Raw genomic sequence first — 72,089 nt, 5'->3', positions numbered from 1 at the left:
CGTAATTCAATCTTTTTACTTGCATAAATCGCAAGTAAATGTCCTTGATGTCTTTGGTACACCAGCACACTAATTGTGCGCCCACAATTGTATGCACTTCAGCCATGTTTCCTTAGGTTTCGAATGACTGAATAAGTCGTTGCAATGAATGCATGGCGCATCGTCATCATTATCGTGTAGCTGAGAATCATCATCGTCATTATCATCAAACTGAAGTTTAATCTTGGCTTGTCGAGTTACCCGTCTTGATTCTAATAGTTTCTTCTCTGCAACTTTTGTCTTTACTTCAGCGAGATAAGTGCTACCTGTTAAGACTTGTGGTCCCTCATGCTTCCTTTTTCTGGAGGACCTGGCCTGGGATGTAGAGGGTAGTGGTGATATGTCGATTGGTCTGAGCAATGAGGGTGATGCAGTTGCAGTTACAGATGTGGTACCACAAGGTGATGGCATTGCAGATGGCGGAGGAAAAGATTGTGCAATTTCGGTTACAGGAGTCAAAGCTGGAAATGATGATGATTCGGCCGCAGTTTCAGGTGTATCAATTCCTGGGTGTGTCCCACCTTCCCACCGGCGGAAAAGTTGTTTGGTAACGACCCAATCCTTTATAAACTCCAACCACCTGCTTGTTTTTCCTCTGCACTCTCCTCCGCAGCGTAGCCTGGGGAACACAAAATGTCTTGGATGCACGTTGCCAACCCATTTCTCCATTGTTTATTGCATTTATAGCACGTTGCATAGTGTCCTTATGCCATGACTGTCTGTCAGTTCTTCTTACGTACTCTCTAACCATTATTTCTGTAGCCTAAAATAATAATAATAAAAGAAAACATTTTCAGTCTGCTATCCATAATGTCTACAATACTTCAGTTGCAATAGTGATTTTATTAATAATTAGGGCTACTGTAGCCATTACTGGTATTATTTACACATTGAACAACTTTCAACACTTACATATTTTACGCCTTGGCAATAATAGAATTCCTATTAAACGTGTGGGTCCACAAAAATATTTACTCTGGTAAAATGACATGCTATGTCATTTTATCCTAGTTAAGAGTATGTCATTTTACCCACTGTCATAACCTCAAACAAGTGTGTAAATGCTCACGTTTATGAATACTTGCAAGATTTTACAATGGGTTTATAATATGCACAATATAACTCAGGGGTTTCCAACTGGCGGCCCGCGGGCCGCATGCGGCCCCCGTTGTCTTTTTCTGCGGCCCGCGAAGCCAGTTTGCAAAATACATTAATTTTATTCATTTTTATTAAAATACGTTATTTTTTTTACTGAACGAACGGATGCTCTGTGAAGAAAGACAATATCACAGGTAGAATTGATTTTGCAGTCAATAATGATAATCAGAAGAATCTAAAGTGACGTAACTTTCTCTTCACACCATGCATTCCATCCCTTCGCTATGTGGAATGAACTCGCCTGCTTCCGCGAAGGCTTCACTCTTTGTGTTCAGAAACAAACTGCAGAGAGGCGCTATAGAGATCTGTTTTACTACGCACGAAGTACGAAGAGATTTCCAGTGTTCCAAATCGGATTGTACTGTGACTGATTGTTAAAGTTTCTGCAAATATCGAAATGTTGAATTGCGTGATTTGCAAGGCGATGTGTTCCTTCAAACTAGGCAAGAAAAGGGGCCAAAGTTTTTCAAATACCTTTCAAAGGAATGCTTTCCAAACCTTCGTAGTTTTGGGCAAAGAATGACATAGATGTTCGGCAGCACATACACGTGTGAAAGTGTTTTTTCTTCAATGAAGTTCATCAAGAACCGCTACAGAAGCAGACTGGCAGATTCTTCACTTCTGAGACTTTCAAATACAGAAATTCAAATACAACTTTAATAAAAGAAGCAGATCAGGCTCAATTTTCACATTGAACACTTACTATGAAGGATTCTTATTTGTATGGTGTCTCTTTAATTTCTTTCAATTCATCAATAAGTATTGGGTTTTTGTGAAATAAATTGTAATTATACAATTTTGATTTGTAATTCCATTGTTTTATTGCCTCATTTTAGAAATTTAGGTCATGCGAAAATACTACATTTTCAGTTCAGTACAATTTTTTTAATTTTTAATCCCCCCCCCCAAAAAAAAATGCGGCCCGCCTATCAACTGCTGGATATAATTTTGGCCCTCGGACCTTTTGAAGTTGGAAACCACTGATATAACTAATTCCTTACCTTATTTATACAAATGTTGGTTCGCTTATTGTAATTGTATAGATCTGTCATCAAACAATGATCACCTCAAACTTTTACAACTCCGTATTTAAGGATTATGCTCCTGTTCCGAAATCCTTTACACAATGGCACCGCCACTCACACAGGTTCTTTGTTGTCTACTACAGTACACAATCAGAGATTGAAAAGTACTGCCCCTTGCAGCAGTAACGAGAAACCCAAGGTATGTCATTTTAGGACAGGGTTCCCTACCTTTCGGAACACCAAATTTCATGTTTGCAAAGCTTGGAAAAGATAAGAATCAAGCCCAAGTAACTCAGGAACTTAAGTGCACAGCCATCTGTTTTTTCTATCGTACCTGTGAGCCCTGTCTTGCCACATTCATTGCATTGGATGGAACGGGTTGTTGCCTCGTGCTTTGCATGGAACTGTAACAAACACGTGCTCTATTAGCAGCCTAAATCGGATTCGCTCTTACAGTCACCTGAACATGGTTTACATTGTTGATACCTCGGGTTCGTCTACATACAAATTAGCAATAATTCCAATTACGCACCTACCAAAGTATCCCCATGGAAATTTTACGTTTTTCGAGCTTCCATTTACCGACGCCCTTGGGCACTAACCAGAGGCGTCTCGTGAACGCTTGCGGTGCATCCTGCGCATGCGTCAATTGTGGGAAAAAGGACAGCTTGCTCTGCGACGACATTCATGAGCATTTCTACATTCTAATTTATTCATATAGGAGAAGTATTTATTTTACACGAGAGCGCTCAACTAAGCTTATATTACATTTCTTGGATCTGAAGTGAAAGAAAGTAATAATTATTTCCACAATTGACGCATGCGTCACTTCAGATCCAAGAAATGCAATATAAGCTTAGTTCAGAGCTCTCGTGTAAAATACTTCTCCTATATGAAGAAATTAGAATGTAGAAATGCTCATGAATGTCGTCGCAGAGCAAGCTGTCCTTTTTCCCACAATTGACGCATGCGCAGATGCACCGCGTGCGTTCACGAGAAGCCTCTAGCACTAACGATACCAGTACTCACGGGTTCTAATCCAGGCCTGCCTCGGTGAGTCCCTTTATCAATTTCACCATATCATCACTCACGATTAGCGAAGAGTGGCAGAAAAGCGACTTAAATAACCTCATTCAATCGATCAATCAATCTAACTTCCATTCCTCACTTCGTTATAAAAAAAATAAACTACTGTATTTACCAGGTCCATAAAATTTCTTCACTAAGGCATCCATTAACATATTCCTTGTTAACAAATAACCACAATGAGGGGGCAGGAGCTTCGTCGTTGGCTTAAGGCACCAAACGAGTTGGAAAGATTAAAGAATCAACAACTCATGAAAATATTTGTGATCTATTATACCAATATTATTGTCGATTTGCAAAATATTTACTAAACCCTTCCTTCCTATCTCCGCTTGTAATATTGAACAAGAAGAAATAAATACACCAAACAAAGAAGCCGATCCGACAACAACATACAGAAAATCAGTGGTAATCTATCAAGACGTTGTTTATTCCTCGTAATTGACTGACCAAACCATTCAACAAAACAAGCGAAGTAAAGATAAAAATAAATTTAAACAAATAACATTACTCACTCAGTCCACACTGTGTATAAAGTGGACTTAAAACTCCAACTCAATCCCCACTGTTCTGCTTCGTACTTCTCCGCTGTATCAATTTTTTATTATCACCATTACTGCAGTCACTGCACACTTTGTAGTTTCTTTTATAGAATATTTTATATCTGAGCCATTTCATACCATGCTATTTATTTTTAATAAGTCTACGTTTCAAATATATTCATAAGTATCCTTTGTCTTGCAATTTCTTCATTTCCCAGTTCCACACGTGCTTTGCTTAGGGGCTATTTTTGGCTAAATTTAATCTTAAATATCTTTCTTATTCGGAAAAACACCTTCACAAAATTTTAATATTATGTTGAGTTTCAAGAGATGTGGTGCAAATTTTAGATTTTTCCTCCGTCCCACATTTGGGGATATAGAGCGTCAAAATTTTCAAATTTTGGGAGCTTATAGGAAAAAATGGGGCCCAGATACCTCATATGTTTAACAATTTTCGGACTTATCTGTCACCGCATAGTAAACATAGGACATATGGTTCAGGTATATTACCCCTGTCATAGTTATTTTGTGCAACAAAGATGAGAAATTATGAAATAAAAATGAATTTATTGCAGTGTAGCATGGAAACGACTAATCTGGAAGTAAAAATGGAAATAAACGAAATGAAAGAGCATTCATTTTTTAAGAATATGGTTGTTGAATCATTGCATTTTGAATTATACAACAAAGGTTTGAAGAAGCTAATTTAACAGCACGCCGCATATTGAAAATGGTTGCCAGATCCAAACGCAAACCTGAAAAAAAATTTCAACATCGGTTTTGAAGACTTAAAAGATGTAGAAATAAGTGGTTAAATTATTAATATTTTTAAAAATGAGTGAGGCTTAGTCGAAATGGTATGGAATGAACTAATCGGTTATACATATAAAGTTATCCCTATCACATTTGATCTTCGTAAAAAGCAATGCTATGTGTACGTAGCACAGCGTAGTACGTATTACATGCAATAGAAAGGCATGAGTTTCCGATTCTCGTCGCTAGAGAGCTCCACGTACGACGTTTACCAGCGCCTCCGCACAATAAAAGGCGTTTTGCGTTATGGACCTGACGAGAAGATGTTCTGCAAGTGGTCCGCAAGGTCTCTGGGCCTAAATCCCTGAGACCTTTCCTTATGAGGGTATGTTAAAAATATAATGTATGTGCGGACAATGCCCCTAACACTCAAGATTTAGCGCAATGGAGTCGCCGAGAATAGACATGCTTGATCACGTATGGTGGGAATTGGATTTCATCCTGGAATGTTTTGGTTACCCTATGAGCATGCAATCTCTGCATCTTCATAAAGACACAAAGTACAGACATTTGAAATTGGAGTAATCATTTTCAATTATCCTGTACTGATTAGAAAAACATATTTTGAAAGGTGTGTATTGCTGCTACAACCACTTTTCGTCGTCTTCTTCTTCTAAGAGAACCAAACCAAACTAGCCTAACCTAACCACCACAGCTTATTTACTACTCCCAAAAAGCTACCAGCCAATGGCAATGGCAGTTCTACAACCAATCACTACCATTTTGAAATGCACATGGTTTACGGCGCGAGAAAATCGACGAAATATCCATCCGCAGAGTAGAATAGTTAATGGCTCACGGAGCATGTATATTGAAAACAACGGACATATTCACAGCATGTGGTCCGTGAGAACCTCAGAAACACTTGCAGCAGGAGCGAAAACAATGGAAGCCAACAATGCTGCTAATGACTGGTTACGGCAGCAACCTCGTACACCGTGTTGAACGAGATGTAAACACCTGTCCAGTACCACGTGTATCCCCCATGCGCATCTTTCTACAGCTCCATGGTCTATTAAGCATTATAAACGGTGATTGCATCTGGACCCTCTCTCTCGTCGTTCTGTCCTTGGTAAACGAATATAGCAATTTGGGAAATTGCATTGCGTTACAAATAGAGGGCATTGTTGCCTGGCAGAACAAATGGAAGTTGCAGCGAGGCGGGAAAACACGAGAAATTGACTACAGCCGGCGACAAAGGCAATATTAGGCAAATTGTCCATCATTGTGTGTTCCTTCGCTCATTTTTCCGTAACGTGAGGTTCAAGAATTGATATAAAAATGACAATAAGCAGATGGAGATTGGAATCTGGTATCAGTGCACTTCTATTTCTTAACAAAACCTAGGATGCTGAAGAAAAAGAGAACGAAACTAGTGATGGGCAATTTGCTTAACATACTCTTCGCGCCAATTGTACACCGCAATTCTCTCCTTTATACAGCGCTTTTGTCCAAGGTGTAGTTCGCTTCATTCAGCATCCATATAGCCTACTTCATCACCCACCTTCATCGTTGCGATTATCCGAGGAGGTAGAAGAGCAACGTAAAATAAAGGATTTAGAATGAGAAAGAGCAAGAAACGCCATCCAATATGTCGCCACTTTACCATCAAGTATTGCCAATACCAAGCAAATTGTCCATCACTGTGTATACGAGGGTGGTTCAGCATGCTCCGCCCCTGACCAATTTCCAGTGATAGTAGAGACCTGTAATTTTATATGTAACATTGTTCATTCTTTAGACTAATATCCACAAAGTTTCAAGAATTTACAACAATTTCTCTATTTGTTACACGTTGATGATCAGTAAGAAGTGTAGCCACATGTGAAACAATGGAAAAATCTGAGGTCCGAGCAGTGATAAAATATTTACTCAAGAAAAATCTAACACGGGAAGACATCCATGCAGATATGGTGGGAACTCTTGGTGACTTTAGCCTTTCATATTATCTAATGAAAAGATCGTGCCGTGAATTTAAATGTGGTTGGCAGACCTGTGAAGATGAGCATGGTGGTGGCCCGTCTGCAACGGTGACCACACCAGAAATGATTACAAAAGTGCATGACATGATTTTGGCAGACCGGCGAGTGACTGTCTGCCATATAGCAGACACATTTGGCATCTCAACTGGCAGTGTGCATTCAATTATTCATAATCATTTGTTAATGAAAAAAATCTCTGCACGTTGGGTCCCGAGAATGCTGACGGTCAACCAAAAGAGGACACGTTGTGTGAGAAGTCAGATCCTGTTGCGGACAATATAGGCAGACAAGCCAAAGTTTCTGAAGAGATTTGTTACAATGGATGAAACGTGGGTTCACTACTTCGATCCCGAAAGTAAACGCCAAAGCATGCAATGGAAACACCCCCATTCTCCACCCCCAAAGAAATTCAAGGTTCAACCATCAAAAGGCAAAGTGATGACATCTGTGTTCTGGGATGCAGAAGGAATTCTTTTGATAGATTATCTTCAACAGGGAAAGATAATCACAGGTGTTTATTTTGCAACCCTAATTGAAGAATTACGTAGTGCCATCACGGAGAAACGCCGCGGAATGTTGGCCCGTGATGTGTTGTTCCATTGTGACAATGCTCCCGCCCACACGTCCCAAGTTGCGGTGGCTGCAATTCATGCAGCAGGGTTCGAAATTGTCCATCATGCCCCTTATTCTTCAGATCTGGCCCCCAGTGACTTCCACCTGTTGGCGAACATGAAGAAACACCTTCGTGGAAAACATTTTGCCAGTGATTCCGAGGTTATGGATGTTGTGAATGCTTGGTTGCAGGACCAAGCAAAATATTATTTTTCTGCTGGGATTGAAGCACTGGAAGGCCGATTGGAAAATTGTGTTAATGTTGCAGGGGGCTATGTTGAAAAGTGACAGTGATTTAGTTTTCCTACGAAGGTTCCTTCTATGTCAGGGGCGGAGCATGCTGAACCACCCTCGTATTCTCTTAGCTTTGCCCAATGAGAGCCTCAACAAGTAAATCAAAAGTTCAAATAAGCTGATAACATAAATGACAGTTTGTCGTTGGTTTGTAATCAAACGGTGGCGGGTTCGATACCTGGTGGAGGCACATAGTGGTTGGTATCCCACTTTAAACTGTAGGTCCAGTCTCGATCAGCCTATCTGGGCACAAAATTGACCCAAAGCAAAAACTCAAACTCATATTTTGGAATATGTATGATTTCTAAACCATCCATTGGAGCAACATAAAGAACAGGTTTCTGTACGTGTGTTGCACACAGTGATGTGCCGTAGATTATAAGTTTACGTCTACATGCGTTGTCTACACGTAATCTACGCGTACATTACATTGGGTTGTAGTTTACATAGACTACGTAGACAATCTAGAGTGCATTAAAATTAATTTTGAAGGGTTTCATGAAAGGAAAGTGACATTTTCAACTATATTGGTTTCTAACGAAATTAAAAGAATACTATTTACAACAAAATTTCTCTTCTCTTCTATTATCAACTATGAAAAAAATAAATAGTATGCAAAAAACAACAACAGATGGCAGTCGTGAGGCAAAAGTGGTCTTTTCCCCATAAAACACTAGAATATTTCCTATATTAGGTTTCTTCCTAGGTGAGAAATTGTTCGAATTTTGAGGAAAGATTATGAAAAGTTCTCCTTACACATCAGCAACTGATACGCAGTATAATTTTCTTTTAATTCCACACCGCCCTTTGCTAAGTTATCACCTTTCGTCATGTTGTTTACATAGATTACGTAATCGACGTGTATTAAATAGTCTACGTGTAGAATGTAGACTATCGTTGTTTACGCGTAGACGCACATCACTGGTTGCACCTACTTCACAAACTGTTGCATTGTGGTTTCGAGCAGCCATGATTGAGGCCAGTTCTTGTAAGCATACAGAATTTAAGCGGGCGGGTGGAAGATGTTAACGCAGACATTAGTGATTTTAAACAAACGTGAAGTGAGTGCAGATGTAACGAACGCTACGTGATGGATATTTCCTTTGCAAACGACAAATAAAATTGGCCGCAAATATGGCGGTTGTGCGCATCCTGACGTCCCATGAAACCCACCTCTTATTCAAGCTTATTGTTGTACTTGATTTTCGGTTCACGTACATTTCTTTCGGGCTTTGTTTTTTCTTTAGAAACTATTCGGTTCATGGTGTTATAGCAACATTTAAAGAATTGTTGCGTGCCTGAACTGCCGAACCCAATGATCGACATATGAAGAATTAGTTGGCGGAAGCAACAATAGGTGGCAGCGAGTCGGAAAGGCGGAAAGATAATGAATACAGATTAAACCACTGTAAATATAAAATAAGGAACATAAAATAATAGAGGAATTATAATGATTAACAAAGTACTCATGAATTAGACATATGGGAGAGTAAGGAAGTCAAGATGTCGATTCGAATCCGTGTCTTTTATCTCTGGTGTTGTATTACCAAACCACGGTAATTGATATAATAAATCATGTGGGTTTGATTTTATACAAAATTATAATTTAATCCATAACTAAGAATATACATACAACATGGCTAACTCCATGCTTGACAATCCATAAACAACAAAACAATTTAACATCTATATTCAAAGATATAACAACATCATAGATGTTTCACAATCTAGCTACTGCAACTTTCCCCTTCTTCCAAATGACAGCTGCAGCCTGTCAGGTGGTTTCCTCCTTCTAAAAGATCGTCGTGGACGGTAACAGCTTCCTCTCGCCCAGTCTGCGGTCTCTCCTCACACGCCCTGTCCTGCGCTGACACGGAACCATCAAAGATCCAAAAGTTATCTTCTCCACTGTCTGTATCCGACCTGTCAGATTTAAACTTCACTTGATGCAGGTGTACCCTCCTCGTTGTTCCACCGGCATTTACCAATAACAAGCGTCTTCCTAAATGACCCGTAACTGTAGCTCGTACGTATTTTGGAAATCTGGATGTATAATTTCTTGTCCACACTGTACTTCCGATTGATGGTAATTCTTCGTTCTTATTGGTCTCACTTCTCACCACTTCCTTCTCCATTATTTGCGACCAGGACCAATTATAGATATTACGAGGTTGATATGACAACAACAACTCTGCAGGAGTCTTCCCCGTAGCATGGCAAGGTGTAAACCTGGCTACTCTTAACGCACCTTCCACCGCTTCTCTGAAATCGACACTTCTTCCTAGATGGCAATCTTCTAGCCACCTCTTCTTCAGAGTACTTTTTACGTTTTGGACCCACTTTTCGGCTAAACCATTACTGGGTGGATGATATGGTGGTGAATGAATAATTCGTATTCCTAACTTAGTGCAAAATTCTTTAAGCTTCCTTCCCGAAAATGGAGGTCCATTATCACATGCGATTACACTAAGATATCCATATCTTTCAAAACATTCTTTGAGACAATTTATTGTTTCTTCACTGGATGTGGACTTAACTATCCAAACCTCTATCCATCGTATGCATGAATCAACTAACAATAAACATGTGCGACCAGCGAAATGAAAGAAATCCAAATGAACTCTTTGAAATAGCTTATCTGTTTGCTCCCAAGGTACATATTTATTTTGCGGAACATTGTTCTGAAGTGCTTGACACTGTGGACAGTTAACAACTTCTCTTTCTAAGTCAATATCAATTTGCGGCCACCAATACATAGATCTCGCTAATTGTTGTAACTTCCACAAGCCTAGATGATTATAGGGCAGTTTTTTCAAGACTGCATTATGCAACGATCTTGGAATAATTAACCTGTTGCCCCATATCAAACATTCTTTTACAATCACTATTTCATGTCTTCTCCGAAAAAAATGTGCAAATGGTGTAGCTTGTTGATGTTTATTTAGCTTTGCTGGCCATCCTTCAGTGACATACAACTTTATCTGCTGCAATAACAAGTCTTTGGCTGTTTCTTCCTTAATACATTGTAACAAGACTGGTTCACAGTCTAAGTGAAATACATACTCATCGCTAGGAACATCATCTTCAGGTACTTCCATTAAGGGTAATCTTGATAACAGATCTGCCACTTCCACATGCTTAGTGTACTCAATTTTAAAATCATAGGTTGATAAAAGCAAAGCCCATCTTTGAAGTCTACTGTTACCCGTAGAAGGAATTTTAGCTTTTTCTCCAAAAATATATTTCACAGGAAGAGAATCGCTATGTACAGTAAAGGTTCTACCATACAAGTATTTGTGAAATTTCTTCACGCCATGTATAAGAGCTAAAGCTTCCCGTTCAAACTGACAATAATTCTTCTGAGCGTCAGTTAACGTTGCTGATGAACAAGCTACTGTGCGTAAATTACTTTTGTACACATTACATAATTGACAACCTATTCCTACAGGACTTGCATCTGTAATTAGTACAACTTCCAAATTCTGATCGAAAGGAAAAATGACATCTGCTTTCTTCACCATTTCCTTTACTAATTCATATTCCTGTTGATGAATATCAGTCCATTCCCATTTATGTCCTTTCTTCAGCAATTCATGCAAATGAGTTATATGCATTGACAAGTTGGGTATATGCCTATGGTAAAATGAAATACCTCCCAAAAATGACTTTAGTTGACTGACATTACTAGGTACAGCACATTTTAATATTGCTTCTAAGTTCTTCACAGATGGTCTAATTCCTTCACCAGAAATGCAAAATCCTAAATACTCAACTTCCGTAGCAAAAAATTGACACTTCTTAGCATTTACCTTCACATTATATTTCTGAAGACGATCTAGTACATTCCTCACGTTATTATAACACTGTTCCAGTCCTTTACCACAGATAATTATGTCATCTAAGTAACATTTAGCGAATGGAATTCCTGTTAATATCTGATCCATTACATGTTGAAATATCAAAGGACTACACTGCAAACCAAAATGTAATCTGTTGTAACCAAATAAACCAAAATTAGTATTTATTACCAAATATTCATTCGAATCTTCATCTACTTCCAACTGTAGAAATGCATTCTTCATGTCAAGAACCACATATGTATCAGAATCACCTAATGTGTTCAAAATATCATCTATTTTTGGTAATGGATAAGTTACTTTCTCAAGTAAAGTATTCAGTCCTGTCTTAAAATCAGCACATAACCTAAGATCATTTGACTTCTTGACAACTACTACCAGTGGTGATGCCCAGTTAGAATAAGTTACTTCTGACAGTATACCATCGGAAACCAATTTACTTATATCCTTTTTAACCTGTTCACTTAAACTATAAGGTACTTCATAAGCTTTCCTAAAGATTGGTGTACTGTTAGGTTTAACCTGAATCACAGCTTTAAAACATTTAATAGGCTCCTTAAGATCATCAGAAAATACTGCCTTGTACTCAGACAACAACTTATTCATCAGTACTTCCTTATTATAACAACTCTGAACTTCTATCTGCTGTAACATAAAATTTTGCCTCCAGTTAGGCCATAAAATGTCCAGCGAAGTTCTTCCTACAATCGGTTGTGGCAGATTTTGCTTACAAACAAAAACATTCATATTATATTTCTTATCTTTCCACAATACGTCCAACATAACCTGACCTAATGCTAACGGTCTTCCATCAGTATTTTTCAGATTGATATTTGCAGGTTGGATCTTTAAATACGGAAAAGATTGATCGAGAAATCTTTTATCAAACACACTTACAGAAGCTCCGGTATCGATCTCAAAATTAACTAATTTACCATCACAATTCAAATCAATTGTACATTTGTCAGCATTATGCAAAGTTCCAACTACAGAGTTAAATTCAAATTGCCGTTCTTTAGTAGAACCATACTTGTTCAACGGTAACTGAAAAGTGTGCAAGGGCTCGCGTGATATTAACAATTCTTGATGTTCCTTATCTGCATTAAACTCAATAGAATCTTTACATTCTTTCGAAATTACACCAAGAGACACATTACTTAAGCAACTGTTAGATTCAGCGGATTCAAATTGTAAACTTGATAAGTTTTTATCTGTCGGTTTATGACGAAATCTACAAAATTTCTGAATATGACCAAAGAATCCACAATAATTACATCTAACTTGCTTTAAATAACATTTACCTTTTTCATGCGTCTTTCCACATTTATAACAAATCCATTGTCTTGAAGTTCCAGGTTTCTCATTAACTATGCTTTTTTCAGTCTGATTATTATAGTTAGTTTTCCTATTGGAGAAAGCTCGGAAAGTTTAGACTTGCTTTCATGAAGCTTATATACATTATAATCAGTAGCAAAACCTTCTTTTTGATGGAATAGCCGTACATCTTTCTCAACCATTTCCATATTCACTGCAATGTCGCAAGCTTTAAGAAAGGAAACGTCGCCTTCTGATAACAATTTCTTTCTTGTAACTTCACTGCTAACTCCAAACACCAGCTGATCTCTTAGCATATCATTTAAGAAAGCTCCAAAGTTACACTTAGTAGCTGCATGTTTAAGAGAAACTATATAATCAGACACAGGTTGACCTAACTCTTGCTTCAGAAGATGAAAACGGTATCTTTCTGCAACTACATTATGCTTCGGTTGAAAATGATTCAACAATACATCTTTTATTACTTCGTATGTTTTACTAGCAACAGAATCTGGAGTAACTAAATCCCTTAAAACATCATATAAATTTCCTCCACAGAATGCAATAAAATGACTAATTTGCTTTTCCTTTGGAGTGCCATTAGCAACACAAATCTGTTCAAACCGCTCCAAATACGAATCAATATTACCTTTATCCACATCGAAAGGTTCCAGAATCTGTCCTTGAATCCCATACATAGTCGCCAAATTGTTGTATTACCAAACCACGGTAATTGATATAATAAATCATGTGGGTTCGATTTTATACAAAATTATAATTTAATCCATAACTAAGAATATACATACAACATGGCTAACTCCATGCTTGACAATCCATAAACAACAAAACAATTTAACATCTATATTCAAAGATATAATAACATCATAGATGTTTCACAATCTAGCTACTGCATCTGGCGAGGAGGAACGCCTCGTTAGGTTTTTGGTTGATTCCCCTAGGTAGAGCTATAATGATTTTTGTCGCCCCAAAGCACTACGGTTGCGTTAGCTGACTTTAGTCGCACTGGACCAAAGCTAGCGCTCTTACATTAACGGTCCTGGGTTGCCCCTTTGGTCGTTAGCTCGTTGGCGCTATATCAAGATTTGTCGCCCCAAAATACATTGAATCTTGCTATTCGTATTTGGGCTTCATGCCAGAAGAAGTTGATCTTTCATAGAAGAAAGAAGAAATTAATTTTCTACGTAAGAATAGAAGAAGTAGTTAATTACTTCTATATAAGAGAAAGAGAAGAAATAGATAATATTTCAATAGAAGAAATAGATAATCCTTCTACAGAAGAAATGATTGATCCTTCTATAGAAGAATATAAGAAATATTTAATCGTTTTACAGAAGAAATAGATAATCCTTCTACAGAAGAAATAGATGATCCTTATACAGAAGAACAGAAGAGATATTTAATCGCTGTACAATAGGATAGAAGAAATAGTTAATCCTGTCATAGAAGAAGCTAACCTCTTTCCTAGAAGAAGAAGTTGACCATTCCATTAGAAGAAGCCAACCTCTTTCATAGAAGAAGAAGAATAACATTTGTATTGAGAATTTTAAGCATATCATCTTTGTAACTGTGAAGGTTTCAGAATGTAGATTCTCATCCTTATATCCATTGGCATATATATCTGCTTTCTGATTTACATTCCTAAGAAAAGAACCCATAACCCTCGAGATTAGCCGTGAAATTCAGTGTGCACCCAAAAGGGACGTAGCTTAAGTGGATCTCACAACGTGGGGCATACTTGAATGCAAGTAGCAGAATGTAATACTTTGAAACCTAGTGATGAAACATATTGGAATTGCGTATGCAGACAGGAAAATCTTTAACAATTGCATCCATAAAATAGTTCTGAAAACGAACAATACATCATGTGCACTCAGTTTTATAAAGTTTTTATCGTAAAAGGAAATGTGTAGATGCATATTCCATTACATGAAACATTCAATATATGATAGCGTACATATGTGTGTGGAATTTAATATAAATTCTTTATGGAATACTTTACGGATACATCGCCCGTTTTAAATTCTTGTCACTTTAATTTCTTATTGACAGATCGGACATGTTGCAAGTTTCAATATCAATTTCAACAAATATGTCGCTCATAAAAAGAAATACGGGCCTCCCCGATGGCGCAGTGGTAGCGTCGTCGGCTTGAAATCAAGGGGTCCCGGGTTCGATACCCGGTGGAGGCACGTAGTGGTTGGGATTCCACTTTAAACTGTAGGTCGAATCCCGATTAGCCTTACTGTGCATAAAGTGGACTTAAAACACCAATCCAATAAAAAGAAATACGTTGGAGCCATGTTCACAGAAGGACAGGTACGTTGCTGTCATAAGGTGCTATTCTTTTGCAATCCGAATATTAAATGAGCCGATTACCTTGGATTAGTTCAGCCAATGGAATCAGTTTCAGCATATTTAAGATAATACAAGAATCACAAGCACAGCAGAGAAGGTTGCCAGGGTTTCTATATATTGTACCTTCAAACTACAATGTATAGCTAGCTATTCCTGGATATTTTTGGATCCACCGTGGTATTACAAGAAGGTATATTGTTCGAACGATGATGCAAAGGTGTTATATCGCCAATACATTTATTTTCAGGTGCAAGATCTGACAGCAAAGAAATTTACTGAAAGTTTAATCCCCTAACAATCAAGACCATGGACTTATTTTGTCCAACCTGTTAATGTCTAATATCTAACTGAAATTACAAACAGAAAAACTGAAATACCTAATTGTACACATGAAAAATCGAGACTGCTGCCATTTTGGCATGTCTTAGTAGACATCATGGACATAGGCGTAACTTGGCTAGGGCATGAGGGGTATTTTCCCCCTCCCAATTTTCAGGTTTATTAAAATTTGCAAGCTAAGGGACCTAAGGAGCAAAATAATAAACTGTAATATTTGTGGATTCGAAAATGTAACAGTTATTTACAGTATGTAACATTGTTATTCGTACACATAGAATTTCCGAGGAAAAAATGTCATATCTACTAGTAAATATAATCATTTTCAAATGTACCTGGAAATTATTGTTAATGAAGGTTTCAGTAACAAATGTCAATAAAAAGGTATGTTCAAAGTGAATAACCAGAGCATATAATTTGTGTGAAAAGATAAAAACACGCTGTTTCATGCAACATTGTTATTCGTACAAGCAAGAGTTTCAATCTTCCTCGCATACAGCGCCACCGCTATTCGGGCGATTTCATGCAGTTTGCAACTTCGTAACAAGTTTGAACATGCAAGCGCAAGCGGAATGCTGGCGTAGGTATTGTTGTAGGCATATCGTCTATCTATCAGCGTGTTCCAAATGAGCAAGGTGAAGGAACTTAGTTCCGATCAGTAGTGCTTATTGGGCGCTTCAAAATAGTACTTAGTAGGTATCCTCTTTTTTTATCAATCGAATATCACTTTTTGACATACTTTGACAATTTTTTGTCGATGTTTTAGCGTTTAGCGATGTTTTAGTACAAATTTTCACCATACTCATTTTTTCCCCACTCGTACTTGGTAGGTATATCATGATGTTACGTGATACAACTTAACCTATCCTTTTTTTACGATTATTTAATTTTTTTATGATCCTAAGTGATATAACTTAACCTATTATTTTTTTTATTTATGCACTGTTTGAACGTCATTATTTGAGGATCATATTTTGTAGGTATTTTTTTTTTATCAATCGAATATAAGTTTTTGAGATATTTTGACAATTTTTTGTCGATGTTATAGCGTTTAGCGATGTTTTAGTACAAATTTTCACCGCACTCATTTTTTTCCCCACTCGTACTTGGTAGGTATATCACGATCTTACGTGATACAACTTAACCTATCTTTTTTTTTACGATTTTTTAATTTTTTTTACGATCCTAAGTGATATAACTTAACCTATCATTTTTTTTATTTACGCACCGAACTAACCTACAGGGGGGACTCTGTTTGTTTTAATATTTCAGTATTATAAGGTTTTCACAAATTTTATATAACCTAAAATGTGTTGGATGTTGATTTTTAGTATGTGGCAATTTTTTATGAATTTAAAACTGTTCCGTCACCCTCTCGTTCTTCACGTCGTGGACGAAGGACTTCTCTGCAATCAGGATGACGCTGCATAGAGTATCGGCAGGCAGCGCCTCGTGGAACTCGCAAACATCCACTCTACAAAAATTCTACTATATGATCTTTCACTGGCTAAGCTAACCTACAAATAGGAATTGGCAGCACTGACTTATAAACCCACTGGGTCTTCTTGGCATGTTTTTTCATGATGTGTTGCCAGGCTATTGGGCATCTTGGCGTATACAATGTATATATTTTGAGAGGGGGGTTATAGCTTTTTATGCTGTACGAATACTAAAAACTTGACAGTGACAACCAACAGAGTAAATAAACCTACATGCAGAAACTAACAACACTAGTTTCTGACAGTGAATTTGAAATAAAATATTAAACAAAATACATGAGTAAGCACTGTGATTACAAATAATACCAGTGTTATGCCCCCCCAACTCCAACTGGACAACTGGGGAAAATAATTGTACAACAATTTGTACCTAATTGTACAATACTTGTACCTAATTGTACAACATATACACAGACATAAAAAAGAGAGCCTTCTCGTAACTTACTTCATGCACAATTTATATGATTTTACAACTGTGAAAAGAAAGCATATGTGTTCTGTATGCACACATTCATTCTTATTTTTCGAAGTTGAATGGAAGCACGTGTTTTTTACGCTCTCGTAATACTGACCTTGCCCCAGTGATTTTAAATTGCTTCCATCCGGTTTTTTTTCTGTGCTATTTCCGCGTGCACGCAACATTCGCTTTCAATAGACAGAAAGGAGTGTTAGTATAGCAGGCTCCGAGTTTACAATTTATTAAATTAAACAATAATTTATGTAAGAATATACTTGTACTTACCGAACACAAAATAATAAAAGCACATGTGAATTTTTGCGTGTGTTCATGTTATATGACGACTGAGTAAAAAATAATGTTGGCTCCCCGAAAGATAAAAGTTCCTGGTTCGACATCAGATGCATGCAAATTTTATGTTTTGCTCTCCAAAATCTTGATTTTTATGTTTGTGCTATTTGTCATACAGCAGAGGAGAAGAGGGGAGAGGGGAGGGGAGGGGGTACTATTAGCGCCATCTATTAGCAAACAATAGAAATAAAAAAGTAGGGTCAAACTTTTTCAACACCCAAAAATTTTAAACGTCCTCGTTTAGTAATACGATCAGCAGAAGACGTTTGAAAGAGTACTCTTAGTCGAGAAAGCTAATTGCTAGGGCCCATATATTGCTAAAATGTTCTTTGATTTGCATATTTCTCATACCGCCATATGTTGTTCTAGTTGACTTCTTCCAAAAAAATGCTAATTAGCGAGAGTTAATTAAGCCAGGCAAGTAAAAGAAGCAAATAGGGCAACATGTGGCGGCGTGGAAATATGTAAAAATTCGATAAAATTCGAATTAAAATTGGAGGATATTTTGCATTTTTTTCCTATAATGTACAAAACATTTACCGTACATAATCTTTTCTATTTACAACAGTATAAAATAAGAGGAATATGCGACAATATCCATATTAATTAGGAAGGTGTGTTGTATGCTAGGTTAGCTAATTGTGTCTTCTACAGCTTCACTCTATAGAGGAAAAATGAAAAAAGAGAGCTCTACAAAAACTAACGCTCTTAACAATATTGTACGCCCCGTGAAAATTATATATAAATAAGGCATAAGTGTATTATCTGCTTTCATGTCAGATTTTCCCGACTTGTGAGCTGTAGTGTTTAGGCGACAAGCGGCTCGCTCAAATATAATACCGTTGACAATATTGAACGCCCCGTGAAAATTATATATAAATAAGGCATAAGCGTATTATCTGCTTTCATGTCAGATTTTACCGACCTGTGAGCTGTAGTGTTTAGGTGACAAGCGGCTCGCTCAAATATAATACCGTTGACAATATTGAACGCCCCGTGAAAATTATATATAAATAAGGCATAAGCGTATTATCTGCTTTCATGTCAGATTTTACCGACCTGTGAGCTGTAGTGTTTAGGTGACAAGCGGCTCGCTCAAATATAATACCGTTGACAATATTGAACGCCCCGTGAAAATTATATATAAATAAGGCATAAGCGTATTATCTGCTTTCATGTCAGATTTTACCGACCTGTGAGCTGTAGTGTTTAGGTGACAAGCGACGTGCTCAAATATAATACCGTTGACAATATTGTACGCCCCGTGAAAATTATATATAAATAAGGCATAAGCGTATTATCTACTTTCATGTTAGATTTTACCGACCTGTGAGCTGTAGTGTTTAGGTGACAAGCGACGTGCTCAAATATAATACCGTTGACAATATTGTACGCCCAGTGAAAATTATATATAAATAAGGCATAAGCGTATTATCTACTTTCATGTTAGATTTTACCGACCTGTGAGCTGTAGTGTTTAGGCGACAAGCGGCTCGCTCAAATATAATACCGTTGACAATATTGAACGCCCCGTGAAAATTATATATAAATAAGGCATAAGCGTATTATCTGCTTTCATGTCAGATTTTACCGACCTGTGAGCTGTAGTGTTTAGGTGACAAGCGACGTGCTCAAATATAATACCGTTGACAATATTGAACGCCCCGTGAAAATTATATATAAATAAGGCATAAGCGTATTATCTGCTTTCATGTCAGATTTTACCGACCTGTGAGCTGTAGTGTTTAGGTGACAAGCGGCTCGCTCAAATATAATACCGTTGACAATATTGAACGCCCCGTGAAAATTATATATAAATAAGGCATAAGCGTATTATCTGCTTTCATGTCAGATTTTCCCGACCTGTGAGCTGTAGTGTTTAGGTGACAAGCGGCTCGCTCAAATATAATACCGTTGACAATATTGAACGCCCCGTGAAAATTATATATAAATAAGGCATAAGCGTATTATCTGCTTTCATGTTAGATTTTCCCGACCTGTGAGCTGTAGTGTTTAGGCGACAAGCGGCCCGCTCAAATATAATACCGTTGACAATATTGTACGCCCCGTGAAAATTATATATAAAATAACATACCTGAAAATTATATTCACAGTAGATTTATTTTTTGAGTTTTGTAATTACCCCAAGAAATTCTATATAAAATAACATACCTGAAAATTGTATTTACAGTAGATTGAATTCTTGAGTTTTTGTATTCGCACACAAGAAATTCTATATAAATAACATACCTGAAATTCTATTTACAGTAGATTGAATTTTTGAGTTTTGTAATCACTCCAAGAAATTCTATATAAAATAACATACCTGAAAATTGTGTCGCTATATACTAGACTTTTTGATTTCTGTGATTTTGGAGAAAGCAATGGCATCCACCACCAGTTTCAATCGTAAAAATGATAAAACTGAATGTGTTACTTGTGGGAAGCTAATCTCAAGGAACAATTTATCGGTACACAGGGCAAGATGTAGCGAAACAGGTTCGAGAATTAATCGTTCGTTACCTTCTAAGCCATGTGCTCGATGCGGAAAAATAATCAGCATTACAAATTTAAGTAAACATCTCAAAATTTGCAAACCATCGACCGAACAAGGAACATCGAAAAGGAAAATCGATAATTCAGAAACGGAAGCTTCCACTTCCAAGCAAATTAAATTATCTAATGAACGCAAACCAATTAGATCTGCATTTAACGACCAACTCCAGGATTTTTCAATTAAGTCAGAACCAGGTCGTGACATCCTTAGTTTCTTGGATGAAACGAAAACATCTGTACTAAATATTTTAAAAGATAAACTTGAAAACAACTCTATAAAAGTATACGTTGTTCTGTTTTCTGAATACAAGAAAGTTGATGGCACAACAAGTATTTTTTATCATCGTACAAAAAACCAGACTCTTTATTTGGCGGACGTCGAAAATTTGGACAACTTCTATTATAAAGTTTCCAACGAGCTGGTTAAGAAACATGACGATTTCGAGGCTAAAGGGTCGGGATGGTCTCTATGTGGAAGTCCTCACACGTTAACTGTTTACGTGAACCGATTCTCGCCTCTTCGAGCTTCCAGCTACGTTCCTCTTCCACCGAACATTCAACACAAGAGGGCTGTGTTAAATATACAGAACAGCGATAACAAGTGTTTTCTCTGGTGTGTGTTGGCTGCACTGCATCCTGTTCATTGCAAAAATAATCCACAGTGGGTTGGAGATTACAAACAATACGAGACCGACTTTCAAAGTGTAATGTCTGACATCGAATACCCGGTGACATTGTCGGATATAACAAAGTTCGAAAATTGTACAGGAAAACGCCTCGCTATTAATGTGTATTCCTTCACGTCAGATAAATATCTCGTGCACCCTGTCAGGATAAGCGATATCGACGATGACGATGCCTGTGTAATAAATCTCCTTCTAATTTCAAACGAGGATGTTCATCACTACACGCTAATTCGTTCACTATCACGTTTGGTCAGAAGTCAATCAACCAAGCATAAACATTGCATCGAAGTTTGCCCGAGATGCCTAACCACGTTCGACGATCGAAAACAACTCGATTATCGAAATTACACCGGACGTCAAATTGCTATCGAGAAACTTGCCGAACATAAAATTTATTGCGGCGACAACAGACCGGCTAGAATGTTGATGCCCGAAACGAACGAAGTCGAAGAATTCAAAATGCACAAGGCATTGTTGGAACATCCCGCAATCATCGTCGCAGATTTCGAGGCGTTCCTCAAACCACTCTCCTACTGCGAACCGGATCCCGAAATTTCCTCCACAACGCCGTACCAGCTTCATCAACCTAATAGTTTCGGCTATGTTGTTGTGCGACGTGATAAAATAAATGAAGCATATATATATCGCGGGCCAAATGTAATCGAACACTTCCTGGAAAAAATGGTGGAGGAGGTTGAGGTAATTGGTAGCGTACTGCTTACATCAAAACCGATGGCACCTTTAACTGAAAATGAACTTCAAAATTACAATTCCACTGAGGTGTGTCCGGTATGTGATCAAAGTTTCACTGATGAGAACAAAAAAATATTCCACCACGATCATTTCAGCGGAAACTACATAGGTGGAATTTGCAACACGTGCAATCTTAAAATCCAGAAACCTAAATTCATCCCCATATTCTTTCACAACGGAAGCGGATATGATTTTCACCACCTGGTGAGACATCTTGGCTACGATCCGAAACGTATAGGTGTCTTGGCCGAGAATGAAGAACGTTACATTAGTCTCAGCAAGCAAGTGTCGATTCCGGGAACGAAAAATACAATCGAGATGCGCTTCCTGGATTCGTATAGATTTCTCTCTGCAAGTCTGGATGCTTTAGCGAACAAACTCACCGACGATCAATTTAAAATAACTAGAGCTAGTTTTCCCAACGTAGACATAGAACTCGTTAGACGTAAAGGGGTTTATCCTTACGAATATGTTAGTGATGGTTCTAAATTTAACGACGACGCTCTTCCACTTCCAAGAGAATTTTACAGCAGACTCAGAGAGAAAGGAATCACGGACGAAGAATACCAACACGCGCAACTCATGTGGGAGAAATTAGAATGTAGGACACTCGGAGACTACCACGACGCATACTTAAAATTAGACGTGACGATACTCGCGGATGTTTTTCAAGCGTTCAGGAAAACGGCAACGAATATTTACAAATTAGTTCCAGCATATTTCTACAGTCTACCGGGATTAGCGTGGTCGGCAATGTTATTCCAGACAAAGGTCAAGCTGGAACTGATATCGGACGTTGACATGTTGCTATTCATCGAAAGAGGGATACGAGGTGGAATGGTGCAATGCGTACAGAGACATGCAAAAGCTAATAACGTACACATGAAAGAAGATTACGATTCAAATCGAGCATCGAATTACATCTTCTACGCCGACGTTAATAATCTCTACGGACATGCCATGGTTCAGAAACTTCCTTACGGGGGATTCGAATGGTTAGATCCCACTTCGATAGATATTATTCATTTCGACGATAGCGAGTGTGGTTTCTTCGCAGAGGTAGATCTCCAATTCTCCGACCACCTGCACGACACGTTTTCGGATTTGCCTCCGACCCCCGAAATCAAATGTCCACCCGACTCGGTTCAAGACAAGCTTTTGTTAACATTGGACCCTAAACAGAGATACGTTGTCCACTACAAGAATCTCCGGTTTTTGATTGCGAAGGGTGTTCAGATAGTGAATGTTAGACGAATACTAAAGTTTAAACATTCCACGTGGTTAAGACCTTACATAGAAATTAACACACAACATAGAACAGCTGCCACTTCCGATTTAGACAAGGACTTCTTTAAATTAATGAACAATGCGGTGTACGGAAAGACCATGGAGAATGTTAGAAAGCACGTAGACGTGAAATTAATTTCCGATAAGAATAAATGTCGGAAGTGGATAGCCGATCCTAGATTCAAGTCGAGAAAAATTTACAACGAGAATTTGGCACTTTTCAATCTACATATAAAATTGATGAAATTTAGAAAACCAATTTACGTTGGCGCAACGGTTCTCGACTTGTCGAAACTTTACATGTTCGAATTTCATTATGACGTGATGAAACCCTTCTACAATGATAAAATATCACTTTTGTACACGGACACCGACAGCTTCATTTACAGCATACAAACACCTAACCTATACGAAGACATAAAAAATCCTTCCATGCTTGAGTATTTCGATACTTCTGCGTACCCTCAACCCAACAGATTTGGAATTCCATCCCTCAACAAAAAAGTCCTAGGTAAACTGAAAGATGAATGTAACGTTGATATTATTGTCGAGTTCGCGGGTTTGCGTTCGAAGATGTATGCCATGAGAACAGAGAGTAGTGTCACGAAGAAAGCAAAAGGTGTGGGCAAAAATACGGTGGAGAACAAACTCACCTTCCACGATTACATCGATTGCCTCAAGACCAGGTCGTCGGTTCTAAGAGAAGAACAAAGAATCCAGAGCGTCAACCATATCATCACAACAAACAAAATTAGAAAAATTGCGCTGGATCCCGATGACGACAAGAGGTGCGTTCTCGAGTGTGGTATTCACACATTGCCGTGGGGACATCGTCGTTTAGAAATAAATAAGAATTGCGCACAGTGCAAATAATTAACACTCACCACCACACACAACAATTTTCACTAACTCAAGAAAAAAAAACATTTTGTTACTGAGTAAAAAAAACACTTTGACTGTCATTACAAAATAAAACTTTGACCGTATCCTTAAATAACCAGCATGCCTATGAACTTGTTCGGTTTCAAAAAACAGATCATCATGGAAACCATACCAGATCATGAAGTCTTACCTTCCGTGTTACCTAAACTCAACGGTCTGTTGATCATTCACCTCAACAGCATTTGGACGAAACTGAATGACGATGTGGGCAAGATGTTTTACGTTTTTAATAACAATTTACATTTCTACGAAATTCCGATCGACGGGAAACTTCAAATCACCGTGAATCCGGAAAACGCAGGCGAAATCAAAATTTCTACCGGCAAGAACATTTTTCGAATCAAGCACGACAAGATGCTTTCTAACATTACGTACGATGTGTCTGCAGGAGATTATTTTTACATAGAACTCCTCGGAGATTACGACAAACTTATTCCTCTTTTTGTAGAATTACGAATCGTCTATCCTATTATAAATAACCGTTAACCAAAAATGCCTAACGACATTTTCGGCAACACCAAGCGTGTAGACCACGCAGAAGAGATTCTCATGTTGGACATTCGAGTTAAGAAGTTAAGGGCCGATTTGATCGCTTTGCAGGAGACCTTAAACAAAAGTTTAGAGTCGGAAATCGCTACGCTCCAAACGCAATGTCTCGACCCCATTCTGAAAATCGATTCCGAACTGAAAACGCTCATAAAAAATTATGTCGACGTACCTTCTTACGACAACGTTCAAAATATACAGTTGAGCGTGGATTCGCTTCAAAATGATTTGGCCAAATTACAGCAATTTCAATCGAAAAATGAAGATTTGGAAAAATTGAAACTCGAAATCGAAGAACGAACTTCCGCAATAGAAAAAAATTTCTCTGAACTTCAAACCGTCGTGAACGATATTGATGTAGAACGCTTGCATGTCGTTGTTTCCAAATTACAAGAAGAATTCACCAGCACGTTGGAAGAAATTAAATCCAAGTTGCAGACTTTGGAAGATACCATGACGAACCTACCATCGTCGGACGAACTGCAGGTCATCGGTAAAAGCGTCGCGAACATAAAAATTCAATTGGAGGCCTATCGAGATTTCGAACACATTCAAACCACCATCGCTACGCTTCAGGCGTCCTTGGAATTGATCAACGAAGAAATTAAAAATATTCACGCTGAAGCGAGAGCGTTGACGAGCATTCAAGACACGTTGAGCACGGTTCAGCAGAAGATCGAATATTTAGAAAATTTGAACGTCGAAACGAATCTCGCTCATTTTCATCACGTACTCGACAACATACAGGGTGACTTGGAATCGTTACGGACGAGCGTGCCTTCGAGCGAAGATTTGGAAAAATTGAAAACGGCGGTGACGGCACTATCCGATTCGGGCGACATCAAAAGTTCATTGAGCGATCTCGAGAGTAAAGTGGCCAATCTCCCCACCTCCAAAGAATTGCACGTTTTGAAAAGAAACATATCTCGAATGCTGAAACGACTGGAAACGGAAACGGCGAACGTGGAACAGATTCGAGACGAAATTAGTTCGCTGGTGTCGACGCTGCCCACTTCGCAGAGCGTAGCCGACCTTCACACGCAGCTTACAGAGATGCGAAGCATCGTGAACGATCTTACCGAGAAGAGCTCGAAATTGAATCAAGTCGAGAACCTTCAGAGCATCGTCGTCAACATCAGAGATCAAGTTGGAGTGCTGGAATCCACGCAGGAATCGACGCAGGCCTCTTTCGGTGCCAAGTTGCAAGAACTCAACGAAAACTACAAGCAGTTGAACGTGGAAGCGAAAATCAAACCGTCGTTTTCTGCCGTAACGGATACCATAGTCGAGCATTTGCTGCCCATCGAAAATAAACTCGGACAAGTTCACAGTAACCTCGTTAGCGTCGACACTAAATTCGCTAAACTGCATTCTCTGCAAGCCATCGAAATCAACAGCGTACCCAATCAACAAAGAATCTCCACGTTCGTCGAAGGTAACAAACTGTACATGTTGCATCCTTATCATCCGTACTACAAGTTTCTCCTCGATGGCACGATTCAGATAAACGAATTTTCGTACTGGTCTCACGGCAGAAAAGCTAGCGTTCCCACCATGACTTTGATATCGAATCGTGGTGTCCAGAAAGCAGGAAACATTCCTCTGGCACGTTGGAACGAAACGCGCAACATATATGAAATACACGAAGACGAAGATCTCACCGTTTTCGACGTGAGTGCCGGCGATAAGCTGATCATTCAAAACACGAGCGAAGTGCCACCTTCTTTGAATCCTATCACGCTTGTGCTTCTCTTGAAACGTAATCTCTAAACAAAAAATGTCTAGGCAAGCCATCGTCGAAGAATTGCATAAACCTGCACGCCGCAACTACGAACGTTTGGCTGTGGTAACCAAGGGCATCGACGACCTCTGGCAAAGTGACCTCGTGGAGATGAGTAGCGGCAATTTGAAAAACGTACATAAATTGAACAAGGGCAACAAGTACCTCCTCACCGTCATAGACACGTTTTCGAAATTCGCATGGGCTCTACCTTTGAAGGCGAAAACGGGAACGTGCGTCACGGAAGCATTCAAATTAATTTTTCGCAAAAGCGGTGGCAGACGACCACGGTTTCTGCAAACGGACAATGGTAAAGAATTTTACAACGCCGTATTCCAAAAGTTTATTCAAAAACATGGCATTCGACATTATTCGACCTTCAGTCACATCAAAGCCAGCATCGTGGAAAGATTCAATCGAACCTTGAAAACACACATGTGGAAACGATTCACGCTTCGGGGAAATTACAAATGGGTCGACATCCTGCCGGAACTCGTCGACACCTATAATGATACGGTACACAGAACGATAGGCATGAAGCCAGTTGACGTTACCAAGTCTGACGAGCAGCATTTAATTTCTACAGTTTACTGTCCAAAGTACACACCCACGACAAAAAAAGCTAAATACAAAATTGGAGACCGGGTGAGGATCAGCAAATTCAAACGCACCTTCGAGAAGGGGTTCACAAAAAATTGGAGCACGGAACTTTTTACGGTGGTTCGAGTTTTACCCGGAAACCGATACACGTATATAATAAAAGATAGTAGCGGCGAGATTTTGAAAGGAAGATTTTACGAAGAGGAACTCTCTAAAACAAAACACCCCGACACGTACCTCATCGAGAAAGTATTGCGTAGGAAAGGTGACAAACTGTTTGTCAAATGGCTGGGACTTCCGGAAAAGAGTTGGATCGACGCGGACGAAGTGATCTTGTGAGTACGTGGAACGTGGTGAAGCGTCTACCGGATCCGGAAAGTCAAACGAAGAAAAAGAACGGCGAGTTGCTTCCCGACAGCATCCGCTGTCTGATCGTAGGTCCTTCGGGGTGTGGGAAAACGACACTGCTCGTGGACAATTTTCTCCTCAGTAGTGGGGTTTGTGGTGGGGACAGCGCCACTTACAAGTGTAGAAAAGGCGAGGCTATTTGATTGAACAATCAGATTTGTTTACACTTAAAACAATGCCAAGATGGGGCCTGTACGCCAATTCTTCAGGTGTGATATGCTCTGATTTTTAAGAAATTCTGAATTTCTAGTGTAGAAAAGGCGAGGGCTCAACAGATAGATTTACCCATACTTAAGACAATGGCAAGAGGGGCTTATACCCTAATTTTTCAGGTGTGGAGGTTCGGGTTTAAGTCCTCATAAAATATGAAGCCTCCCCTGATGGCAAAATGATAATATTGTTGTCTTGTAAACAAAAGGCTCGGGGTTCGAGTCCTGATAAAATATTTAAGATTGAAATACATGTGGCAAAATAATATGTCCACAAGTGAGATTTTGAATAATTACTGCTAGTTGATAGCCCCCAAATCTGAAACCCTGGTAAAAAAATGTTTTAGAATAATATATTGTACAAAAACTGAATTTCTCAATTTTCTTATTTCCTCATGTTTTATAACCACTTGCTCAATACAATAGAAGAAAAGTGGGTAGGTATAATTAATTGCCTCCATGCCTTGCCGGCACGCAAGAGATAAAATCTATATAGCTAGAAGGGAACATTAATGATTTTTCTGTGCGATTCACTGAAGAGGTCATTAATCTTTCTGTGCGTGTAACATGTCTGTAACAAGGAAAATGTAACAAAGATTGAGACAAAGATACATATTTTCACACAGTGGCAATGAACTGACCCCCCTTCATTCTGAAAGCAATTCTGTTCTGATAATATGAGCCTAGGCAAAGACTTAGAAAATATTATGGCAGTTCAAAATCCAATTTTGTCTGCATTAAGGTCTCAGAACCCAGTAAAATGTGGGCATATTCCATATTGAGAAGTGTTAATAGTGTTGCATTGTAATCAGGGGCTTTGGGTTCGAGTCCTGTATAAGATTGAAATACATGTTGCAAAATAATATCTCTACAAGTGAGATTTTGAATAATTACTGCTCGTTGATAGCCCCCAGATCTGAAAACCTCCTTTCTCCTCTGCTCAGACAGATTCGGCCATGTGTGTAAAAGCTATATCTGTATGATTGTTGTTTATAAACTTGTCAAAAATATGGCTTTTTTGTATGAAAACATGCAATCCTGAATACAATTCTGGTTTTGTCTTGTTCTGTTAATATAAACACAAGTGAGACTTACAGAATATTTATTGTACAGTTCAAAATCCAATTTTGAATTGTATTTAGTTGATATAGAGATGAGGTTTTAAACCTGGTGAAGTGTGTTGCACATCAGCAAAACTATCACCAAAACCTAGTTACTGCTGTTGTTTGGGTATAAAAGCACCAGCTCAGCCACTAACTGCTGAACCCAACTGATATTTTTTATTAAGTATAAAGTTTTGAATTGAAGCCCAGAAAATCTTATATAATAAACAACAAGAAAAAATGCCAAAACAAAAATATTGCAATCGGTGTAATAAAAATATATCTAGTTCTCATTGGGCTAGGCATTGCCGTATTTGTAACTCTAAGAAATGCAGAAAAGCCACAAAAATGTGTCCAAGATGCCATAAAATATTAAGCAAGGCATATTACAAATGGCATAAGTGTAATTCTTATGTACAGTCATCAGCATTGCCCTCACAACCATCTACATCTGGTCTGAAAAGGAAGCATGAAGCACCTGTTAATGCTGGACCTGCAAAGCAGCCACGCTATGAACCCATCCGTAGCAGTTTTAACGGCCAATTAAGGGATCACCGGTTTGTATCGGAGCCAAGATGCGGCATTGAGAATTTCTTGAACAGTGTAAATCCTAAAGTGCAGGCAATTCTAAATGCACAAAATGGCTCTTATAAGCTCTTTCTCAAATTGTTTGTACAATATAAGAAACCAAATGACACAAAATTTACACACCCCCACGTAACAGAAACTGTACCGGTATATTCAAACGCAAATTTAGACACAATAATAAGCAGATTGATGAATCAATTGAATATTAAACACTCTGAATTTGCGGCAAAAGAGTCCGGATGGACCCTATGCGGCTCTTCGCACAAGTTATATGTTAATATTTCTGAATTCAGCCCATTAAAAGGTTCTACATATCTGCCATTACCTGCTAATATCAAAAACAAAAGAGCTGTGGTCAATATAAAAAATAATGACGCGAAATGCTTTTTGTGGTGTATTTTAGCTGCTCTGTATCCAGTTTCAAGGGATCCTCAGAGAATAAGTTATTACAAACAGCATGAACATCTTTTTGACGATGCAATGGAGGGTTTGGAATATCCAATGTCAGTTCAGAATATTGATAAATTTGAAAAAAGGGCCAGGCACATCGATGGCAAACAATTATCTATTAATGTATTTACTTGTTCCACTGGCAATTGCTTGATAGATCCTCTCAGAATCAGTACACTTGATGATGAATCTGCAATTCCGATTGATCTGCTCTTAATTGAAAAGGATGGTACATATCATTACACTCTGATACATAATCTTGAAGCTTTAGTGAGAACACAACTAGACAAATATAAAAAAATATTCAAGTTGTGCAGAAGATGTTTGACTGAATTTGATGGTAGAAAAATGGTGAATGGTGTTTGTGAAGAGAGTGCAGAAATTGCAAAAAACAAGTTAATTGAGCATCTGAAATACTGTGGGAACCATAAACCTGTTCATATGGTGATGCCCAATCCAAGTGAAAATTGCAAATTCAAAAAGTATGAAGCCTCGTTGGAACACCCAGCATATATTGTCTGGGATTCTGAATCAAATCTCAAATCTCTTGCATTCTGTAGCCCAGATCCCGAAGAATCTTCAAGTACACCATACCAGCAACATGAACCTTCCAGCTTTTGTTATGTGGTTATACGGGATGGTGTTGTTATTAAAAAATATTCATACAAGGGACCAGATGCCATCAAAATATTTGCACATAGAATAGAAAATGAGTGCCGTGACATAGCATCTAACATCTTATTAATATCAAAGCCCATGTTGCCTTTAACAGAGGAACAGATTGAGGATTTCAACAAAGCAGAAAAATGCCCGGTATGTGATTGTGAATTTTCAGATACAAATATCAAGGTGAAACACCATTCTCATACAGATGGTAAATTCTTAATGGCCCTGTGTAAAAGCTGTAATATTCAGATCAAGAGACCAAGATTTATCCCCATATTTTGCCATGGAGCATCCAATTATGATTTCCATCATCTGATCAGATACGAGGGGTTTGAGAAGCAGAATTTAAATATTTTAGCTGAAAATGATGAGAAATATATATCTATTAGCAAGATAATTAAAGTTGATGGTGTTCCTATTCACATAAGATTTCTTGATTCTTACAGATTTTTATCTGCTAGCCTGGCTACACTGGCCTCTCAATTACCTGATGATAAATTAAAAATCACACGTGCATTGTTTCCAAATCAGGACCTGAAATTAATTAGGCGGAAGGGTGTATATCCATATGACTATGTCACAGATTTTTCTAAATTTGATGAGTGTTCCCTGCCACCACAAGAAGAGTTTTACAGCAAAATCAGAGGATCTGGAATCACTGATGATGATTATCACCATGCTCAGTTGATGTGGAACAATTTAAAATGCAAGACATTTGGTGATTATCACATGGCATATTTGAAACTTGATGTCACCCTCTTAGCTGATATATTGCAGGCATTCAGAAAATCTTCCATGCAAAATTATGGACTGGACCCAGTGTATTTTTACAGTGCCCCGGGCCTAGCATGGGCCGCAACATTTTTCAACACCAAAAAGCAATTGGATCTGATCCACGATCAAGATACGTATCTGTTTATGGAGAAATGTATAAGAGGAGGGATGGTGCAATGTTCCCAGAGATATGCCAGAGCAAATAACAAGCATATGCCTGATTATGATCCAGCACGGCCATCAAATTATATACTGTATGTAGATGCAAACAACCTCTATGGTCACGCTATGATGCAAAAACTGCCATATGCAGGGCTTGAATGGGTTGAAAATTTCAATATTGAGGATCTTAAGGATTTTGATGACAGTGAATATGGCCTATTCTTAGAGGTTGATCTGACAATTCCTGATAATTTACACAACAAATTTTCTGATCTGCCCCCAATTCCCGAGGTTCAGTGCTCACCTGGCTCTAAACAGAAGAAGCTCATGATGACTCTGGAGCCGAAACAAGGCTATGTCACATATTACAAAAACCTCCAGTTCCTGATGAAACATGGTGTTCAAGTGACCAAAGTTGGCAAAGTCTTGAGGTTCAGGCACTCAGAATGGTTGAAACCATACATTGATACAAATACAGAGCTTCGAACATCTGCAAAGAGCCAATTTGATAAGGGCTTGTTTAAATTGATGGTTAATTCAGTGTATGGCAAAACTATTGAAAATGTCAGAAAACATACCGATGTTAAAATAATTACTGACCCCAGCCGGAGCAAAAAATTGGTTGCAAAGCCCAACTTCAATTATAGAAGAATTTATGATGAGCACATGGCTCTTTTCAACATGATGAAAACAAAGATTAAGTTTGATAAACCTATTTATGTAGGGGCTGTGATATTGGAATTGTCCAAATTACATATGTTAACATTGTATTATGATGTGTTGAAACCTTTTTATGGTGATAATATAAAATTATTGTACATGGACACGGATAGTTTTATTCTTGATATTAAAACAGAAGATGTTTATCAAGATATGTCACAGCCTGAATTGTTTCAATATTTTGATACCAGTGAACATACAATAATTCAACCCCACAACAAAAAAGTGCCTGGGAAGTTAAAAGATGAGACATGTGGTGATGTTATTGTGAAATTTGCTGGGTTAAGTGCCAAGATGTACACTTTTGAAACATGTAGTGGCGCTGTTGCCAAAAAGGCCAAGGGCATTGGCAAAGTAACTGTTGAAAAAGATCTTGTATTTGAAGATTATAAAAATTGCATCAAATCCCAGAGTTCAATCAGAACATCAGAAAATAGAATTCAGAGTGAGGATCACTTGCTGACTTCAAATATTGTAAGAAAAGTGGCCCTGGACCCACATGATGATAAGAGATGCATTTTATCATGTGACATACATACTCTACCTTGGGGTCATTGTGATTTGAAAAGTGGGAAACAATGCCCAATTACAGAGCATGATTTGAAATAAATAAACATGCCTATGAACTTATTTGGGTTCAAAAAACAGGCTAATATGGATCTGCCAACACCACAACCCTCTCCTGATATGCTGTCTAAACTGAGTGGCTTGTTAATTATTCATCTGAACAGCATACTTACAGATAATGATGACGAAACAGGCAAAATATTGTACATATTTAACAATAATTTAAATCATTACCAATTACCTGTAGGTGGTCAATTGCAATTTATTACAACTCCCGAGGGTGATGTTAAAATTTCAGTAGGGAGAAATATTTATAGAATTAAGCACTCAAACATGGTTTCTGGCACTGTATATACTGTTTCTGCTGGTGACTGCTTATATATTGAGGTCCCTGGATCATATGACAAGCTTATACCCTTTTTTATAGAATTAAGAATTAGATATTCAATAATAAATAACCAGTAAAACAAAAATGCCTAATGATATATTTGGCCATACAAGACATGAAGATCACAGTGATGAGATTCTGATGCTTGATGTCAGAGTCAAGAAATTAAGAAGTGATTTGCAAGCTTTACAAACCACACTCAATGCCAGTCTTCAATTAGAAATTACAAATTTACAATCACAATGCATGGACCCTCTTCTTAAAATTGATTCTGAACTCAAAGTGCTGCTTCAGAAATATACTGATCTGGCCACATTGGATAATTTTCAAAGTTTAGAAGAAGCTGTAGCAGCTCTTCAAGCCAAATTTAAGACCCAGGCTAACAACTCCGAGCAATTGAAACAACAATTAGAAGAACAGATTAATAATGTCCAGACACAGCTCCAAACAATTGTCAAAAGCATAAAATCACAAGAAGATTTTGATCTAGTGATTTCCACTCTAAAAGAACAGATTCAGTCACTCCAGATACCTAATCTGGACCCTCTGAACAATGCCATAGCCGAGGTTAAAGAAAAAATTGAGACACTTGAAAATTTTATGAACAACTTGCCATCTTCTGATGCTTTGAATGCAATAACTCGGAGTGTAGCAAATATTAAGCTGCAACTTGAAACATATGAAGATTTTGGAAAAATTCAAAGTTCCATAACCCATCTTGAAGGTACAATAGCAGCAGTGCAAAGTGATTTGGCAAATGTACTAGAATCCCGATTGCCTGGGATTGTAGACACCCTTGTCAGTGTCCAGCACCAAATCACAAAGCTTGAAAACCTCAACACTGAATCTGAGCTATCTCATTTTCATCACTTGATAGATGATATTCAAACAAAACTTGAAATTTTACAGCAATCAACACCCACTCAGGCAGATATAGCCCTGCTCCAAAATGCTATGCAAAATGTGGCTGATGCTTCTGAATTAAACAATGTAAAATTGGCACTTGAATTTTTACAAAATACAGTTTCAAATCTTCCCACATCACAGGAACTTAAAAATATTAAGAGGGCAGTGAATCGCATATTGAAATCAGAAGATATCAAGAATATCCAGACAGAGATCAAACAACTCACACAGACAGTGGCCACTCTTCCAACCAATCAACATATTAATGAACTGCATGCCCTGTTTGAGGATATCAGAAGACAGGTCCATGATCTTACTGCTCAAAATTCAAAATTGGCAGTTGTTGAAAATTTGCAACAAATTGTAGCTAATATCAAGCAACAGCTAGGGACCATGGAATCCAGTCAAGCAAATGCTCTGTCTGTTTTTGCCACCCAGCTTCAAGAGATTGTGCAACAATACAAGAAACTTGTTGTGGACGTAAAGATCAAGCCAGGCCATGATGATGTTGTTAGGACCATCAATGAGCACCTTGAATCTGTAACAAGCAGATTGCTTACAGCAGAAAAAGAAATAACAGGCATAATCGAGAATCCAAAACATACAGTAATTCTTGAATTGTACAGCATCCCCAACAAAGAATATGATTCACCATTTACACCAGGTGGCAAAATATATATGCTGTCCCCTGCACAATTTTATTACCAGTTTTTTGTTGGGGGCACACTGAGACCAATCAAGATCAAATATTGGCATCAACCACAGGCACACCACTACCCCACCTTATCAATAACAAATGCTGAGAACAAAGTGAAAATCACCAGTGTAGAGTTAGAGGATTTTACAGATCCCAATACATTAGAAACAGCCTATACTGAAGATGATGGCTCTTTGGAATTTAAAATACAAATAGGGGACAAATTATATTTAGAAAATCCTGCAGTCTCAGCTGCTGAACACCCCATAGTTGCAATATTCTTGTTTACATATTATGTCTAGACAAATTATTGTTGATGAATTACACAGACAAGCCCGACATAATTATAAGAGACTTCCAGTAGTCACAAAGGGCATAGATGATTTATGGCAGAGCGACTTGATTGAGATGGCAAGTGGGCAGTTGAAAAACTTAGACAAAATCAACAAGGGCTACAAGTATCTACTCACTGTAATAGATACATTTTCAAAATTTGCCTGGGCTGTGCCACTCAAATCCAAGACTGGAAAATGTGTTACAGAAGCCATCAGGACAATCATCAATCATTCAGGAAGATCACCGCGCTATTTGCAAACAGATAATGGCAAAGAATTTTATAATTCAGTGTTTCAACAATTTATTAAAAGCCAGTCAATAAAACATTACTCGAGTTACAGTGATCTCAAAGCCTCAATTGTAGAGAGATTCAACAGAACCTTAAAAAATCTTATGTATAAACAATTTACACTTCAAGGTAATTATAAATGGATTAATATTCTTCCAGAACTTCTACATAAATATAACAACTCGGTCCATTCCACAATCAACATGAAACCCTCTGAAGTAACTCCATCTGATGAGCAAAAATTGATCAGCACTGTTTATTATCCTAGATACCAGCCAACAACAAGAAAAACCAAATACAGGGTGGGTGATCAAGTAAGAATCAGCAAATATAAGCACTTATTCAAAAGAGGCTTTACAAGAAACTGGAGCACTGAATTATTTACAGTGGTTCAAGTTAAACCCGGGACCCTTAACACATATATAATAAAAGATCATCGAGGAGAAATTCTCAAAGGCCGATTCTATGAACAAGAACTCAGCAAAACTAAACAGCCTGACACATATCTCATAGAAAAAATCATCCGCAGAAAAGGCAACAAGTTATTTGTCAAATGGCTGGGTCATCCGGAAAACAGCTGGATCGATGCAGACAAAGTGATAATATGAGCACCTGGGATGTTATAAAAAGGCTGCCAGAACCTGAACAACAAAATAAGAGAAATGGCAACTTGCTGCCTGATAATATTAGGTGTCTTATTGTTGGGCCATCTGCTTGTGGTAAAACTACACTAATGGTTGATAATTTTTTATTGGCAACCAACTGGTTAGACTGGAAAAACAGGCACTTGTATGTTTTCTCTAAGAGCTTGGAACAATTAAAATATCAGCAGCTAATGAAGCTATATGATGGATTGGATATTGCCACTTTTGAACCAGATGTTAAGCCATTAGATGAATGTCTCGATAATTCTGTTGTTGTGTTTGATGATATTATACTGGATAATCAAAACAAGGTTAGAAATTTCTTTACACAGGGCCGACACAAAAACATTGATTGCTTCTACCTGGCACAGACTTTTTCAAAAATACCGAAGCAACTGATCCGAGACAACAGCAATTTTATATGTGTGTTTCATCAAGACCATACCAACCTCAAACACATACATGATGAATATGTAGGTGGGGACTTGAGCTACAATGATTTTTCTAAATTTTGCAGCAGGTGCTGGAGCCAGGACAGTTATGGGTTTGTCACAATTGATATGACAAGAACACCTAATAGTGGCAAATACAGAAATAAAATCAACGATTTTCTAGACGTTGAAACATATATAAATAACCATGAAAAGGCCAATCATTGATGATCTTAAGTTAAGAGATTATCTTGTAAAAAGATTTAAGGGATGGAAATCAGAGAACCGTGGAATTTATGAAAAACACAAACAAACAGAACAGCCTGTCATTGATGCTATTAATAATTTAGGTAAGAATATCAAAACTGTTACAGAGCAAAATCAAGATTTGATCACAGAGCTTGTGCCTGTAGCTGCAAGGAACATATTAGATTATCCATTCACCCCACTTTCCAGTATTCATACACCTAGTCCTGTTGCTCCTAGAAGAATTGAAGCTACTCAGGATCCTATTGAATTGGGTCTTCTTGCTCAAAAATATTTAACCACACCTAAAGACAACAAAGATGAGGTCTTTGGCTTATATGCCGACACAGAGCTTGATGGCAGCATTATTCATAGAATCGGTAATTTCAGAGTAACTTTTATGGGGGATGATATAATTGTATATTCAGAATCTCGTCTCGGAGAAAAAGGTGCTTTTGTTAAGTACCCCGGCACACCTGGATTGTGGGAACTGATGACTAGGAAAAGGCCTGGCAGCTATACAGATCAAGATTATGAGGATTACAAAGAAATATTAATAAAATCAGATGCTCTATACCAGAACAATGATCCCACACAAAAAAGGGTCAAGTCTAGCAGTGGGGCAAAATACAATAATTTAATCAAGCCCATATGGTCACAGATCAAGACTGGCAGTGGAATCAAACAATACAACACCCTGCCTAAAGAATTTGTGTGGGTTGATGATGTCAGGAAACTTGTAGATAGGTTGCTGGTGATAGCTGGGGAGGAAAATGCTGGCAACCGCAATTTTTACAATGAAAAGGTTGGAATTATGGACATGATAAGCACCAAATTGTCTAATTTTATAGTGAATGACCCTAAGGGGATTGGATATCTCATAAAAATTATTAATACTCTACCACCTAAATTTTGGAATATTTCTGAGGGTCGGGGGTTGGTTAATGACATCATAAACAAGCTGCCATTTGAACTACACATTCCAGGCTATCAGTATTGTGGTCCAGGTACAAAATTGGACCATAGATTAAACAGAGGTGATCCTGGTGTAAATCCCCTAGATGCTGCTTGCAGAGACCATGACATAGCATACAACACACATTCTGATCTTGACAAGAGACATGTTGCAGACAAGAAATTAGAAGAGGCTGCATTTGGTAGATTTGTAAGCAAAGATGCTTCTTTGAGTGAAAAAATAGCAGCATTGGGAACCACCATAGCTATGAGCACCAAACAAAAACTGGGGTGGGGGTTGTGAATATGTATATAATAAACCTACAATGAAGGCCAAGGGTGTTATGTATCAAATACCTTATGCAGGTCTCAAATCTCTTAAAACTATTGATAGCCTTTTGACCAAAAAGCAGCGCAAGAAAAAAAGCTCTTGTCTTGCAAAAGGACATGGTATGAAATTGTTGCTTAGTACCCCCCAATTAAAAAAATTACAGCAATCCAGGAAAAAATCACATGTGGGGGGATTTATATTTACCATCCCGGCCATCTTAGCTGCTCTCGGGGCTGTTGGGAGCTTGGCTGGGGGATCAGCTGCCATAGCAAAAACAGTAATAGATGCCAAGAAAAATAAGGCAGAATTAGATGAGCAGAAGCGCCATAACCTGGCCATGGAGAAAAAAGGCAAAGGTGTTAAGAGAGCCATGAATAAGTTTAAAAAAAACAAGAGCCGCTTACAAACCAAGATATTGAAGCTTTAATCAAGCCATTGGGCATCAAACATTTTAGAGGTGTGTACATGTCTGATTCTTTACCGGAACAACCACTCAACAAAGAGTGTGGCATTGTTAATTTGGATCAGTACAAAAATCAGGGCACTCACTGGATTTGTTATCTTAAATATTTAAACGATGAGGCATTTGTGTTTGATTCATTTGGAGGTGTTCCACCTGAAAATTTAATAAAATATCTAAAATCAGCTAATCTTTATTACAATAATGCCCGTGTTCAAAACTTCAAAGATGTTAATTGCGGACATTTGTGTTTATCTGTTCTCAGATATATGTCTCAAATAAATAAACCATCAATTGAAAATTTTCAAAAGGCCTTGTGGTATCTGAAACATCATGGGGGTATTCCATCTCACCAGCCAAAATTCAATATTGAAACTCAAATTACATGATGACATAGTGTATCCCAAAACAATAGCTCTCAGAGCATTTTACGGCATGTACCTGATCCCTAATATTACGCACCACAACAATACAATTGCAGTTGGGGATCAAAAAATTGTCATCACTCCAGGGCAGTATAATCTGTCCACTCTAAATGCTCAATTACCCAGAGGTGTAGTGTTAAGTCAAAATTCTGTCACTCACAGAGTAGAGATTGTATCTGCTACAGAAACAGTGGATCTGGGTACTATAGGAGAGCTGTTAGGCTTTGAGAACAACACAAAACTTGAAGCAGCAATCAAACACACTGCTATGAATATACCTAAATTCTTAGCCATAGAGACTCTGAATATTCACTGTAATGTGGCCGAGGGTATGATCACCAAATCAAATGGCATAGGCACTCACAAACAAACCGGCATCATTGCAACATTCAAACCTAATTCCGAATTCATGGAGCCCATCATCTACAATCCATCCCCAACATTATATTTTCCTGTGTGCCATAATAGAATAGATTACATTGAGTTGATGGTCACTAATGAAAAAGAAGAATTAGTTGATTTTGCTGGAGCCACAACAACTGCCATCATAGAGATTAATATTTAAATAAAAATACATACAATGGAAAATATTGAGAGTTATGAGCTACAATCATTCCCCCCAAACAGGAGGACATTTGCAAATTTAAATCAACCCAACACAGAAATAGAGGTTGATCTTGATGTAGGGGATGGCTTTATACACCCCCACAGAGCAGATCTATACATCAAATTTGATGTTGTAAAGCTCGATGGAACAGATTATCCGGCAAATTCAAATATAAGACTTGTAGACAATTTTGTGCCGCATCTATTCTCTGAAATTGAGGTCAGAAAGCATGGCGTTGTTATAAACAGAATAGATTATCCCGGCATTACCTCCACGGCTTTGGCCACATTAAAATTATCCAAAACCGAGGCTTCATACTACAGAATCGGTGGATTTGAAGCTGGTGATAAGATATTAACCAAGAGCCACACAGTGCTGTTTCCCATGCGCCTGTTGCCAGGATTCTTCTCAGATTACAAAGATATTATGTGGAAGGGCGGGTTAAGAATTACATTTAGAAGAGCTGCAAATGATAATAATTCTTTGATGAGGTACAGTGCGATAAACCCTACAGGGGAAGCTCTGCCTAATACCTTACCAGATGCAGGCAAATGCATTATTCAGACTATGGAGCTAAGAATCCCAGTTGTTGAATATGAGGCCAGTTATGCTCTTAAATACAAAGCTGATATAGTAAAAAATCCACAGGTTCCTCTGCAATTTTACACATATCAATGCGTACAGAAGCCTGCATCTGGGACATATTATGAGTTTGATGCTACAAATTCATTCTCCAGTATTCAATATGACATGCCTGATTTTGTGGTGGTTCTGTTTCAGACTGGGAGACACAACAATCAGGAAAAAAATTCAAGCAAATTTGATAACTGCAACATCAAGAACATATATCTTAAAAATGGGAGAAATGAGGTCTTTCCTAGAGAAAATTACAATTTAGACATTTCCAAGGGTGATTTTCTCAAATTATATGAAGCTTTTTCGGCTTTCAAGCGCGTCACTACAGGCAATACGGATATGTACTACACTCCAGATGAATTCAAGACACGGAGACCCATGTTTGTAATTAACACTTCAAAAAGAAAACAAGTTGTGGTTAATGACAGGACAAACATTAAAATTATCTGTGAATTCCACGAGGCTTTACCCGATGACACCATATGCAGTGTCATTCTCATAGGTGAAAAATCATATGTTTATGATGTAAGAAATGAGAGAGTCACGGAGCAATTCTAGAAGCCCGATTCAAACACAGAGGCCCTTGATTACAAAACAATAATACCAACACTTTGCTGTCAGAGAGGCCCCAGACACTCTACCAGCTTTGAAACCTCAACTGTATTATCAGCTAGCAGTGAATATCTTATGTATGGGCAGTTGTATGTATTTCAATCTTTTATCAGGACTCGAACCCAAAGCCCCTGATTACAATGCAACACTATTAACACTTCTCAATATGGAATATGCCCACATTTTACTGGGTTCTGAGACCTTAATGCAGACAAAATTGGATTTTGAACTGCCATAATATTTTCTAAGTCTTTGCCTAGGCTCATATTATCAGAACAGAATTGCTTTCAGAATGAAGGGGGGTCAGTTCATTGCCACTGTGTGAAAATATGTATCTTTGTCTCAATCTTTGTTACATTTTCCTTGTTACAGACATGTTACACGCACAGAAAGATTAATGACCTCTTCAGTGAATCGCACAGAAAAATCATTAATGTTCCCTTCTAGCTATATAGATTTTATCTCTTGCGTGCCGGCAAGGCATGGAGGCAATTAATTATACCTACCCACTTTTCTTCTATTGTATTGAGCAAGTGGTTATAAAACATGAGGAAATAAGAAAATTGAGAAATTCAGTTTTTGTACAATATATTATTCTAAAACATTTTTTTACCAGGGTTTCAGATTTGGGGGCTATCAACTAGCAGTAATTATTCAAAATCTCACTTGTGGACATATTATTTTGCCACATGTATTTCAATCTTAAATATTTTATCAGGACTCGAACCCCGAGCCTTTTGTTTACAAGACAACAATATTATCATTTTGCCATCAGGGGAGGCTTCATATTTTATGAGGACTTAAACCCGAACCTCCACACCTGAAAAATTAGGGTATAAGCCCCTCTTGCCATTGTCTTAAGTATGGGTAAATCTATCTGTTGAGCCCTCGCCTTTTCTACACTAGAAATTCAGAATTTCTTAAAAATCAGAGCATATCACACCTGAAGAATTGGGGTACAGGCCCCATCTTGGCATTGTTTTAAGTGTAAACAAATCTGATTGTTCAATCAAATAGCCTCGCCTTTTCTACACTTGTAAGTGGCGCTGTCCCCACCACAAACCCCACTACTCTCCTCGCACCGAATTGGTTAGATTGGAAGAACAGGCACCTGTACGTGTTCTCGAAAAGTTTAGAGCAATCCAAATACCAGCAACTGATGAAACTGTACGATGGTCTGGACATTGCAACGTTTGCCTCGGAAATAAAACCACTCGACGATTGTCGTGAAAATTCAGTTGTTGTGTTCGACGACGCCATCCTGGAAAATCAAAATGAAATTCGCAACTTTTTCACGCAAGGTCGTCACAAAGGAATGGATTGCTTCTACCTAGCTCAAACGTTTTCCAAAATTCCAAAACAGTTAGTACGCGACAACGCTAATTTCATATGTTTGTTTCGTCAAGATCACACCAACCTCAAGCACGCGTACGATGACTACGTAGGCGGAGACATGAACTACAATCAATTTTCGGAACGCTGCTGCTCTACTTGCTGGAACGGTGACGATTTCGGATTCGCGACGATCGACATGACGAGGAAACCCAACGATGGAAAATACAGAAACAAAATCAACGACTTTCTAAACGTTGCAACGTTGTGAGAAACGACGTGTATAAATAACGTCATGACGAAACGAAAAATCGAAGACGAAAATCTCAAGCTTCGCGATTACCTCGCGAAACGCTTCAAAGGTTGGAAATCCGAGAATCGCGGATTCTACGAAGAGAAGAAACGTCAGGATCAACCCGTGATCGATGCCATCAGCGGTCTAGGTAAAGAAATTAAAAGTGTCACGGAACAAAATAAAAATTTGATTAATGAACTCGTACCGCTCGCAGCTAAAAGTTACGCCGTACCCACGCCCATTTCGAGCATTCCTTCGACGCCGTTCGAACTGAAGGATGCACCGGCACGACGTCGAGCTATTGGTAGCACGTCCTCGTCTTCGGATAAAATTGAGTTGGGGCCTTTGGCACGAGACTACCTGAGTACGGGGAAATTCGACAAGGATGAAGTGTTCGGATTGTATCCCAGCATGGAAACCAACGAAGGCGGCGGTGTGGTGTGGAAGATTGGGAAATCGAAGGTGACCTTCGAAGGCAACGACATTAAAGTCAATTTAGGCGACAAGGATAGTTGGACCAGGTATCCGGGTACGGTGGGACTGTGGGAACTCGTCGCCAAAAAGCAGCCGAAAGATTACACCGACGAAGATTACCAAAGTTACAAGGAAATTCTGATCATGACGGATGCCTTGTACCAGAACAACGACGCCTCGCAGAATAGGGTGAAATCGAGCAGCGGCGAGAAGTACAGGAATCTCATCAAACCGATTTGGAACCAGGTCAAAACGGGCAGCGGCGTCAAACGCTACAACACGTTACCCAAAGAATTTGTTTGGGTGGACGACGTTAGGAAACTCGTGGACCGATTGTTGGTGATAGCCGGCGAAGAGAATGCAGGCAACCGTAATTTCTACAACGAGAAGGTTGGCATCGTGGACATGATCAGCACGAAACTTTCCAACTTCATCGTGAACGACGACAAGGGCATAGGTTACCTGATCAAAATCATCAACACGCTGCCTCCGAAATTTTGGAACGTGGCCGAAGGAAAGGGACTCGTGAACGACATCATCAACAAGTTACCTTTCGAGATGCATCTACCTGGCTACCAGTACTGCGGACCGGGTACCAAACTCGAGAAAAGATTGGAGAGAGGAGACAAGGGTGTGAATCCGTTGGACGCGGCATGCAAAGATCACGACATCGCCTACAACACCACGCAGACGGATCTGGACGCACGTCACGAAGCAGACAGAAAGTTAGAGCACGCAGCTTTCGAAAGATTCGTGAGCAGAGACGCATCGCTGGGTGAACGGGTCGCCGCACTAGGTACCACCATCGCCATGAACACAAAACAAAAATTGGGGTGGGGTATATAAATAACATGCTGTAAAAAATAAACATGGCTTGCATAACTGATTTGCCGCCAGAGCTACTATGTAAAATATTTAAACATGTAGTAAACGGCGATTGTGAGGATGTAGGCGCAAGTCTAAGCAGGAGACGGAAGATATCATTACGTACATCATCGCGGACTTTCTTCTTCTGTTAAAAAAATAATATATATATATACGTGTCAAAAAAAACTTGATATATAAATAACACACATCATAAAAAAATAATTTTTGGTATATATAAATAACACACATCGTGAAAAAAAAATTAAATTTCTCTAACACACACACTGAAAATTTCTCTCCTTCGATATGACAACTGAAAAAATGAGCGATATCCAAGCATTAAAACAAATGCTAAATTTGTCAGTCGAGTATGTAAAAATTCAGGAATTGGAAGTCGACAAACCTTACACGATAACTTCCGGTTCAATCGTTTCTACCCAGTATGGTCCCAAGGTACGCCTGTTGCTCAACGCACAATACAGTCTATTTTTACCAGATCGATACGCTAACATGTTATCCGATGAGAAGCTATCTATTTTAATCGAGAACAAAACTCGAATCGTGTACAAGGGGACAAAGGAACTTCTTGGCAAGAAAACGAAGCACGTAATAGAATTTGTGTAACGACTGCGAGGCCTTGAAAATATATAAATAACATACCGTAAAAAACTACACAAGAAAAAATCTCAGAATATATATATAAATAACATACCGTGAAAATAACACATAGAGCATCAACATGAAGCCCAAGGGTGTCGTGTACCAGATACCATACTCCAATCTTAAAAATCTAGGTGCCCTCGATGGGTTACTCACCAAGAAACAACGCGAGAAGAAACGTTCTTGCTTGTCGAAAGGACACGGAATGAAATTACTTCTCAGCACACCTCAATTGAAAAGATTGCAGCGTTCGCGGAAACAGCAAAAGGTCGGAGGTTTCATATTCAGCATCCCGGCCATCCTGGCAGCATTGGGGGCCGTTGGAAGTTTAGCCGGCGGTAGCGCCGCCATCGCGAAAACCGTCATAGACTCGAAGAAGAACAAAGCGGAATTGGAAGAACAGAAACGTCACAACCTGGCCATGGAGAAGAAGGGGAAGGGCGTGATGAAAAAATTTAAAAAAAAGAAACAGAAGCACTCACCAACCGAGACATTGAATCTCTGATCGGACCGTTACGAATCAAACACTTCAGAGGAGTTTTCATGTCCGACTCGTTACCTTCAAGCGTTAAAAAAAGAGAATGCGGTGTAGTCAACTTGGACGATCAAGAAAATCCAGGCACGCATTGGATATGTTACCACAAAAATGACAATAACAAAGCATTCGTTTTCGATTCTTTCGGAGGTGTTCCACCTACAAATTTAATTCATTATCTGAAAACGAACAAAACCTCTATATACTACAACGACGAACGCATTCAAAATTTCGGAGACGTGAACTGCGGTCATCTCTGCCTCTCCGTGCTCGCGTTTCTCTCTAAAATAAATAACCCTACGATCGAGGATTTCCAGAAAGCATTGTGGAACCTCAAACAGCATCACTAGGATGGGCGTGTTCCATCTCACGAGCGAATCTTCAATCTTGAAACTCACGCTGCACGACGACATCGTCTATCCTAAATCCGTGGCTCTGCGTGCATTCTACAGCATGTACCTCATACCTAACGTCACGCAGCACAACAACAAAATTAGCGTCGGAAGCGAACACATCGTCGTCACGCCAGGACAATACAATCTTTCCACTTTGCAAGCTCAGTTACCCAAAGGCACATACCTTTCTCAAAATTCGGTCACGCACAGAGTGGAAATCCTATCCGCGACGGAGACCGTGTACCTGGGCACCATGGGAGAACTTTTAGGTTTCGAGAACGACACCAAACTCGAAGCCGGCATCAAGCACACGGCAGTCAATATTCCTAAATTTCTAGCCATCGAAACTCTGAACGTTCACTGCAACGTAGCCGAAGGTATGATCACGAAATCCTCGGACGGATTACTGGGAAGTCACAAGCAGACGGGAATCATAGCCACTTTCAAACCAAGTTCTGAGTTCATGGAACCGATCATCTACACGCCCTCTTCGCCGATCTATTTTCCAGTATGTCGCAACCGCATAGACGACATAGAGTTGGTGGTGACGAACGAGAAAGGAGACGTGGTGGATTTCGCAGGTGCCACTACGACGGCCATCGTGGAGATCAACGTATAATAAATAACCATACATGTAAAATGGAGCAAATCGAAAGTTACGAATTGCAATCTTTCCCTCCCAACCGTCGCACGTTCGCCAATCTCAACGAGGCAAACAGGGAGATCGAATACGACGTGGACGTAGGCGACGGGTTTATTCATCCTCACAGAGCGGACCTCTACCTTCAATTCGACGTGGTGAAGAAAGAAAGCGGAGACGCGTTTCCCGCAGCAGCAAACTTGATACTCGTGGACAACTTCGTGCCTCACCTGTTCTCGCAGGTGGAGGTGAGGAAACACAACACTGTCATCGACAGAATAGATTATCCAGGCATCACGTCGACGGCAGTGGGAACGTTGAAATTATCCAAAACGGACGCAGCGTACTACCAGGCCGGGGGATTCGAAGCCGGAACCAAAATATCGACGAAAAGTCACACGGTGCTCTTTCCCATGCGTCTGCTGCCTGGTTTCTTCTCGGATTACAAGGAGATCATGTGGAAGGGAGGACTGAGGATCACGTTTCGAAGAGCGGCCAACGACAACGACGCACTGATGCGATACGCTACTTTGGGTCCGGACGGCACCACGCCGATAGCCAACACTTTACCCGAAGCGGCGAAATGCCTCATCCGAAGCATGGAATTGAGAATGCCGGTGGTGGAATACGAAACAAACTACGCCCTCAAGTACAAAGTGGAGATCTTGAAAAATCCGTAGGTGCCAATTCACTTTCACGGTTACCAGTGCGTGCAGAAAATGGCGTCGGGAAGTCACATGGAATTCGACGTGACGACGCAGTTCAACAACATACAGTTCGACATGCCAGATTTCGTCGTGGTGCTTTTTCAGACCGCGAGGGACAAGAATCAGGAAAAAGATTCTAGCAAGTTCGACGACTGCAAGATCAAGAACGTTTATCTGAAGAACGGTAGGAACGAAGTGTTCCCGCGCGAGAATTACAACCTCGACGTGACCAAAAACGATTACCTCAAACTTTACGAAGCTTACACGGCTTACAAACGCGTGACCGAGGGAAGCGTGGACATGTATTACACGCCCAGCGAATTCAAAGCACGGAGACCCATGACCGTCATCAACACATCTAAGAGAAGGCAGGTGGTGGTCAACGATCGCACCAACATCAAGATCGTCTGCGAGTTCCACGACGCGCTGCCTGCCGATACTCTATGCAGCGTCATCCTGATTGCAGAGAAGTCCTTCGTCCACGACGTGAAGAACGAGAGGGTGACGGAACAGTTTTAAATTCATAAAAAATTGCCACATACTAAAAATCAACATCCAACACATTTTAGGTTATATAAAATTTGTGAAAACCTTATAATACTGAAATATTAAAACAAACAGAGTCCCCCCTGTAGGTTAGTTCGGTGCGTAAATAAAAAAAATGATAGGTTAAGTTATATCACTTAGGATCGTAAAAAAAATTAAAAAATCGTAAAAAAAAAAGATAGGTTAAGTTGTATCACGTAAGATCGTGATATACCTACCAAGTACGAGTGGGGAAAAAAATGAGTGCGGTGAAAATTTGTACTAAAACATCGCTAAACGCTATAACATCGACAAAAAATTATCAAAATATCTCAAAAACTTATATTCGATTGATAAAAAAAAAATACCTACAAAATATGATCCTCAAATAATGACGTTCAAACAGTGCATAAATAAAAAAAATGATAGGTTAAGTTATATCACTTAGGATCATAAAAAAATTAAATAATCGTAAAAAAAGGATAGGTTAAGTTGTATCACGTAACATCATGATATACCTACCAAGTACGAGTGGGGAAAAAATGAGTATGGTGAAAATTTGTACTAAAACATCGCTAAACGCTAAAACATCGACAAAAAATTGTCAAAGTATGTCAAAAAGTGATATTCGATTGATAAAAAAAGAGGATACCTACTAAGTACTATTTTGAAGCGCCCAATAAGCACTACTCCGATCTGAAGGCTGTTATTACAAATTTGTCTCTTAGAGGTTATTCGTTAAGAAAAAATGGACAAACAGTCAATAAATCACACTCCACAGTTCAATACATAGTAAACAAATTTTGAGAGGAAGGTTCAACACAGAATGTGCCGAGAAAACCTAAAGAGAGACGGTTGAATAAACGTGATGAACGCTTTATTTTAAAAAGAGTGCGAGAAAACCCCCGACTAAGTGTTCCTCAGTTACGACCGTTAGTAGAAAATGTTGCTGGCAAAATGATGTCCGATCAAACTGTCCGACGTGCCTTGTGGAAGCATGAATATAATGGCAGAATACCACGAAAGAGGCCGTATATAAATAAGGTGAATCGTAACAATAGACTTTCATTCGCGAAAGAGCACATCCACAAGGACCAGGAATTTTGGGATAGTGTCATATGGTCAGACGAGTCCAAGATTAATATAAACGGGTCAGAGAGGAATAAATAGGGTCTGGAGAAAATCAAATAAAGACAATGATCACAGTTCCAACAGTTAAACACGGTGGTGGGTCATTAATGATTTGGGGCTGTATGTCGTCCAAAGGTGTTGGTACCATCCAATTTATTGATGGTATCATGTATGCATATGTCTATTTGGACATATTAAAGAACAATGTAAAGCAGAGTGCCCAAAAAATGAACATGCCGCCTATCTACAGATTCCAACAAGACAATGACAATAAGCATAAGGCGCGAGTTAACATGAATTGGCTAATATGGAATGTGCCCAAACTACTACAAACACCAGCTCAAAGTCCAGATTTAAATCCCATTGAGCGTTTATGGGCAATTTTGAAGAGGCGAGTCCATAAAGCAGACGTCAAGTACAAACAAGAGTTCAAAACTGTTGTGCAAGCCGAGTGGAATAAAATAAGCTCTGAAACATGTCGGAAACTGGTTAATTCTATGAAGAACAGGTGTCAAGCAGTAATTAAAGCCAAAGGATACGCATCAAAGTATTAGAACTGTCAGTCAATTTGCTCTGAATATACTTTTTTCATTTATATTATTAAGTGTGCGAATAGAAAAGTTGTACAAAAAATGGTATGTTTCTCTTTCAGATTCATTTAATTTATTATTGTCATTGGTTATACAGAATTTGGGTAAGATTTTATGTTCCTAATGATATTAGTTATTGAATTGTAAAGAAACAATTTCAAAAGAGTGTATTTCCTTTCAGATATTAAAGCATTTTCTTTGAAAATCCGTGTGTACTAATAAGAATGTTACATACTGTATCAAATAATCTTGGGTGCTATTTTTGTTGCATGGGGAAACTTTTCGATTCTGCCCCCTCTCCCCAACGTTACGCCCATGATCACGGACATAAACGATTGTAACTTGAAGCTGTTCCCTTTTGAATCTTCGCGAATCAGCACCGTAAAATGCCGCAGAGCGTATCGAATGAAATTTCTTTTGCAGGGGATAGAAATGAGAGGAAAAGATCCAGTTTCTCTTCGTAATAACCTTTTCCGAGAAAAAAGTTGAATACCTTGCTTCTTTTTTTTCGCACCTGATCGTCTTCTGAAAGGAAACTTGATAAAGACGGGTCAATAGCAGGCAATTTAATTGTCCACACTTCCACACGTCACGTGTCCTCAGCGCAAGCTGTTGCTCCGGAGTCCGCACCACGTGCTCGTTTTAGCGCACGGTAATTGGCGCATACGCAGATGGGACTTAAAGCTCTGTGTTAATGAGACGCCTGTCCGCTCACACGCAGAAGCTAAACCCAACAACGATACTGCTTATATTTATAGGTAATGACGCCTGTTTGTGTAATATGACAGGAGCCACGTCTTTATTTTTATTTTTTATACGTATATACGAGGGTTGATGAAAAAGTAGGCAGTATACTTACCGTAGCACCACTAAAACACCAGGTAATTCCAACATAGCTTCACATTTTGTCCAAAAGTACAACGCTATTTCGATAAATTAAAGGTAATGTGGCAGTTACTGGCTTTTAACAACATATGATGTTACGTACTACCTACCACTTACTGACCTGGGCCTCAGTGGCGTACGCAAGGGAGGGGTTACGGAGTTTAAAACCCCCCTTGAGCTTGTGAAATATTATGAAAAATGCTGTGGAAAAAAATGAAATGGTCAATTTTTCACAGTCAAAGATCTGGGACAATAATATTACTATTACTACTTCTACTACTACTACTACTAATAATAATAATAATAATAATAATAATAATTTGAATTATTATTTCCATGCAGCATGGAGAAAAGCACATCATTCCAAACACAGGAGTCTTTCAGAGTGATGCCTTGAAAATAATCACGAGTTTATGAGGTTAGGTTAGGGTAACTATGATTTAAAAGAGAAAAAAAGTTGTTTTGTATCTCAGTTTCAACAATGTTCAATACACTGCCGTACGCAGGATTTTTTTTCGGGAGGGGCTGGAATAGTAAATGTGGATATCACATGGCTTCGTTTTGGAGAGCAGGATGCATAATAAAATATTTCGTATTTTTGGAGCTTTTCAGTCTATTAAAATTGTATTCAAAGACAAAAATGGTAATCGGGATTAACTTTAAAAGAGGTTTCGCATTTACACATTTTGATTTTTTAAAGTTCTTAACGGATTTTTATTTGAAAATGCTGATTTTCTCAAAATTTTGGTAGGGGCTGGAACACCATCGGGCACCCCTCTACGTACGTCAGTGTTCAACGAACATGTATTTTTTTGTGTGAACAATGAGAATTAACTAAATAAAGTTATTGGTACGTTGTAAGAGGCTAATGTATAGACAAAGGCTAGGCGGACAAGAATACAGTCACCAATTTGCCTTCCCATTGTATTGTTTACCGCAGCACGTTTGAATGTCTCTCTTCAAAATGTCTCACCTTGTTGACGAGACAATTATTCAAACGACAATAAGGTTAACTATTGTAAAATGTTTTATTGGTAAGAACAGGGAGACAATCCAGATGTGAATTATCGGGGACATTTATGCGGGGAAAAAGCCGGAAAAATTCCAACCAATTCCGGGAATCGAATCCGGATCTCCCGCGTGATTGTCACTTGTCAGACGCTCTACCGACCAGATTACTGCAGCTCCTTGGATGAGTTCCATACTTTGATTATTTCAATTTATTTTAATATATTTCTTGTATTTATGGATCTTCTTCACGCTTGAAATCAGGGTTGGCATGTTTAAAACAAAAGTGTTTAAAACACTTTGTTTTAAACGTTTAAAACACACGGCTTTGTTTTTTTTACAATTGTTTTAAACGTTTAAAACAATGTGTCTTAAACATGTTTTTTTAGAAGTGTTTAAAACACATCTTGATACTTGATATTTTATAGTCTGTGTTAATTTTTTTGATCGGCAAACCCTGTATTTTCATTGAATCTGTGTCAATTAATCCGTGCTTTACGGGTTTCACTTATCGCACAACACTTGAGCAACCTTATGTTCTGACGTCACAGGAGAAGGCTTCTTAATTTTAGGCTAAGCGCCTACGTTGTTAGGTTAGACTAGGGTTACCAGATCGCTATAAGGGAAATGTAGGACATGCTGTCCCAAAATGTAGGACACAAAATATTTTCAATAAATAATACATATGTCTATAGAACATGTTAGAAAGTAATTGAAAAATGACACTTTTCAGTTTTAAAAAATGAATTCTTAAAAGCAAAATTTCAAAACTAAACAATGCACCTCTTACTACAAGATTTAAATAATACTTCTCATAGGAGCCAATTTTTCTCAAAATTTCAGGTTTAGTCAAAATATATTTAGGTTAGAGTGGACAGTCAAACTCTTGAAATTATAGAGACCAGTACCAAACATTTTACAGACTTTATGAAAGAAAGCATTTCTCTTGTGAGTGTGTTGTGCTGATGGTAAAGTACACTCTCAACATTTGCACTAAGACCTGTAATGGCAAACAAATATTCATCAATTACCCTAATTTGAAATGGTTCCAAAAGTTTCATCTTGGATAGTTTTTAGTTCAATAACAGGGTGTCTACCAAAATAACACATCCAGAATTCTTGACATTTTCTGGACTTTTCTAGACTTTTTCCGTTTTTCTTAACGTTTATTTATTCGGCCCCTACTTAGGTAAAGTTGGAAATTCGTAATTAAGAAAATAAATATTTATTTAATGAAACCCCCTAGATGAAAACTGAAGCTGTAACTATTTAAGAAGAGAATTAGATCTGCTTTATGTATTAATGCATCCTGGACTTGTTATTGGCAGACTAGCGATGCTTCGGCATCTGGATTGATTGATTGAGTTGGTGGTTTAAGTCCACTTTGTGCACAGTAAGGCTAATCGGGACTGGACCTACAGTTTCAAGTGGGATCCGAACCACTATGATTCTCCACCGGGTATTGAAACCGGTACCTTTTGGCGTCTGGACTCATCCAGTATAATCTTATGTGGGGTTTGTATCTGTTGTCCCTATATGTTTGTGACTGTCCATTCATCCATCTTTGCTTACCACCATTCATCCTCACCTTCGCGATTAACCAAAGGGGCAGAAAAAGTGAAGAAATAAACTAAATCAACCAATCAGTCATTGTGATAAAAATTCTTGACCACAAGAATAATTTATTTCTTTTTTATTGATTTGTAGGACATGTCCGGGAAAAACCGGACGTCTGGTAACCCTAGGTTAGGCAGGCTAGCTATGTATGGACAAGGTAGCAAAACTGTTGCGCAACAAGGAAGACCCGTGCTTTACTGTAGAATTCGAAACTTCTCAGTTCTTTGTTTCGTACCGTCCTATAAATTTGAGACTGGTGGAAGCTGGAAACTAATATCTGAATACACAATGCGTGATTTTGATCATGACGTGATTTTTTTTTCTCTTGCGATACGATTCATTGGTTTGTATAACTGAATGAAGCGCAGATGCTTACTTTTGGTAACATAATTTTGTACTTGGAAAGATAAATTGATCTGGAGAATCTATTATGACACTGCAGGTTGTTTTCTGCTATATAAACTGTTCAGGCAGAGGGAAATATTTCACTCTGATTTTTCCAGGATGAGGATAGGAATTCTATAATATTTAGTTTCTTGAAATTTAGATGAATATAAATCCTAACCTACTTCAGCAGTGGCGGAAAAAGGGGGGCTATTACCCAAACTTTTGTCCCTGCAGTAGAGGTGTGCGGGATCTCGAAAAGTCGGGATCGGGAAAAAAATGACTTCCCGATTTTTCTGGATCCCAAGCAGTCGGGGAAATGCCGAATGGTTATTTTAAAAAGTCGTCAATTCTCGATGTTTTCTGCATTGTAAATGTCTGGAACTTATCGGAAATTGTTAGTATTTGTACCAGAGGTGGAAAAACAAGCACTTAAGTTGGAAATTACGTGTAGAATTCGAGATTTCAAGAGCTTTGGGAAATTTCGAACATATCCCGACTTTGTCGTGAAATTGAGAATTTTCCCCGTCCCGAATGTCGGGATTTAAAGAATTTACCGCCCGACCCAAAAAATTCTGCCCCGCAGTATGGTAAGCCTTATCTCCAAAGGGAAATAAACTATCCTTGCCGCCACTGTACTCATGAAAATAAGTATTTTATCTTTAACGACTTTAACTATAATTTACTGGGAAAAGTTTGACTTTCTTTTGTTTAAAACATGTTTTTTTAACTCATGTTTAAAACTATGTTTAAAACAAAAAAAACATGTTTTAAACAAAAAAAACAGTTTGTTTTGTTCTTTTTTAAAAAAACACAAATCTTGCCAACCCTGCTTGAAATGTCTCACCTACCAGACAATTATTTCGTAACAAAGAAACAAAAAAATGCTCCCAGGATTTGATAAAAATCGAATGACTAGAAAGTAATTTCGTTCTAATGTTTTCATAAATACTATATTTATATAGATCTCTACTACTTAATAGTAGTAGTAGTGGTATTAGTAGTATTATTAGTATTAATTTAGCTAATTAATTAATTATAAGTATTATTAATTAATTGTGATTATTATTATTTAATTAAAGTATAATAAAACAATGGTAATGTGAATTTGGAAAAAAGTTTTAGTAATAACACCCCCCTTGATGAAATCCTGCGTACGCCACTGCTGGGCCTTAATCTGACCCTACCAGTGGTGTAAATGACACCCCCGCAACTCACGTGGTTACATTTCATAAACCAAACCTACATAGAACAGTTTGTATTTTGCTGGATTTCGGATTATTTTGATTAATTATTTTATTGTTGCACTACATTCACCCGATCAAATAAATAAACCTCTTATTCAACATATAAAGCCCCACCCTCACTTCCTCACTGACATGTAAATGGAATGTTGAAATTCGAGCGATATTTTATTACAAAGAATATTGTTTTCTGCGATTTACAGGGTGTCAGTTACATCAATTAACTGCCATGTTCAACAAAATAACGAGAGAACGTCATCACTGGAGTGCGCGTCAAATCTACTGCATATGACGATAACCAATAGCAGCGTACTGCAGCGGTGCCATGTCGAAATCTCACACGGAAAAGAGACAGCGTGGTTGAGCGAAACGCCTTGTCAAGGAGAGCACGGCAACGCCGCACGTCTGTGATTCGCTGGTGCTGTTCAGCCGTTCAAGGCCATATGCAGGTGATTTGACGCGCACTATAGATATGTTAGAAGAATGTTGACTGCCGGACGCAACTAGGGGTGCGCGGGACGCAAAAATTGTGGTCGGGACGGGATTGGGAAGGAAATAATAATTCTGAACGTTCGGCACTAAAGAATTTCTCCATTTCCCGACCACACTATTTCCCCTTCAAGTAATTGTTTTTGCACTTCTGGAACAAAAACTTAATTTCAAGAAATTTCAGGCACTTATAGTGCAGAAAATATCAAGAATTAACCTCTTTCAAATAAGATCCCCTGGAATTTCTCGGCTGTTTGGGTTTACGAAAAGTCGGGATGTGACCTTAATAATTCACACCCACCCGTCATTTTGAATTATTACTTTTTTCTTTAAGGTACCCGACGGCATTTAAAAACATACTGTAGATCTGAGATACCATGAAGGACAGTAGATGAAGTGGTGTCTGATATCTGTGCATTGTGAAAAAGTGCAGAAAGACATAAAACTGTTCATCAACAAAGTGATAGATGTTTTTGAAACGGAAGCAAGGCGATTCCAGTTTCTATTTAAATAATAGACTCGATTTTGAACTCGTACAGAGCGCCAAAGTATTTCCAATTCAATTTGAATTTTATTATTTGTAAAGTAATGATAATAATAATAATAGTTTCTATGACTAACTAACTAACTCTCTAGCCTTCTTGAACGTGAAGGTTCATGGCTGCAGCAACACAGGCCTTCCATCTATCCCTATCCTGAGCAAGATCTATATACTCTTTTCCAACCCTGCCGATTTCCTTTAGGTCCACCTCAATATTATCCCTCCATCTTCGTCTTGGTCATCCTATTGGCCTCTTACCATCAGGTTTACATCAAGAATCCTGTAAACTCTTCTTTCTTCTCCCATTCGTGCCATGATTTAATCATTCTAATAATATCTGGACATGAATACAAATTATGTAGTTCTAAATTATGTAACCTTCTCCACTCACCTGTCTCCTCATCCCTTTTAGGTCAAAATATTTTCCTAAGGATCTTATTTTCAAATACTCTCAATTTATGTTCCTCTTTCAATGTAAGGGACCAAGTTTCGCATCCATATAATATTACAGGCAAAATTACTGTTTTGTATATTTTAACTTTTAGTTTCTTAGGGATTAAACGAGAAGACAAAAGTTTATGAAGAGAGAAGTAACATGCATTTCCTGAATCAAGCCTACTTTTTATTTTCTCTTTAATATCATTTTCATTTGTTAGTATTACTCTTAAGTACTTGAATTTGGAAATTTATGACTGAAGGGCAAGATACGGTATCTTGCTCTTCCCCTGAGAAAAAAATACCGCGGGCGCCCTTGCCCACTAACCCCCTTTTTAAGGGTGAAAATGCCCTTTTTTTTGACGTTCCTAACAACGTCTGTTTCCAGGGGCTAAAAACCGACATTTTTTCCTCACACTTTATCTTCGAGATTACAACAACGCAGCCCGACCCTGTGGCCGAGTGGTTAGCACATCGCGCTGCGACACCAAGGGTCCCGGGTTCGAATCCCGGTCGGGCTTGGTTGTTTGTGAATGTTCATTCATCAATTTCATCATTTCATCGCTCATCCCCATCTTCGCAAATTAGCCAAGAGACACAAAACGCGAAGTAAAATAAACTAAATCAATCAATCAATCAATACAACAACGCAGATGATTCAATTCCAAGTTAGGAAACATGCACCAGACAAGAGTGACATCTACATAAGAAGATTCAGTCCAGAGATTACATAAAGAGTTTTATGCAACTTAGTACTCAATACGAAAATAGCTACGTAACAACAATTTCGTGTTTGTCATGTTTGTTGTTTACCACGGAAACGGACGTTGCTAGGGAACTTACAGAAAAGTTATTTTCCCCCCAAAACTTACGGTAAGTAATTTTTGTATTTCGTAATATGACCCTCAGAATTTATTACAGAGGTAAGATAGGAATTTACGGGGAATGACCGGAATTCTACAGGTTCATATTCACATTTGCATAACAATTATACTTGCAAATGTAAAATTGTCAACAAAAAAAAAAAGCAAATATCACTTTTCTGCTTACGTGTCGCGATTGAGGCATCTATCTATTATGAAACGGCCAATATTTACCCAGTTTATTATCAAGAAATAGAAAATGAGATTTTAAGAATTTGTACTATTAGAGCACGTACAGACAAAACGTTACGTTCTAAACATTTCAAACAAGGAAACGTACTCGCGTGTTTCCTTTCCTCCACTACTACATGCTGACATTTTCTAAGTCAACATGCGAGCGCACAAGACGTGGCCGAAGGTCATGTCGAAAGTGCGCGAGTTTTATTAATATAGATAAGTCAAAAGTTCTTAACTAGCATAAAAATTAATTTAGTGCCAAATTCTGTTATGTACATTACACATATTAATTAAACGTTATAAAAGGGCAAAGAAATTTGTCAGTTATATTTCAGGCCAGTGGCGGCGATTGGGTTCCAAAACCAGGGTGCAAGGTGCCCAACCTGGGGGGGGGGCAAAGACAGTATATTTCCATTTGTAGATAAGGTTTAGCATAGTGCCGGGGCAAAAGTGGCAAAAAGTGGGGGCAATGCCCCTCCTCGCCCCCCTAATCGCCGCCACTGTCTCAGGCTTAAATACATTAGCTATTTTGGATAGATTCATTGCTGTTTTATCGGTATCGACCGATATAAGCATGTCGTCCACCTCCGTGGCGTAGTGGTTAGCAGAGCGCTCTACGGGGGGGGGGGGTGTACTGGGGTTTGAATCCTTGCCTGGGCATGGATGTTTCTTTGTAAGTGTCCCTTCATCAAAATCATCATTCATCCTCATCTTCGCGATTAGCCAAATGTGGCAGAAAAGCGAAATAAAATAATCAGAATTAATCAATGATATAAGCATCGGTTCATCAGTAGAATTACCCATATATCTACTAATGACCTGTCGTTTAGTGCAAAATTTTGCAATGTTATTATTTTTATGTACACAAATGACAACATATACAGTGGTTTTGTTAAATAAATGTCTAAATTAATATTTATCTTTCAAAACCCTCCGTGGAGGAGTGGTCAGCGTAATTTGCTACAAAGCCTGAGGTTCCAGGTTCGAACTTAGTCTACAAGCAAAGGTTGGAAAACTTGTGAACAGAGGGTATGAACTGGCGACTATACGAGTCTGAATGAGGAGATGCTGCAACTTTCTTTCTTCTCTCTCTGTCTCTCTCTCTCTCTCTCTTTTCTTTCCTTCTTTCCTTCCTTCCTTCCTTCAAGAGAGAGAGAGAAAGAGACCTTTTCTTCTTTATAAAGAGAGAGAAAGAGAGAGAGAGAGGGAAAGAGAGCCCCCCCCTCTCTCTCTCTCTCTCTCTCTCTCTCTCTCTCTCTCTCTCTCTCTCTCTGGACAGAGAGAAAGAAAGAAAGGAGGAGAAAGAAAGAGAGTAGCATCGGGCAGTGGCGGTTGCTTAATACGTGCTACCGTGCTATAGCACGTTGCTAAATTTGTTAAAATGAAAAGAAGAAAAAAGCAAATCTCACAGATGCAAGAAGTTTAATGAAGCCCTAAAGTGAAATGAAACTTCTCATGTTAAGAGCCTGAACATTTACCAGCGGCGCCACATATTTCCCTCACGCTGTTGGGGCTATAAGGAATACCTTACCGTGCTAGAATCTCAACAGCACGTTTTCGCCCCTTTTTCGTCACTCCGCGTATGAATACTGTACACCCCACTCCTCGATTCGTACGGGGGATAGGTTCTCGGGTCGAGTAAAATCGTCTGCTAGCGTGCTACAGGAAGACACAGCACGGTAAGTGTGCCATCTCAGGATAAGAAGAAAGTCTACGACAACCTATTGTCTCTGTCAGAACAACGTTTATTAATGTCACTTTCAAACGTTCTGTACGTTATCAGTGTAGACTTATGCAATGTTTGTAACATGTCGTATACATTAGCAGCACCTGCAAAAAGTTGGAACCCGAATTGACACTACCCCTTAGCCTTTTATCTATTTCGGTGGAAAGTTGTAAAGATTGCAACTCTGAAACTATAGTCCGTGCCTTTTTTGCTTCCGAAAGTGGATTCTGCTATGTAATTTATGTTTAGGAAATTTTAATTTTATATTTTATCTAAATTACCTGTTTTTAAATGCTAGAAATATATTTCCTTGTGTTTATGTAGCACTTCAATAGTCGAGAAACAAACTTACAGAGTACCGTCATTTTTCCCCGGCTTCCAGACCCGAAAATTTTCCGCGCGGTTCATTGTGTTAAAATCGCGTGGTGCGTGAAGTGGTGGTCATTGTTGTTAGAAGTGAAAGTGAGTGTGTGTTAGTGTACCATGAATTCGGTGGATTCCTTGTTGCAGCGACCTAACACTTGAAGAAAAGTTGGAAATAAAAGCGCTAGGACGGCCGTTGCCAGATTTGGATCTATCGAAAAATGCAGAGGTAAGAACGCTACGTATAAGAGGCGATTTAATAGAAAACTTTACGATAGTGAACCATGGCTTTGTGGGTGTCAAATTCGAAATGCATTATTCTGTTTTCCTTGCTGTTTTCCTTGCATACTTTTTGGAAGTAATGATTCGTGGTCTAAATGAGGGGTAAAAGATCTAGGACATTTAAGTGAATATATGAGAAAGCATAGTGAAAGCAAAAAGCACATGAATAATGAGTTAAATTTTCTCTCTCTCGGAACTGTCGACATAGCAACGCAGTTAAGCAGCGCAGTAGTGGAAGTGCACCGGTTGACCAACATCAAATGAGGATTGAAAAAAACCTTAAAAACTCACTTTCTCACGACGTTCTACGCCTCATTTATTGCGATTATGATGTTTGCAGCGAAGAAAAGAGCACCAAAACATCAAATTTTCATTTTACTCATTTGAGGATTACCAAAATCTCAAAAACTCATTTTTATTAATTGAGGTTCACCAAAACCTCAAAAAAAACCTCATTTTCTCTCCACGTTCCGCGCTTTTATTCGTTGCGCTGACACAGCGTGATGAGTAAATAATCAGAAAAGTATGAGCTGTTCGATTTACTATGGCGAGACTCACGATCTTACGTGATACAACTTAACCTAACAATTAATAAATGAGGCTTACTGAGGCCATACATCGAGCTCAACATTAAACATCGCACAGTCGCCACTTCTGCCTCATTTATTGCGTTGACGATGTTTTGCAGCGAAGAAAAGAGCACCAAAACATTAAAAAACTCACTTCAATTCACTGAAGTGAGCCGTAGTGTTGCAAACCCTACGAAAATTTCATCAAAACCTCAAAAACTCACTTTCTCTCCACGTTCCGCGTTTTTATTCGTTGCGCTGACACAGCGTGATGAGTAAATAATGCACTCTCTCATTCTTGAAGGATGAATGCACCTTATCGTAATTTTCCAACTCCGGGACGAAATGTTTGTATATCGTGACCTTTGCAAACCTCTTTCGGGAACGATGTGCCGCACACACACACGCGCGCGCGCTTGTATTGTGACGCAAGCAAACAAACAAAATATTACGCTTTTGCCTGTTGGATATCCAGAAAAACGACAATTTCGTTCCCTCTCTCTCTCTGCGTGTGCTATCAACGTTAACACGATGACACAAATTCAACAAATAGGTAGGCCTTGGGACGACGGAAGTTATACTTCCTTGTTTGTTTGTTTTTTTTTTTCAATAGTGACGTCAGTTAACAGCATTGGTAGCAGTGATGCGATGCGATGCATTAACTTATGAATTTTCGAATTCGCAAAATGACGTGGCTGAAATGTGGGGGGAAGAATGTTCTAGAGAAGATTGTCTCGGATTTCTATTGGTCCACGTTGCGTTGGCTAACACTTTTGACCTCATTAGAAAACCGTAAAAACTTAAAGCGCTAGTGTAGAAAGTTCTATTTCATTTTGAACGTCAGTGAATGAGCATTTCCGCAGGATTTTCCAAAAGTAAGTAACTTTGTTTCTTAGCTTGCATGAGTTGGCTTTGAGTTATAAGTATGGCATTGCTTTTGTGGAAGAAAATATACACACAAAACATGCAAAAAGAGAGAGAATATAGAAGGTGTTTCATGTCTCTCTGCTTTTATATATTTGAAGCATGCATTTTGGTAGCTGGAATATTTTTTTTCTTCTGTGTACCGTTGTTGGTAGGTAGGAAATATGTGTGCGGGGCATATTTCAAAAAAATAAATGTGTTAAATAGTTAGAGGAAGGCAAGAAAAAATGGAGGAGAGTTGCGTGTTTTTGATATCTAGTGGAAGTACTGATTGATTTGATGTTTTAAGTTTTTTTTATGCACAGTAAGACTAATCGGGACTGGACCTACAGTTTCAAGAACCACTTATGCCACCACCGGGTATCGAACCCTTGATTACAAGGCTATCGCTGCGCCATCGCAGAGGCTAGTGGAAGTACTGATTGATTTGATGTTTAAGTACATTTTATGCACAGTAAGGCTAATCGGGACTGGACCTACAATTTCAAGAACCACTTGTGCGGGTATCGAACCCGAGATCTCTTGATTACAAGGCTACCGCTGCGCTATCGCAAAGGCTAGTGGAAGTACATAGTTATTCGAATCTCATTTATTTAAAATATTTAGTTTTTTTTTTTATGCACGCTTATTGATTTTAAACCTAAAATTAAATAAAATCCGGCAATTATATCCAATTATACTTATGGCTACAACGAGCATTCGCAAAAAAAATATGGCTTGAGATTTTTTTTGCTACGTAAACAAAATGGCCGACATGCCAAATATGAACAGGCTCGAATTCGCGACAGACGTGGAGTCGGAGGGAAGAGCAGAGAGGCGCGACAGATGCACGCTTGAACTCGCTGTGACGCTGCGCTTGGCAGCCATATTCTAACTTTCATTTTGTACAAGCAACATATACTGATTAGAGGATGTAAAACTCAGTTGTACTTTAACATTTTATCAATAATACTAAATGTAGAAAAATTGTAAATGATGAAATAGCGTGCTACATTTTTAATATGAGTAGTAAATAGGTGGAAATCATTGTCATGTTTGTTTGGCGTCTGCCTTCTGCTTCCGTGCGATGCGCCTGCGCGCCAGAGCGCGGTGGGTGAAGTTCGGACTGACACCTAGCGGGAAAAGTGACAACCGTACTACAAGGGGACATGTAGATTCGGACGACTTGGGCGTCACTTCGACGGCACGCGAGAGCAACGGGAGAGAACGGGAGGGAGCGCTTGCCAATCCGAACACGGCCTCACCACTCGGCCACAGGGTCGGGCAAGTACTGGTATATACATAGATCAAAGTTACATGGTTCTAGGCCCCATAGGAGCCGAGAAAATCAACGTCTTGGAAAACGTCTTAAGACAAATATCTTAATCTTTAAGAAAGTCGACTTCCGGTATCTCAAGATGTTACTTCCGGTCTGTCAAGAAAATTTTCTTAAGACGAAAATCTTAAGACGTTTTCCAAGACGTTGATTTTCTCGGCTCCTAATTGAGCTAGGATGATGATTTTAGGTTTGTTGGATAGGATTCGACGAGAACTATTCGACTAGCAAATAAAATCGATTCCAACCCCTCAAGTTTCGGAAATACAGACAATTTTTTATTTTTTTGAGAAATTTGATTTGCCGGCTTAGTTTTTACTCTAATTCGAAAATTTTAACAGCATTCGATACAAAATTAGAAGTACTCTACAACCTATTGGAGGGATGATGACTAGTGCCTGCTGTTTTCGAGTTATTTTGGATTAAAATTTCAAGATGTAATTTCTAAGATGTTTTGTAATTCATAAACTATGGGTTGTAGGAAAACGATTCTTGCTCTATCTGCTATTGCTCGACGAATACTATAAACATAAACAAAGCTTATGGTTTAATTTTAAAAAAATGACGACCTTAAAATAACTCTGTTTTCTGAAATTATGATTTATGCTTCATACGCCAAGAGGGCTGAGGGTTAGAAAAAAAAAAGATTGTTTGGTAGAATTATGTACACATAATATTTTTGTGTTTTCTATACACAAGCTTAATTTTTTTTTTTTCAATTATTTACATGATTGATTAAGAAGCAAGAAGTAACATATACATAAATAGCACACTCACACCAAACCCAGCACCATCGCGAATTAGCCTTCCAAGGTGTTTTTTTTATTGCACAGCATTTATTTTGTGGCACTCTACTATATATATAAAATAACATACCCCCACAAATATTTTCACTATAGCAAATTAGCCTTCGAAGATTTTTTTATTGCACAGTATTTATTTTGTGGTACTCTACTATATATAAAATAACATACCCCACAAATATTATTTTTTTCAACAAGATGCAATCGGTACAAATTTGTCCCACTTGTGAAACTGGCGTTTCAGCTAAAAATTTCCAAAGGCACTGTCGTAGCTGCGTACCTGGTAAGCATGTGGCCGCTAAAAAATCATGTCCCAGGTGCGGTAAACATATTACCATTAATAATTTAAAAAGGCATATAACATCATGCAAAGTCGTCGTCGGAGTACCTGTTCCACAACCGTCGACCAGCTCGACCAAGAGGAAAGCGGAAGCCGACTCGCCACCATCCGCCAAACGTGTCAAGCTTGTGGCGAAAGCGAACCACTCTGCTTTCGAGCGTTTGTTAGAGGATTTTGTCCTCACTTCGGAGGGCTTATGCGATGTTCGTAGCTTTTTAGAGGAGAAGCGAGCAGAGATAGTTTCTATTCTTTGTAATGCGCTTGCAACGCACTCCACTAAATTCTACGCATCGCTACGTTGCCAGTACAAGAAGCCGTCTGATGAAATTTACAGCTTCTGCCACAACACCAAGGCGAAGACGCTGCATCTGGCGGATGTCGACAACCTCGAGGTCATCTACAACAAGTTTGCCGAGGAGCTGGTGGCGAAACAAGAAGAACATCAAGCTAAGGGCTCGGGGGTTCGCTGTGTGGCGATCCTCACGAACTGTGCATCAAACTTTGCAAGTTCGTGCCTCTCTCCGCCTCCAGCTACGTCCCCTTACCACGTTCCATCGCGGCAAAGAAGGCCGTCCTGAACATTCAGAACAGTGACGCCAAGTGCTTCGTATGGTGTGTGCTTGCAGCTTTGCACCCAGTTGAGCCAAAAAACCAACCACACCGAGTTAACCACTACCTACCCTACGAGTCGGAACTGGAAGATGCGATGGCTGGGATCGACTACCCGGTGGCGCTTTCGGACATTCGAAAGTTTGAGGCTCGTACACACAACCCTCAGTTGGCCATCAACGTTTATGGCCTCACTGACAAAAATGTGGTGAACCCCATCCGGGTGAGCGATGTAGACGACGATGATGCTCGAGAAATTCACATTCTGCTCATCAAGGACGAGACCCATCACCATTACACCCTCATTCGCTCGCTCTCTCGGCTTGTTTCGAGCCAACGGGGCAGTGATAGTCACCACATAGAAGTTTGTCGTAGGTGTTTGTCTATATTTCATAATCAAGAACAGCAGGATTACCAGCGCATCAGAGGCTCCAACACCGCTGTCGAGAAGCTCGCTCGCCACAAACTTTATTGCAATGCCAACGAGCCTGGGGTGGCAGTCTTGCCCAAACCTGGCACTGTGGAGCGTTTCCACATGCACGGTGCCATGGTGGAGCACCCCGCTATCATCATCGCGGATTTCGAGGCCTTCCTCAAACCCCTGTCCACTTGCGATCCCGATCCCGAAGTTTCCTCCACCACCCCTTACCAACTCCACGAGGCATCCAGCTTCGCATACGTTGTGGTGCGACGTGACCAGCACATCGCCCCCGAGCCCTACGTGTATCGCGGTCCCGACGCAGTTAAACATTTTCTAGACAGGATGGTTGTGGAAGCCAGCGAGATAGAGAAAGTACTGTTGGCCCCCAAGCCTATGCTCCCACTGTCCCCCGACGATCAACGTAGACACGACGAGGCCATCGCTTGCCCTGTCTGCGTCGAGGAGTACACCGCCAACAACCGTAAAGTCCAACACCACGATCACTTTAACGGTAGGTACGTTGGTCCTTGGTGCAACGATTGCAACCTAATGGCCCGGGACCCGCGCTTCATCCCTGTGTTTTTTCACAATGGCTCGGGATACGACTTCCACCATCTGGTGCCTCACTTGGGGTACGACGACATGCGAATCAACGTCCTGGCGCAGAACGAGGAGCGTTACATTAGCTTGAGCAAGTGGGTTCGAATCCCGGGATCACGCTCTACCGTCGAGCTTCGCTTCCTCGACTCCCTGAGGTTCCTCCCGGCAAGCCTCGATGCTCTCGCGGGGAAGCTCACCGACGAGCAAACACTCATCACCTCTGCGAATTTTCCGAACTTGGACGCCGGTCTCTTCAGGCGTAAGGGGGTCTACCCCTACGAATACGTCACGGACCCTACCAAGTTCGCGGAGACGTCGCTACCTCCTCGAGCAAACTTCTATAGCAAGCTGCGAGGCTCGGACATATCTGAGGATGACTATAACCATGCTCAGTCCATGTGGCGCGAGCTGGATTGCCAAAATCTCGGGGACTACCACGATGCGTACCTCAAACTTGATGTGACGCTCCTCGCCGACGTGTTCCAGGCGTTTCGTGCAACTGCGAAGACCATCTACAAGCTGGACCCTGCATACTTCTACAGTCTTCCCGGACTGGCCTGTTCGGCCATGCTTCTTGTTACGAAATTCAGGCTTGAGCTTCTTTCGGACGTGGACATGATGCTGTTTGTAGAACGTGCCGTGCGGGGTGGAATGGTTCAGGTGTCGCAACGGTACGCACGCGCCAACAATCACGACATGGCCACCGGTTACGACCCTTCGCAACCGTCCAGCTACATCATGCACACGGACGTCAACAACCTCTACGGATACTCCATGATGCAGCCACTCCCCTTTAGAGGCTTCGAGTGGGCCGATCCCTCCAACTTTGACGTTGAAGGTTTCGACGATTCGGAACGCGGATTTTTTGCCGAGGTGGACCTCGAGTTCTCCGAGAAGGTGCAGGATTTGTTCTGCGATCTTCCGCCAGTCCCGGAATTCAAATGCCCGCCCGGCTCGAACCAAGCAAAGCTCGTCATGGACTTTGTGCCCAAAGAGCGTTATGTCCTACACTACCAAAACCTCCGGTGGTTGATGAAGCAGGGGGTTACCGTCCGCACAGTACATCGAGTTTTGATGTTCGAGCATTCTCCATGGTTGAGGCCATACATCGAGCTCAACACCAAACATCGCACAGTCGCCACTTCTGATTTCGATCGCGATTTCTTCAAGTTAATGAACAATGCGGTGTTTGGGAAAACTATGGAGAATGTGCGAAATCGTGTAGATGTGAGGCTAATATCAAACAAAGCACAATGTCGCAGGCTCGTAGCAAACCCGTTATTCAAATCGAGGACCATTTACAATGAGCAGCTGGCTCTGGTGCATATGAGGAAGAACGAGGTGAAGCTCAACAAACCAATCTACGTTGGAGCCGCGGTTCTGGATCTGAGCAAGCTACACATGTTCGAGACGTACTACGACATATTACGTGCACACTACGACCACAACATCTCGCTTCTCTACATAGACACGGACAGTTTAATATACCAGGTTCACACAGCCGACGCGTACGAGGATATGGCCACAGTTCCATCTTTGGTTGACCTCTTCGACACCTCGGGCTATCCCCAGCCTAACCGATACGGCATCCCGGCTCGCAACAAGATGGTGCCCGGCAAACTCAAAGACGAGGAGAACGGTGATGTGACTCTCGAGGATGTCGGTATTTGCGCCAAAACCTATGCTATTCGGGCAGAAGAATCCATCACGAAAAAGGCTAAGGGTGTGGACAGGCAGGTCGTCCAAGAGTACCTCAAGTTCGAGGATTACGTCAAAAACCCTTCAAACTAGGACGTCAATTGTAGGAGTGGAGCAGCGCATCCAGAGCGTCGACCATGTGTTGACAACCAACCAGGTGAGAAAGGTTGCCCTGGACGCACGCGACGACAAGAGGTGCGTTCTGAAATGTGGGATTCACACGCTCCCATGGGGCCACTATCATCTAGAAAGTAGCTTCAAATGTAGTAAATGGCATGTATGTATGTATGTATGAAAAAAAAACAATTCATGTAACAGAAGTTCTAATTTAATATAGCCAAGATATTAGAACAATAGTGTTTATCTTCAAATGCAAAAAAAAAAAAAAAAAAAAACAGGCGGAGGTTTGGGATTTTTAGCGGGACTAACTCCCTGCCGCGCCCTACGGGGTGAATATGGGGCACACGCAGGGCCAAAGGGGAAGTTCCTTTGTGCGTTCAAGTGTGATTTATTATAAATGCATTAAAATTAATTTTTATTATTATTATTTTTTTATTCCAGATTATTCTCACAAATGTAAGAAGGTGTTCCTCGCAGTACATCCTAAACATTGCGTTGCAGGTTAATCTAATATTTGAACCTACGGTCAGTATAATTTTTTGAGAATTATGTGATTTTTTTTTCTTGTACTTAAAACTGTTCGGCCACTCTTTCATTTTTGACATCATACACAAAAGACTTCTCTGCAATCAGGATGACGCTGCATAGAGTATCGGCAGGCAGCGCGTCGTGAAACTCGCAGACGACCTTGATGTTGGTTCGATCGTTGACCACCACCTGCTTTCTCTTAGATGCGTTAATGACGAACATCGGCCTGCGTGTTTTGAATTCGCTGGGCGCGTAGTACACGTCCACGCTTCCCTCGGTCACGCGTTTGTAAGCCGTGTAAGCTTCGTAAAGTTTGAGGTAATCGTTTTTGGTCATGTCGAGGTTGTAATTCTCGCGCGGGAACACTTCGTTCCTACCGTTCTTCAGATAAACGTTCTTGATCTTGCAGTCGTCGAACTTGCTGGAATCTTTTTCCTGATCGTTATCGCGCCCGGTCTGAAAGAGCACCACGACGAAATCTGGCATGTCGAACTGTATGTTGTTGAACTGCGTCGTCACGTCGAATTACATGTGACTTCCCGACGCCATCTTCTGCACGCACTGGTAACCGTGAAAGTGAATCGGCACCTGCGGACTTTTCAAGATCTCCGCTTTGTACTTGAGGGCGTAGTTCGTTTCGTATTCCACCACCGGCATTCTCAACTCCATGCTCCGGATGGCGCATTTCGCTGCTTCGGGTAAAGTGTTGGCTATCGGCGTGGTGCCGTCCGGACCCAAAGTAGCGTATCGCATCAGTGCGTTGTTGTCGTTGGCCGCTCTTCGAAACGTGACGCGCAGTCCTCCCTTCCACATGATCTCCTTGTAGTCCGAGAAGAAACCAGGCAGCAGACGCATGGGAAAGAGCACCGTGTGACTTGTCGTCGATATTTTGGTCCCGGCTTCGAATCCCCCGGCCTGATAGTATGCTGCGTCCGTTTTGGATAATTTCAACGTTCCCATTGCCGTCGACGTGATGCCTGGATAATCTATTCTGTCGATGACGGTGTTGTGTTTTCTCACCTCCACCTGCGAGAACAGGTGAGGCACGAAGTTGTCCACGAGTATCAAATTTGCTGCTGCGGGAAACGCGTCTCCGCTTTCCTTCTTCACCACGTCGAATTGAAGGTAGAGGTCCGCTCTGTGAGGATGAACAAACCCGTCGCCTACGTCCACGTCGTATTCGATCTCCCTGTTCGCTTCGTTGAGATTGGCGAACGTGCGACGGTTGGGAGGGAAAGATTGCAATTCGTAACTTTCGATTTGCTCCATTTTACATGTATGCTTATTTATTATACGTTGATCTCCACGATGGCCGTCGTAGTGGCACCTGCGAAATACACCACGTCTCCTTTCTCGTTCGTCACCACCAACTCTATGTCGTCTATGCGGTTGCGACATACTGGAAAATAGATCGGCGAAGAGGGCGTGTAGATGATCGGTTCCATGAACTCGGAACTTGGTTTGAAAGTGGCTATGATTCCCGTCTGCTTGTGACTTCCTAATAATCCGTCCGAAGATTTCGTGATCATGCCTTCCGCCACGTTGCAGTGTACGTTCAGAGTCTCTATGGCCAAGAATTTAGGAATGTTGGTTGCTATGTGCTTGATGCCAGCTTCGAGTTTTGGGTGGTTGTTCTCGAAACCTAAAAGTTCTCCCATGGTGCCCAGGTCCACGGTCTCCGTCGCCGATAGGATTTCCACTCTGTGCGTGACCGAATTTTGAGAAAAGTACGTGCCTTTGGGTAATTGAGCTTGCAAAGTGGAAAGATTGTATTGGCCTGGCGTGACGACGATGTGTTCGCTTCCGACGCTAATTTTGTTGTTGTGCTGCGTGACGTTAGGTATGAGGTACATGCTGTAGAATGCACGCAGAGCCACGGATTTAGGATAGACGATGTCGTCGTGCAGCGTGAGTTTCAAGATTGAAGATTCGCTCGTGAGATGGAACACGCCCATCCTAGTGATGCTGTTTGAGGTTCCACAATGCTTTCTGGAAATCCTCGATCGTAGGGTTATTTATTTTAGAGAGAAACGCGAGCACGGAGAGGCAGAGATGACCGCAGTTCACGTCTCCGAAATTTTGAATGCGTTCGTCGTTGTAGTATATAGAGGTTTTGTTCGTTTTCAGATAATGAATTAAATTTGTAGGTGGAACACCTCCGAAAGAATCGAAAACGAAAGCTTTATCATTATTTTTGTGGTAACATATCCAATGCGTGCCTGGATTTTCTTGACCGTCCAAGTTGACTACTCCGCATTCTCTTCTTTTAACGCTTGAAGGTAACGAGTCGGACATGAAAACTCCTCTGAAGTGTTTGATTTGTAACGGTTCGATCAGAGATTCAATGTCTCGGTTGGTGAGTGCTGTTGTTTCTTTTTTTTAAACTTTTTCATCACGCCCTTCCCCCCTTTCTTCTCCATGGCCAGGTTGTGACGTTTCTGTTCTTCCAATTCCGCTTTGTTCTTCTTCGAGTCGATGACGGTTTTCGCGATGGCGGCACTTCCGCCAGCCAAACTTCCAACGGCCCCCAATGCTGCCAGGATGGCCGGGATGCTGAATATGAAACCTCCGACCTTTTGCTGTTTCCGCGAACGCTGCAAGCGTCTCAATTGAGGTGTACTGAGAAGTAATTTCATTCCGTGTCCTTTGCTCAAGCAAGAACGTTTCTTCTCGCGTTGTTTCTTGGTGAGTAACCCATCGAGGGCACCTAGATTTTTAAGATTGGAGTATGGTATCTGGTACACGACACCCTTGGGCTTCATGTTGATGCTCTATGTGTTATTTTTACGGTATGTTATTTATATATATATTCTGAGATTTTTCTCGTGTAGTTTTTTACGGTATGTTATTTATATATAAATGTTCTGAGATTTTTTTTCACGGCCTCGCAGTCGTTACACAAATTCTATTACGTGCTTCGTTTTCTTGCCAAGAAGTTCCTTTGTCCCCTTGTACACGATTCGAGTTTTGTTCTCGATTAAAATAGATAGCTTCTCGTCGGATAACATGTTAGCGTATCGATCTGGTAAAAATAGACTGTATTGTGCGTTGAGCAACAGGCGTACCTTGGGACCATACTGGGTAGAAACGATTGAACCGGAAGTTATCGTGTAAGGTTTGTCAACTTCCAATTCCTGAATTTTTACATACTCGACTGACAAATTTAGCATGTGTTTTAATGCTTGGAGATCACTCATTTTTTCAGTCGTCATATCAAAAAAAAATTTCAGAGTGTTAGAGAGAAATTTAATTGTTTTTTCACGATGTGTGTTATTTATATATACCGAAGATTATTTTTTACGATGTGTGTTATTTATATATCAAGTTTTTTTTTGACACGTATATATATTATTATTTTTAACAGAGGAAGAAAGTCCGTGCTTCGGAAAACGCGATGATGTGTTGTTATTATTATTATTTTTTACTCTATGTTATTTATATACCCCACCCCAATTTTTGTTTTGTGTTCATGGCGATGGTGGTACCCAGTGCGGCGACCCGTTCACCCAACGATGCGTCTCTGCTCACGAACCTTTCGAAAGCTGCATGTTCCAATTTTTTGTCTGCTTCGTGACGTGCGTCCAGATCCGTCTGCGTGGTGTTGTAGGCGATGTCGTGATCTTTGCATGCGGCGTCCAACGGATTCACACCCTTGTCTCCTCTCTCCAATCTTTTCTCGAGTTTGGTACCCGGTCCGCAGTACTGGTAGCCAGGTAGATGCATCTCGAAAGGTAACTTGTTGATGATGTCGTTCACGAGTCCTTTTCCTTCGGCCACGTTCCAGAATCTCGGAGGCAGCGTGTTGATGATTCTGATGAGGTAACCTATGCCCTTGTCGTCGTTCACGATGAAGTTGGAAAGTTTCGTGCTGATCATGTCCACGATGCCAACCTTCTCGTTGTAGAAATTACGGTTGCCTGCATTCTCTTCGCCGGCTATCACCAACAATCGGTCCACGAGTTTCCTAACGTGGTCCACCCAAACGAATTCTTTGGGTAGCGTCTTGTAGCGTTTGACGCCGCTGCCTGTTTTGACCTGGTTCCAAATCGATTTGATGAGATTCCTGTACTTCTCGCCGCTGCTCGATTTCACCCTATTCTGCGAGGCGTCGTTGTTCTGGTACAAGGCATCCGTCATGATCAGAATTTCCTTGTAACTTTGGTAATCTTCGTCGGTGTAATCTTTCGGCTGCTTTTTGGCAACGAGTTCCCACAGTCCCACCGTACCCGGATACCTGGTCCAACTATCCTTCTCGCCTAAATTAACTTTAATGTCGTTGCCTTCGAAGGTCACCTTCGATTTCCCAATCTTCCACACCACACCACCGCCTTCGTTGGTTTCCATGCTGGGATACAATCCGAACACTTCATCCTTGTCGAATTTCCCCGTACTCAGGTAGTCTCGTGCCAAAGGTCCCAACTCGATTTTATCCGAAGACGACGACGTGCTACCTATAGCTCGACGTCGTGCCGGTGCATCCTTCAGTTCGAACGGCGTCGAAGGAATGCTCGAAATGGGCGTGGGTACGGCGTAACTTTTAGCTGCGAGCGGTACGAGTTCGTTGATCAAATTTTTATTTTGTTCCGTGACACTTTTAATTTCTTTACCTAGACCGCTGATGGCATCGATCACAGGTTGATCCTGACGTTTCTTCTCTTCGTAGAATCCGCGATTCTCGTATTTCCAGCCTTTGAAGCGTTTCGCGAGGTAATCGGTAATCGCGAAGCTTGAGATTTTCGTCTTCGATTTTTCGTTTCGTCATGACGTTATTTATACACGTCGTTTTTCACAACGTTGCAACGTTTAGAAAGTCGTTGATTTTGTTTCTGTATTTTCCGTCGTTGGGTTTCCTCGTCATGTCGATCGTCGCGAATCCGAAATCGTCACCGTTCCAGCAAGTAGAGCAGCAGCGTTCCGAAAATTGATTGTAGTTCATGTCTCCACCTACGTAGTCATCGTACGCGTGCTTGAGGTTGGTGTGATCTTGACGAAACAAACATATGAAATTAGCGTTGTCGCGTACTAACTGTTTTGGAATTTTGGAAAACGTTTGAGCTAGGTAGAAGCAATCCATTCCTTTGTGACTACCTTGCGTGAAAAAGTTGCGAATTTCATTTTGATTTTCCAGGATGGCGTCGTCGAACACAACGACTGAATTTTCACGACAATCGTCGAGTGGTTTTATTTCCGAGGCGAACGTTGCAATGTCCAGACCATCGTACAGTTTCATCAGTTGCTGGTATTTGGATTGCTCCAAACTTTTCGAGAACACGTACAGGTGCCTGTTCTTCCAATCTAACCAATTCGGTGCGAGGAGAAAATTGTCCACGAGCAGTGTCGTTTTCCCACACCCCGAAGGACCTACGATCAGACAGCGGACGCTGTCGGGAAGCAACTCACCGTTCTTTTTTTTTTTCTCGTTTGACTTTCCGGATCC

This window comes from Lepisma saccharinum, chromosome 12 (genome assembly GCF_977018435.1).
Source record: "Lepisma saccharinum chromosome 12, izLepSacc3.1, whole genome shotgun sequence".
NCBI lineage: Eukaryota > Metazoa > Arthropoda > Insecta > Zygentoma > Lepismatidae > Lepisma > Lepisma saccharinum.
Note: the sequence above shows the minus strand (reverse complement) of the source record.